The sequence below is a fragment of the Microtus oregoni genome, unplaced genomic scaffold (genome assembly GCF_018167655.1).
Source record: "Microtus oregoni isolate MIOR12 unplaced genomic scaffold, Mior012 000010F_ref0000083, whole genome shotgun sequence".
Lineage (NCBI taxonomy): Eukaryota > Metazoa > Chordata > Mammalia > Rodentia > Cricetidae > Microtus > Microtus oregoni.
The window spans coordinates 43,646,742-43,717,502 of NW_024543069.1; the positions used below are offsets into that span (position 1 = coordinate 43,646,742).

General features: G+C 44.0%; 2 protein-coding genes and 1 long non-coding RNA gene across 4 annotated transcripts; 1 reads left to right on the top strand and 2 right to left on the bottom strand.

The window, feature by feature from the left end:
* Window positions 1–8,865: 8,865 nt before the first annotated feature.
* On the bottom strand, window positions 8,866–23,031 carry LOC121452750. Its single transcript, XR_005974918.1, has 6 exons — window positions 22,854–23,031; window positions 22,634–22,675; window positions 15,043–15,138; window positions 13,164–13,348; window positions 12,824–12,926; window positions 8,866–9,263 (listed from the first exon to the last, which is right to left on the bottom strand). It is a non-coding gene; the product is annotated as an uncharacterized LOC121452750 (long non-coding RNA).
* Window positions 23,032–23,703: 672 nt separating this feature from the next.
* Window positions 23,704–26,656, bottom strand: LOC121452777 (basic proline-rich protein-like). Its single transcript, XM_041659027.1, has 3 exons — window positions 26,519–26,656; window positions 25,389–25,536; window positions 23,704–25,313 (listed from the first exon to the last, which is right to left on the bottom strand). Exons 1-3 carry the CDS (start codon window positions 26,654–26,656, stop codon window positions 23,704–23,706), a joined length of 1,896 nt encoding a protein of 631 aa, XP_041514961.1.
* On the top strand, window positions 24,531–53,628 carry Skil (SKI like proto-oncogene). 2 transcript variants are annotated; one of them, XM_041658997.1, is made up of 7 exons: window positions 24,531–24,759; window positions 26,327–28,075; window positions 40,949–41,046; window positions 44,208–44,299; window positions 48,144–48,373; window positions 48,577–48,801; window positions 49,487–53,628. In XM_041658997.1, the coding sequence occupies exons 2-7, from the start codon at window positions 26,987–26,989 to the stop codon at window positions 49,643–49,645; spliced, it is 1,893 nt and encodes a 630-aa protein (XP_041514931.1). In that variant the 5' UTR covers window positions 24,531–24,759; window positions 26,327–26,986; the 3' UTR covers window positions 49,646–53,628. The 2 variants fall into 2 exon arrangements, with proteins under 2 accessions (XP_041514931.1, XP_041514930.1); XM_041658996.1 differs by having other exon boundaries at window positions 24,534–24,759; window positions 44,208–44,434.
* The last annotated feature ends 17,133 nt before the right edge of the window (window positions 53,629–70,761 follow it).

A 70,761-nucleotide genomic window follows, 5' to 3' on the forward strand; every position in this document is an offset into this window, starting at 1 on the left:
AGACAGGCAGATCCCTGGGGCTAGAGAGCCAGCCAGTTTAGCCTCACAGGGAAACTCCAGGACAAGGAGCGATCCTATCTCCAAGCCCAAGATGGACATTTCTGTTGGGATGACATTTGAGGTTGCCTTCCAGCCTCAACATGCATCACACACATGCACAGGAACACGAAAACACACACGCATGGAAACAAAAGTAAGCACTAAATTTAAGTACATACTTCTAAGTATACTCTTGGTGTACTTTAAATTTTACAGTTATGGCTGTAGAGAAGTTTACATTGGTAACTGATGCTTCTGTATTGCCTTCAAATAGCTCTGATTATTACTTTTAAAAGTCTGAAAATACCCTCCTAACTGTATAGTTTTATGTTTGTAAATATATTTTATGCATATTAGAAACCCTGTAATCAAAAACAAGAAAGAATGAGAGAAAATATATGACAGGCCTTATCTCTCCCTATCTGCCCCAGGGTCTACACATACACTCCTGGGCTGTACACAGATCACCCCAGGATCCTCATGTCCCTAAGCTGTGCACAGATCACCCCAAGGTCTTCATTTATACCCCTGGACTGTACACAGGGCACCCCAGATCCTCATGTACCCCTAGGCTGTGCACAGATCACCCCAGAATCCTCATATCCCTGGGCTGTGCACAGATCACCCCAGGATCCTCATGTCCCTGGGCTGTGCACAGATCACCCCAGGACCTTCAGGTACTCCCCTAGTCTGTGCACAGAGAACTCCAGGGTCTTCATGTACATCCCTGGACTGTACACAGATCACCCCGGGGTTCCTCATGTACCCCAGGCTGATGTGGGAAAGTCATATGCCAATCTAATTATGTGGGAAGTGTCATATATCAATCTGTTGATTTCATTGGTTAATTAATAAAGAAACTGCTTGGCCTGATAGCTTAGAACATAGGTGGGTGGAGTAAACAGAACAGAATGCTGGGAGGAAGTGAAGCAGACGCCATGCCTTCCCTCTCCAGGGCAGATGCGATGAAGCAAGCCGTCAGGTCAGACATGCTGAATCTTTCCCGGTAAGACTGGTGCTACACAGATTACTAAATATGGGTTAGGCAAGATGTGAGAATTAGCCATTAAGAGGCTAGAACTAATGGGCCAATCAGTGTTTAAAAGAATACAGTTTCCGTGTAATTATTTCGGGGCATAAGCTAGCCAGGCAGCCGGGAGCCAGGTGGCAGGAACGCAGCCTGCCGCTCCCACTACACTAGACTGTGCCCAGACCACTGCACGGTCTTCACGTACAACCCGTGGACTGTGCACATATCACCCCAGGGTCTTCATGTACACCTCTGGGCTGTGCACAGACCACTCTGGAGATCGCCACCTTACAAGTAACTTTCGATGAAGTCAGTGCCCAATTTGTCACACTGCTGGGAGAAGAATTTGGTGCTTGTGATGGGAGAGCAGCAGTTACAGCACAAACTGTAACAGACTGATGAGATGGCTCATTGGGTTGCTTGCTGCCCAGCCTGACAAGCAGAGTTCTGCCTCTGGGACCTCCTGCAAGCTGTCCTCTGACTACCATTTGTGCACCTGGCGTGCCCCCCCCCCCCCAGGAAATAAATGAATGTTAAAAAATAAAAGTGGCTGTAGCAGCACATAGATCGACAAGTACAACTGAAACCAGAGTTACGGATGCTAACACAGTAGGAAGGATACTGCAGTTCTCAGCTCCCTCTACTGCACTATGCTGTCCTGTGAGCAGGCACCACCCAGGCACGCTGCTCTATGAAGACGCTCTGTGTAATACGGAACTGCAAAGAATCGGGAGGTTGCCATTTGGGACGAGGACAGTGGTAGGTTCATGCTGCTCTTGGCGCCTTCTTTCCCCATTTCCTCGTAATTTCACATCGTAAGATGTGAGCTCAGGGTCTCAGAAACTTCAGTGAGAGGAGGCTTGCTCTGAGTGGGGATGCGGGATGGAGGAGGTGCTGAAAAAAACGTGAATGGAGCCCAAGGAGGAAAGGACGTGTCTATCTGAGGAGAGTCAGGAGTCCATATGGGGTCCCCAGAAGGAAAGGACACGACTAAGGAGAGACAGGAGTTCATACGGGGTCCCCAGGAGGAAAGGATGCTTCTCTCAGAGGAGAGATAGGATCCCATACAGGGCCCCCAGAAGGAAAGAGTGCATCTATCTGAGGAGAGACAGGAGTTCATATGGGGTCCCCAGGAGGAAAGAGTGCATCTATCTGAGGAGAGACAGGAGTCCATACGGGGTCCCCAGGAGGAAAGGACACGTCTATCTAAGGAGAGAGAGGAGTCCATATGGGGTCCCCAGGGTGACAAGACTCCCTTCCTACTTCTTCCCTTCCACCTCCCCTTCTATCTCTCCCACCCTTCCTCATCTTCCACCCCTCTTTCCCGTTTGCCTTCCCGCGATGGACAAGGTCTTATGTGAACCAGACAGACTGGCCTAGAGTTCAGGATCCGCTTGCCTCATTCTCCCGAGCAGCCAGGGCAGCAAACCTTTCCGGCAAGAGGTGTTGGGGGGGCGGTGCTAGGCTTTGAGGGTACATAGGACGATCTGAGTTTGAGCCCCAAAACCCACATGACAGAAGAGCAGAACTTACTCCCACTAAGTTGTCTGACCTCTGCATGTGCACTGTCCCCCATCACACACAAACACACAGACACACACACACCACACACAGACACATACACACACACACAACATAAGAATGAAAGCCCTAAACAAAACACACAAACAAACAAAACCCACATGAACTACAACAACAAAAACCCAAATTAAAAAATACTTTAAGCCGGGTGATGGTGGCGCACGCCTTTAATCCCAGCACTTGGGAGGCAGAGACAGGTGGATCTCTGTGAGTTCGAGACCAGCCTGGTCTACAGAGCTAGTTCCAGGACAGGCTCCAAAGCCACAGAGAAACCCTGTCTCGAAAAACAAAACAATAAATAAATAAATAAAAAATAAAAATAAAAAATGCTTTGTCATTCGTGGCGGCTTGGAGACTTTGAAAAACCCATAAACAAGAGGAAATAGTCAAGCTGGCTGCCTTTTCTGAAACAAGAACAACAATTATATTTTATGGCAACCAATAAATGATAAGGAAGCATACTTTTAAAAAAATTAATTCTAGTTAATCAGTGAAGAAGGAACAGTGATGTTGCCACCCTGGGGAAACATCACTGGGCCCAGATTATGCTCATCAATGGCTGTTGAATCTGCTGTTGAAAACCAATGGGGGACTTAAGTTGTTTGTGTTTTGTTTTCTTTTCTATTTTTTTGAGGGGGTGCATTTCAAGACAGGGTTTCTCTGTAGTTTCGGAGCTTGTCCTGGAACTCGCACTGTAGACCAGGCTGGCCTCAAACTCACAGAGATCCACTTGCCTCTGCCTCCCTAGTGCTGGGATAAAAGGCATGTGCCATCACTACTGGGCTCTAACAGGGAATTTTATAATGGACTTGGCCTGACCACACCTGAGCACACTGATCATTCTTAATAGTACAAAGCAGAGGGGAGGAGCCACTGTGTATCTTTGTAACCCACAGGAAAGCAAACACACTGAGGTTAAATATTCTTTCTCCTCACGTCATGTGGAACCTGACAAAGTTTCTAGCCTTTTCTGGAAACAGGGTCTTATATATGCCAGGTTGGTGTCAAAATCACCGTGGAGCTGAGACTGCCCTTGTACTTCTGATCCTACCGCCTCTACCTTCCCATTGCCGGGATTGGCGTGTTACCACCACGTCCAGTATCTGCGGTGATGAGAACAGAACCAAGAACTGACGACTGTGAGCAAGCGCTCGGCCAGCTGAGCCGGACCCACGAGCACAAGTCTCTAAGCGTTGACTGTCACTATTCTGAAAAATAAGGGGGACCAGAACGTGGCACCTGAGAACACAAAGATGCAGCCGGCACAACTATCCAGACTCAGGATGTGGGGACTTCTGCGGGAACTGTAGGAAAACAAGGTAGGTAGACAGATAAAGAGCTGCAGGAAACACTTGCACGGGCAGTGTATGTGCTTGATTCGAACACACAAACATGAGTCTTCAGGAGCCAGCTAGAAAACTGAGCACTGTCAAGAGACATGAAGGTATTTCTGAATCCTTGTTCACCACTGAAGGCAGCATGGGCATTTCACACGTGTTTACGGAGAGCTCTTGCTATCTAGAAACAGCGTACAGGGAAGTTAGTGTGGCCTGGCTCTGGGGTCCCACCAAGTGTCACCCCCAGAGTGGGCTCTGGCTACAAAACTGGGGAGCTGTCATGGGTGCCCAGGTTGTTTGTTCAGCCCGAAGAAACAGAAGCTCAGCCTAGGTCTGCAGAGCCGAGGAGAGCCAGGGGAGCTGGTTATTGTGGTTGGTACTAATTCCTGGGTATGAAAATGTCTGCTGGAGCCAGTGACAGGGACTGGTGCGACCAGGGCAAATAAAAGAGCAACCTCTGAGTGAAAGCTTTCAGGTTTAATGGAGGAAGAAGAAAGTGGGAGGAGAAGTGGGGGCAGGGAAAAGGAGGAGGAGGAACAAGAAAGGCAGAAACAGACTGGAGACAGCACCATCCCGGGCTATGTCTTCTGGCTCAATTCATGATCCCTGCTTACCCAAAAGTTATACTTGAATCAAATCCATATTTTTCTTGGAGGCACAGCTGTTGAGCACACTGATCTCTTTGATAGGCACTAGAAATCTCCAGTGCTCAGTCAAGGTGGAATAAAAAAACTAGCACGCTTATCAAAGCGACAAAGTAAGAAGGGGCAGGAAATGCTCTACCAGGAATAAGCTGTCCCTGGGGCAGCCCGGCTGTGTTGGTTTAATGATAAGGATCTGTGCACCACGGTTGTCATCCTCCTGGTGCAGAGAAGGGCTACCAGTCGGGACTGATGGCCTCTGGCCACATCGATTGGCTCCAAAGGGCATCTCTTAGACCCAGGCAGAGGGCAGCCTATCTAGATTTCTGGGTCACAGAGGCTTCCCTGGTTTCTGAATGGGAGCAAAGGGCAAGGGCTAAAATGGAAGAAAGAGGCTGGACCCCTACTTCTTCACACCTAAGACTGGTTGGTTTTCATTTCATTTAAGACAGTTCTGGGCCTGTAAGCTGGCTCAGTGGGTAAAGGTGCCTGCTGGGAAGCCTGACCCGAATTTGATCCCTCAAATCCACACGGTGGAAGGAGAGAACTTCTCCAGCAAGCAGTCCTCTGCCGATCACATGTGAATAAAAAAAAAAAGCCAAACTAGAAAACATTCCTGAGACCTCCAAAAATTCTAGATAAACGGCAGAATGTGGGGTTAAATCACTGCAAACAAATTAGGATTTTAGGGTTTTACCAGCTAGGAAATATTGCTTATGTGTTGGATTTGCAGAGAGACTGACTATATCAAATTTTGTATTATCAAGACTAAATATCTTTTTTTTTTTTGAATGGGAGGTTTGAGACAGGGTTTCTTCATAGCTTTGGAGCCTGTCCTGGAACTCACTCTGTAGACCAGGCTGACCTCAGACTCACAGAGATCTGCCTGCCTCTGCCTCCTGAGTGCTGGGATTAAAGGTGTGTGCCACCACCGCCCAGCTAAATATCTTCTCGAGACTACCATGTAAAGGAACTGGACCAAGTCCCATGGAAGATATGGTTTTGGAGAATTTTCTCTGGCAGATTTTTATACCACAGCAACCTGAAGAACTACACAAAACAACTTAAAAAGCCTCCACACATTCCCCTCTTTCTATACACAGTCTTGATGCTCAGAGTGGTAAGTCTGAGATGTCGCAAAGCTGAGAACTGACTCACTCCAGCGCTGCAAGGCACCCTAAAGGTTTAAACGGGAGGGATTCTTTTCTTTTCTGTCTCGTTCCTTCACAGTAAACAGACGCGTCCAGTGTATCCCCCCTGGAGAAACTCCTTTTAAAAAACGTTTTATTGCCTTGCTGGGGGTCAAAACCAGGGCTCTGCACAGGTTTAGGCAATGGCCAATGCTGCATTGCTGACCCACACCCTCGGCTCTGCACTGAAGGGCTTGTCGTGCTACTCCATGACAAACTCTGCTATTCCAACAGGTCAGGCAAGGGGTCACCCAGAGTCTGGGAGTCTGACATAGCAATGGCCTGATATAGCGAGCTACATTTGGATCCAATCAGAGTCTTTGGTGGTTTAAATATCGGGACACAGACAGAATTCAGGTCCAGTACCACATATAACTGAAGAAAAACAGGTTGCACTAGGCCACCGAGAGCCTGCAGACTTTCCGGTTGGTTCCAGTTACAAGTCTCTTTATGACCCCCCACCCTGAAGTGACTTTGACCAGATTATCTCACTATATTGTATGGAGAACATGAAAGGATGCAGTGAGACCTTGTCTTGTTTCTTTCTGAGACTCTTGTACCACAAGCCTTCCTTTGACATTCTTGAGAGATCCCCACCCCCAGCCCTGAAAATTTTCTTAGTGTTTACAAGGTGGACATTGTCCTTACATTCACATGTAAGAGGGACCAATAAATAATACATTAGCTACCATTTCCAGTCTTTTCCTTCTGCCTTGGACGTCTCTCTCCTGCCTCCCTTTCCTCTTTCCTCTTTGTGGAAGAAATGAGCAATGGAAAACTTATTTTTAGGAAATACAACCATCCCTGGGTAGAAACAACATCTAACTGTTGCTGGGAGATGGTCTATGAAAGGAACAACAGAGCTAAGGAACTTTGGAGAAAAGCTTAGTCGCAATCATCTAGACCTGTAGGACAGAAACAAAGTAACTGTCCCCACCCCCACAAAAAACAAACAAACAAACCATTCCCACAAGCCTTTATGAAGGGAATACCGAGGACTCTCAACCAACAATCATACGCAGCTCTTTATTAGAAACCCCTCCCCAGACAGGATCCTCTTCAGGTGGGAGCTCTCTTTGCTTTGTGTATGAACCTCTTCCATGGTCTAAGAAAAGACTCCAGCCCAGATGAGTGGCTGGCCTTTCTTCAGGACATCCTTGATGAATCAAATATCGTTCCCCACAAAGGTGCCCGCTACGATTTCAAAAGCAAGGTCTGGGGAGCTGGTTCAGTGGGTGAAGTTCCTGCCACAAAAGTGTCAGGCCCCAAAATCATTTCCCCGGAACACATGTAAAAGAAGTTGGGCCCCAAGGCGAGTGTCTGCAAGCCCAACACTGAGGAGAGAGAAACAGGAGGATTCCTGGGACCAGTGAGTTTAAGGTTCAGTGAAATATGTCTTTAAAGTAAGGTGAAGCTCGGTGTGGTGGCCCATGTCTTTAATCCTAGCACTTGGAGGAAGAGGCAGAGGCAGGCAGAACTCTGTGAGTTCGAGGCCAGCTTAGTCTCCAACTTGACAGTCAGGGCTACAGTAAGGTGGGGTGCACATGGTGGCACGCACTTTTAACCCAGTACTCAGGAGTGTAAGTGTTGCAGTTCTCGGGAAAGGCTTCCTCAATGGGAGGGTTGCAGCTCTGAAGAGACAGGTTTCTCCTCTGTGTCACAGTTCTGAGGGGAAAGGTATCCTGGCAGTCGGGAGCCAAGGGATACCACAAAGTCACACTGCACACCAAACCTCCCACAAGAGATTCATCAGGAAAGACACAGGAGGGTAGTTGCCTCTGCTGGGGAGAAGCCGCAGAGAATTTAGCAAAAGGCAGGCTTATTTATACAGGGTTTTTGTTGGGGAGGGGTTTTCCTGGGTGAAGATTTCCAGGATGAGGATTGGTGAGGTTTCAGGCCAAATCCGGGGATTGATGGCATTTTGTGCTCAAGGATTGGTGTGTTTTGGTAGATTTTCAAACCTGGAAATGGGCTTGGATCTTTTACCCTACAAGAAGGCAGAGGCAAGAGGATGTCCACGTGTTGGAAGCAGGCCTGATCTACAGAGAGAGTTCTACCAGCAAGGGTTACATAGTGAGACCCTGTCTGAAAAACAAACAAACGAACAAACATTGGAGAAGTGATTGGGGAAAATATTTGATATTGATTTTGGCTTTACTCCCACCCTCATGCCCAATCCCGTGGCACACAGACAGACAGACAGACAGACAGACACACACACACACACACACACACACACGCCAATCCAGAAGGCAGAGGTCTGACACAGCTGACCAATGGCATGTTTCTGGTAGCTGGTATTTTCTGGAAGCCAGACAGACTTGGAGAGGGACAGCAGAGGAGCTTCAAGGAAAGGAAGAGGTCTCAAGGGGCCCTGAGCAGGTGTGGCACCGCGGGTGAGGCCGCAGAGGCCGGCTGGGAGCTGGACACTTCTTTTCTATTTACTTTGGCTGGGTGTGATCTCTACTGTGTGTATTTCATGAATGGCTCTGGGAGGGTTCCTCAACACAGACAAGTGTTTACAGCTAAGTAAATGTTAACATCCATTAGCAAGTTCTCCACGTTCTTAAAATTATGGCGGCATAGTGTTTATTCTTTCTATTTTTGAATATGTCAGATATTTAAATATTGAACACTGAACGCCTGTCCCTTGTCCCTTCAAGAGAGGGGTACCGAAACACATGAAGTAAACATTATATAGAGCTTTGTTTGACAGGCTGATTTTTTCAAAATCAACAAGCTGGCTGAAGGAAGTTCAGGGTATTAATTTCACATTTTTATTAACTTTTAATGAGCCCATGTGGTTTCTTCAAAATCTATATTACCTGTGCAAAGAAGTCTGTTCACTAGCGACCTAGCTTCTGATTTGAGTACAGAACCAACATTCATTTCCTACAGAGGCCAGTTTGAGTGAATCTAAAAATCCAGGACAGTTAACCTCATGAGTAGAAGACCTCATCATCCCACCATGTCCCATACTGTCCATCAAACGCATAGGCTGAGCACACACCAATGCTAATGGAGACGGAGAGGTGGATGGGTAAAAGGACAGTGCTTTTAATACTTTCCTTGGTAAATTTTACACACATAGTAGGCACACTTACAAGTAACTATTTTACTAACTGGGTGAGTATTTTTACTTGTACATTAGTAAATATACAAATTATTTATTAAAAAGGTATGTTTCAGGTTAGGGAGACGGCTTGATGGGTGACGTGCACGCTAAAACAAGTGTGAGGATGGGGTTCCACGCCCAGCACCCATATACAAATGTCAGGACTTGGGGTCTCACCACTGGAGAGTAGGAGACAGGTGGCTCCCCGGGCTCCCTGGGCAGCCAGCCCTGCCCAGCTCCTGAAGAATGATGCTGAAGTTGACCTCTGGCCTTTAAGTGCATATGCTCACATGGGTACCCACAAGAGTGCAGACTCATATAAACACGCACCTGCGTAGAGAAAGAAAGGAGAGACCAATTCCAGTTAACTGTCTTTCATGATTAGCTCATTAAGAGGAAGTCTGGTTGGCTGAACACAGCCATTTAGCCAGGCTTTCTGGGTCAGAAAAAGTGCAGGCTGGTCATCCTATGGCTCAGGATGTCATTCTTTACTCAGCAAGAGACTATGGTCAGGGTGGTTTCTGTTAGAGGAGGGGTTTCGAACATTGAGAGTGATGTGTTTTGTATGAGGACATCTCTGATTTTCTGTGTGGGAAATCATGCCAGTGTTACTTGTCCACTAACTTTGTTCAAATGAATTCTAAAACTACCGAGTCAACGGGGATGGGAAAATGCTGATTTATTATTAGCAAGATTTTTTTCGTATTAAGTGATCGGTTTATGTGAGTGCATGTATGCATGCGGTGTATACACGTGTGTACAGACACAGAAGTCAGATAAGAAGTCTGTATTGTGCTTGGTCACTCTCCATTTCATCCCTTTGAGACTGAACCTGGAGGTAGCCAAAAGCCCCACTGACCCTCCTGTCCCCATCACCCAGCCCTGGGTTTACAGAGATGTGAGTGGCCACATCTGAGATTTTAGACGGTGCTGAGATCAGAACTCAGACCCTTGTATGTGCACAGAAAACCACTCTTACCCACTGAGATATCTACCCAGCCCTTATGTTTCCTTGATTTTTCTATTCACATTTCACTTGCCAAACAACAATATGAATATGATATTCCTTTTTTCCATGTTAGAAAACACATAGGAAATAAAAGGGTTTTTTTTTTAATATTTATTTATTTATTATATATATAATATTCTTTCTATGTGTATTCTTCAGGCCAGAAGAGGGCACCAGACCTCATTACAGATGGTTGTGAGCCACCATGTGGTTGCTGGGAATTGAACTCAGGACCTTTGGAAGAGAGGCAATGCCCTTAACCGCTGAGCCATGTCTCCAGCCCCAGGAAATAAAAGTTTTACCTTTCCTTTCTCCCCCTCTTTTCTATGCTAAGGTCAAACCCAGGTGTCACTTTGCTAGGCAAATACACCACAGCCCAAGAGTGCCGCTTTGATGATCACGTCACACCTGTGGTTGAACCCCACAATTTTGTTCTATTCTTATCTTTTTATGCTTAGCTTAGCTTGAACACTTTTTTTATGTTTACTTTAGTTTTGGTTTTTTGAGACGGGTTTCCCTGTGTAACCCTGGCTGTCTTGGAACTCACTCTGTAGACCAGGCTGGCCTCAAACTCAAGAGATTCACCTGCCTCTGCCTCCAGATTAAAGGCGTGCACCACCACACTCTCCGCTAGTTCTTTATTTTTCTATGGACTTGTTTAGAAAAGAGTTTCAATATTATCTGGGGAAATATTCATATCTCTGGAACATTTCTACTCCAAGAAAAGGTTGGGGCAGCTCGGCTGCTGTGAGGGAGGTAAGCTAGTGTAGAAGGGGAGAATGAATATTCTCTTTTGACTTAACTTCCCAGTTCTGCGAACAAGTGTAACAGATTGCTGTTGGGGCGACTTAACTTCAGCAGAAGCGGGAGGTAGAGCTGCCTATACCCTCAGGTAAGTCTGGCTCTGTCTGCAGGGCCTGTGCTTAGGCCTGCTGCAGCTGACTGCAGGAAGAGAAGGTTCTCTGCCTTTTCTTTACCCTTCACTTAGTGCTGAGTCTCTCCAGTTTAGGGGCAGAAAGGTACCTGGAGCTAACTAGAAGGGTGGATTCTGGCGTCTTGACCCCGGAGGTTCTAATCTGGAAGTTCTGACATGCTAGGAATTCATTTTTTGTTTGTTTGTATTTGTCCACCCCCGCCCCCCCCCAAGACAGGTTTCTCTGTAGCTTGGGAGCCTGTCCAGACACTAGCTTTCGTAGACCAGGCTGGCCTCTAACTCATAGAGATCTGCCTGCCTCTGCCTCCCAAGTGCTGGGATTAAAGGTGTGTGCCATCAATGCCCGGTTAGAAATTCATATTTTTAATGTGTTCCTTGAGGGATTCTGGGAAAATCACATTTTGAAAGATGTTGCATTGGAAACTCGATAGGTGTTTTTGTAGGGGTGGAGTGGGAGGACATCTAGATGAAACACTCTATTTAAAAACATCGGGTTTTAGCTGGGTGTGGTTGTGCACACCTGTTCTCTCTGCTACTCAGGAAGCTGAGGTCTGGGAGAGGAGCTCAGGAGTTTGTGGCCAGCCTGGGCAACATAGTGAGTTTCAAAATATTTAAAATGGGCCTGAGAAGTTTGTTCAGTCGGGAGAGTACTTGCCTTCCAAGCGTGAGAACTTGAGTTCTATTTCCAGACTCCAGTTTTTTGTTTGTTTGTTTGTTTATTTTGTTTTGTTTTTTAAAGGAGGATATAGTGACGCAGGCTGGAGAGAGAGGCTCACTGCCTGCTTGGTGCATCCAAAGCGGTCTCAGAGATTCAAGGTGGCCTGCTCCTGACATTTTCATCTAGCTTCCACATACGCGCACACACACACCTAAAACATGGGCTCTCCGACTCTATCAGCAAGTAAGGTTTCAGCAAACACTTTCCTTACGAAGGTTGAGGGGCTTGTTCCCCAGCGTTTCCCCGCTGCTGCTGATCCAGGAAGGTTCCTTCCTCTTTCTCCCTCCTCCCCTTCTCCTCTTCTGCCTTCTTCTGGTTAAAGCTATGTTAACCCAGCTGGCCTCACGTGTCTGGGCTCAGCAAGTCTCAGTCTTAGCCTCCTGAGTATCTGGGATGCACACGGTGCCATCCATTGTAGTGAACGCATGGATCTGACCATCCCTCTCTGTTGTTATGCTCTCATTAGGACCTTCTAGAATACATCTAGAATCTCGTTTCCCTTCCTGCTGCTTTATTAGGAAACACTAATTTGAGCATATGTCCCTGAGACAGGTCAGGGAGTTGGTGGGGAGGTCTTTGGGCATCTGCCAAGGGCCTGATGGAGCCGGAATTCTAGGAGTTAATTAGGACCTGGCTTATTGCCTTGTAGATTTGAACACCCGATTTTTGTCAACAAACAAGATTGAATCTGCTCTGTGACGAGGTTCACGTTAACCAAACTCATAGCACTGTGAACACATAAGCCTCACGTCACGGATTTGTTTACAGTTAGCAAAGGAGCTAGAACATTTGCATTAATGTGGAATCTCCTCACACACAAGTGGTTTGGGAAGCCCCGTTACAACAAGAAAGCTGCTTTGTGGGCAAGTTAGAATAAGGGAAGTCAAATACACAATTTGCTTTCTGAGGAAACTGGGCTTGCTTCTTGGATTTCCACAGTTGAGATGACATTCCTGGCCTTGCAGACTGAACTATGCCTTCTGAGGGGCACGTTCATTTTGTGAATTTGTTAAAACAATGAGTTAAATTTCACTCTGAGAAGAAAATAATTTTATTTCTTTAAAGTGGTTTCGCAGGGCCCATGAGAGAATGCCTGCTACATAAGTATGAGTCTGAAGCCTAGAACTCATATAAAAAAGCTGGGCAGGGGAGGGCTTATTTGTAATCCCAGGGCTGGGGAGGGGAGAGAGGAAATCACTAGGGCCTCCTGGCCAGTCAGGATAGCCTACTGTGCAAGTTTCCGATCAGCAGGGGATCCCGTCTCAAAAAGCGAGCTCCTATGGCGCCGGAGGAACCACACCTGAGGTCGATCTCTGGCCTCCACACCTGTGCCTGCACGTAAACAGAAAAGTGACTTTACCCCCACCCCATACCTTCTCTCTCTCTCCCTCTCCCCCTCCCTTTTTCTCTCTTTTACTTTACCGCTTTTCTCTTCCTTTTTGTTGGTTTTGCTAGTAATTCTTAGAAAGCCATCTCTATCAGTTCATACCCCGTTACTAATAACACAATACCACAGGCTGGGAACGTCTTAAAGAAAAAGGGTTTTTAGCTGAACGTGATAATACACACCTAATTCCAGCACTCGGGAGCAGGAGGCACAAGAACTGCCGCAGGTTTGAGACCAGCCTGGTCCACAAAGCAAACTCTCGGCCAGGGGGAGGGGAAGTATGGGGGAGGGTGATATATCTCTTTTGTCTCATATTCCGGCCAAGAGCATCCGGTTGAGAAGATAGCCTTCTTGATGGCAGAGTTCTCTACATGGGAAGAGACGAGAGGACATAGATTGTGTTTCCTGGTTCCTTCCTCTTGTCTTATGAAGCCATCAGTACTCAAACTTAAGCCTAGACCCCCTCCCAAAGGTCCCATAGACACTGCAGGGTTTTTAGTACCTCCCAATCCTCCCAATAGGCTAGGAACTCCACCATGGGTTTGGAGGGCACAAGCCCAGGACCCCCACATTATTCATTTCCTAAGTTATGCACAGAGTAAGAGTTTGGGGTCCTCGGTCAGTTAGTGCACAGCTACCCCGTAGTGGGTTCTGTAACTCCCACTTTTCAAAGAAAATCAAAAGATGCTCAAAAACACAACACCCCATTTCTTTTGCCTTTGGCACAGAATATAAAATATTTCAGGATATTTGTGTCCCTTTTATTTTTACAAGGTTTTATTTTTATTTTGGTGTATGTCTGTTTGTACATATGTTCACAGGCATGCAGGTGACCGTGGACGCCAGAGGAGACCATCAGAGCTGGAGCTGAGCAGTGGCAGGCAGTTGTGAGTCACCCAGTATGGGTGGTGGGACCCGAACTCAGTCCTCCGCAAGAGCAGCAAGCGTGTTTGGCTTCGAGCTCTCCCTCTGGCCCTCATGCCTCTTCTTAGATGTAGGCGTCTCCTGCACTGACGGTGGGGCCTGTGCACTGTGCTGCCCACCGAGCTGCTGACCCTTGTGTGGCGTGGGACACTTGAGTGCGTGATTCTTTTAAACGGAAGGAGCTCTATTTGCACAGCACAGCTCTTCCACTGCTAGTGGGTTCTGTCTGTGCTAAGAAGCAAGCAGCACTGCTGGAGCATAGCCACGGGCAGGCATGCTTGTCAGCATGCTGCAGACCCTGCATTGGTCCCCAGTGCTGGTTGGGAGGAGGAGCAGACAGCATTGTCTCTATCATGACCCCTGCCCTCCAGGTCTTTCTTGGATTCTGGCCCCTTCATTACTAAGGATGCTGCAGAATACAGATATCAGAAAGTCACTTTGGTCCACTTTGAGGAAGCAGAAACAACCAAGGGCATGAAATCAGCTCCCCCTCTGTAGTAAATGATACATTTACACTTAATGGACACCCATTTTACCCTTTTCCGTCCTGAATCTGCCTCATTTGGTACATTTGGCAAATTGGCTTACTACTTTTCCACCTTACCTTTTCCACAGCAGAGAGCATGGCCGCGCAAAGTTCCTGCGATTTTATTTCCTCCACTCAACATACCAACTGGGCTGAGGCTGCGTTTGTCTGTCGGTGTTCCTGCCAAACACGTCTGGCGAGGTGCCAATTGCCCTAGGGTGGCTTAGGTGTGCAGCCTTGCTCTGGATCACATGACGGAGGACAGGTCAGCCTGAGCTGGATGAAGTTCTGTTGTTTATGTCTGTGTGGCTCATGAGGAAAAGGGACCCGATAAGAAGTGGGGCTTGGGGAGAGAAGCCCATGGGAGGTGACCACAGTGCTCACCCAGTCACTTGGTGACCTGGTCCTTTACTGAGTTGTATATGTGTCTCTCTAGCCTCCTTTGATGGAAGTTTCCTTATCTTGTGTTCCATTACATAGGACTCTGCTGCTAGGTGACTAATTAATCTGATATAGGCAGCAAACGACAGCAAAGACTCAGAACATCAGTTTCCTCACCGAGCAAGTGAGGACAAAATGGCCTACCTTGAGCCAGGTGTGGTGACACGTACCTTTAATCCCAGCACTTGGGAGGCAGATTTCTGTCATTTCGAGCTCTATAGAACAGGTTCAGGGACAGCCAAGGTTATTACACAGAGAAACCGTGCCTTGAAAATCAAAAATAAAAACAAAAAAGGCCAGTTAGTCTAGTTAGAGACTAGTAAAAAAAATTAATGTCAACAATACTTATTTCCTCCTAATAAACACATTTTTTCAGTTTAGTCTATGTATATCAATGAAACTGACTTGTCTTCTGGGTCATCTGACATGTGTCAGAATGCAGTGAGACACAGACTCTTAGTGACCCTCAAATCATAGAGCAGAGTTCCATGTCCTTTCAAATATTAACATATGATTATGTGAATGGATGGTGTGTGTGTGGATGTGTGTGCCAGGGCACACGTGAGAAGTCAGAGCACAGCCTGTGAAGCTGGTCCCCCTTCGACCTTACATGGGTTCCAGGTACCGGACTCAGGGTGAGCATGGCAAGTGTCTTTATCCCGAGTCATCTTGCCATCTCTGTATTAGTTTTAAAAATATCACCAAATTTATCCTGCCTATAATTCCGATTTGAGAAGAAAGGATCAACCATTCTCATATTCAAGGGTAAGAATCTATTGAACTTCAGGGACCACAGAGGTCTATAGGGACCCACGGAGACCCACAGAGCCCACAGAGATCCACAGTCAAATACGGGGGTGCCGAACCCGGGGAATCCTGCAGAAGAGAGGGAGGAGGACTCTGTAGGAGCCAAAGGAGTCAAGAACATCACAAGAAAACCCACAGAATCAACTAATCTGGTTCATAGGTGCTCAAAGAGTCTGAACCAACCACCAGGGAGCCTGCCTGGGGCTGATGTAGGCCCTTAACATGTATGTGATGGTTGTGGTCTACCTGCTGTCCCTGATGCTTTGGCAGGCTTTGGGGACCCTATTCCTCACACTGGATTGCCTTGTCCCCATAATACAAGGGGAGGAGCTTAGTCTTACTGCAACTTGATAGTCCATGCTTTGTTGATGCTCATGGGAAGCCTGGCTTTTTCTGAACAGAAACAGAGGAATGGATTAGGGGAGAGGGTGGAGGGGCACAGAGTGTGTATGTGTTGAGGAGTGGGGAGAGGAGAGTTGGGGGGGGGGGACTGTGGCCAGGATGTAAAATAAATTAAGAGAACAACTTTTTGCCAATATCCTGATCTGTTGAAAAGGCAATAATAGCTGCAGAGTCATAGGATTGTCATAGCAATTAAATTCGTTACATTCGTGAAGTGCTCAGAATAGAACTTAGCAGAAGGAAACACCATATATGTGTTAACAATTAATATTACTTTTTTAATTTATGGTTTCTTAAACTTTAAGTTGTAATATGTCAGCAACGAATGGAAATGCAAAGATGGATTTCTTCCAAAACAAAACAAAACACCCACAGAGCCTTGAGAAGTCAGGCATAGTGGTCTGCACTTGTAATTCCAGTTCCTGGGAGGCAGAGGCAGAAGGGTTATTTTAAGTTCCAGACCAGTCTGATCTACATACCAAGTTGCCTTCCAGCTGGGGTACCACAGGGAGACACTGTCAAAAATTTTACTTTACATTTTTTAAAAATGATTTATTTACTTTTGTTTTATGTGAATTTTGTTTGTTGTTGTTTGTTTTTTGCCTGAATGTGTGTCTGTGTGAGGGTGTTGGGTCCTCCTGGAGTTACAGACAGTTGTAAGCTGCCATGTGGTTGCTGGGAATTGAACCCAGGTCCTCTGGAAGAACAGCCAAAGTTCTTAACCACTGAGCCATCTCTCCAGCCCATTTTAATTTTTAATGAAGATCACTTTATTGTAAAAACTTTCAAATAAAATATCACATACCTAGATTAACTTAGCCCTTCAAACAAGCACTTATTTGAATCCAAGATCTCTACATCCCAGTAAACATCTACACAGTTAGAAAAAACACGAAAAGAAGCACAAAGAAGTGCATTGTAAGTAATAAGAAGACACGTCACTGAGGGCTGTCATGGTGGTTTGAAAGAAAATGGCCCCAGAGGAAGTGGCACTATTGGGAGGTGTGGCTTTGTTGGAGGATGTGGGTCACTGTGGGGTGGACTTTGAGGTCCTCTATGCTCTCGGTACACTCAGCGTGGCACACAGTTGCTTCTGCTGCCTGCAGATCAAGAAGCAGAACTCTCATCTCCTTCCCCAGGCACCAAGCCTGTCTGCATGCTGCCATGTCACCTGCCATGACAATAGTGGACTAAACCTCTAAAATGTAAGCCATCCCAACTAAATGTTTTTCTGTATAAGAGTTTCTGTTGTCATGGCGTCTCTTTAGAGCAACAGAAAACCTAAGAAGCTATGAACTATGAGCCCAACCCATGAGTTTCAATATTTGTCTTTTTGCCTATTACGAATCAGTCCTTATCATTTATTTGAATTCCACCAAGAAGAGAGGGAACGAGAGACAGAAGCTGCCCTGGTGCTGGTCAAATGCCTATGGTTCTAACTCCGGTTCTGCTCCCCAGGAGGGATGAGTTTCCAGGTGATGACCTAAACTCCTTCAACTTCCTTTAGTTCAAGGAGCAAACTACGAGCGCATATCTAGAAGACTATGTGAAGCATCTTGAGCTACTTATCCAATCCATCCTCAGCCTACGGGTTGGGTACTGGGATGTGGCAACGCCATAGGGCCAACTAAGATCCCCCTCTTTTTCAGATAAAAAAAATCACGGGTAAATGTTTGATTTATCCTCAGGACTGGGGATTCTTAGGTCGGTGAAGTGTTTTCCCTACAAACACGAAGACCTGAGTTTGATCTCCAGAGCCCACCTAAAAACAAAACAAACAAACAAATAAACAGCAACAACAAAACCCCCAAACACTGTTGTGGTAATGTGTTCTTGTGATCCTTGTACTGGAGAGGTAGAAGGCTCAGGGTCCCTCGGTCAACCTTGCCTAAGCAGTGACAATGAAGAAACCCTGTTTCAAAAAACAAGGTGACCAGCATCTGATGAAGGACACCTGAGGTTGATCTCAGATATATGTTCATGCACACACACAAGTAGTCATACAATCCCTGGAATTAATAATAACACATATTGAATGTGACTGTTACACTACTTTTAGTTTTGTTTTTTTTTTTCAATTTAAAAACCGAGAAGTTGATGGTTAGTGATTTAGCTCAGTGGTAGAGTGCTTGTCTAGCAAGTGCAAGGCCTTGGTTCGATCCAGAAAAAAAGATTGAGAACTTAGAGGCTGGAGAAATGGCTCAGTAATCAAGAGCACTTGCTGTTCTTTCTGCGAGAACCTGGATTTGATCCCCAGCACCAGTAGGCTGCTCACAACCATTTGTGAATCCAGTTCCAGGGTACTGATGCCGCCTTCTGGCTTCCTCATGAGCCAGGCTTGGAAGTGATGCACAGATAGACTTGTAGGCAAAACACTCATACACATAAAACAGTAAATATAAAAAGTCGAACAGTCTAACATCTAGCAAGACTTTCTCTTTTTGGGTATTCCCTGTCTGTCTTCTCTTCTTTCCATTCTAGTTTTAGGATGTTTAGTTAAAACCTGGGAGGGGGGAGGAGTCTGTTGTGCAGGGAGAGGAGGCTAACTTTCTCATTGTTTGTTTGTAAGGCATGAAAGTAAGAACCGGGGCCTTGTTAATCCAGTTCTGACTTGGCAGATAGGAAGAGGCCATGCAGGGAAGAAAGCCTGGGAAGTGATGGAAGGAACTTCTCACTGCTGAGGATGGCAGCACTGAGCAAATATGGGAGAGAGGATTGTACAAGGAAAAGGACGGGAAGGGGAGGGGGAGCTGTGTGGAAGGCAACGTGCACCGTTCTCACAAATCGTCCTGACACATGGGTAAATGAAACGCTACAGGAAAAGTCAACGAGGTGGAAGGGAGCAGGGTGCAGGACCTCCAGCACTGCCGATGCTGTAAACAAGTTTTTTCAATGGAACATGCTGTCGTTGGGGAGCAAGAAGGATTCGAGGCTACAGTTGACTTCTCTTTACAAAAGAGCAGAGGTACACACACACACACACACACACACACACAATTTTCTTCTAGACAGGTGTAGCTGTAGCTATCCTGGGAACTTGCTCTGTAGATTAGGCTGGCCTGTAGACCAGCCTGGCCTTGAACTCCGCCTTCTGAGTGCTGGAGCTCAGCACTAGAAGGTACATTTTTAAAAGACAAATCACTGTTTACAGTTTTTAACATTTGACTTCTCTTCCCCCACCATTATAAAAACAAAACTGACTTGTATCACACTCTTTCTCACCTTCATATTCCTTTAAACTAATATTACTAGGTCATTATCAATGTGGTGGGAGAGTGGGGGAGGGGAGAGGAAGCAAGATCATTATGAAAGAATGACAGAGTAGGGCTGGGAAGCACAATCTCTAGCTACGAGTAACAGGGTATTCAAGAGCCCCTGGGATCCTTAGAAGGCAGGTGCTATATATGCAAATGACCTAGAAAGATGTTTCCTCCCTCTCTAGCCCACTTCCATTCTGGGGAGTGCTTTTTTCTTACTTAATACTGTTTCCTGTTTCTATCAATACCCATGTGTGTCCCTAGTCCTTTTTTTTTTTTTTTTTTTTTTTTTTGTTCTTGAACACCAGATCCTAGAAGTTTCAGGGAGAGCACCTTTGGTCTTAGAGCCTCATCTACAGCTTTGATAAAGAGCGACATACTTTATCTCAGCTAAAAGGCCAAGGAAAGCAAAAATCTGTAAATTAAAACAAAGGGGAAGTATTTGCCCCAAACTATTAGGTCATAATGAAGGGCTGTCTTCAAGTGTGAAGGAGAAATTCTGCTTCAGGTGTGCACTACTCTGGTGTGAAGAGTCCTGGAATGCTCAGGGTCACACAAAACTTATTTGAGTCAATGGCATGAGTCCTTACCTCCCAAAGTCTAAGAATGAAATTCACAGAAAGTAAGAAGAGCAAGTTTACAAGGTAGTATTATAGAGAGAAGCTTAAAGAAGAAAGATTGCAGAGAGCAGAGCTCTGAGTAGCAAGCACAGCTCAAAAGGCCACCCAAAAAAGGTTGGATTAGCTCTAAGGGGATGCAAGGGAAGGAAATTCATTGAGATGTCTGTCTAGGGGTGCACACTTGCTTCCTGCTTGCTTGCTTTTTTGCTTGCTCTTTTCTTCTCGTGGCACAAACTAGACAAAGAAAATTTCCATCCAGGGCTGGAGAGCTAGCTCAGTGGCTAAGAGAACTGCCTGCTGTTCCAGAGGTCCTGAGTTCAATTCCCAGCAACCACATGGTGGCTCATAACCATCTGTAGTAAGATCTGGTGCCCCCTTCTGGCCTGCAGAACACTGTATATATAAGGAATAAATAAATCTTTAAAAAAAAAAAAAAGAAAATTTCCATCCAGATTGGTTAATGCTCAGCATACCATAAGCTGAGCCAGTACAGAGCCCATGCCCCGAGCCAGCCTGAGAGATGATCATGGACACACACATATGCTCAGGTAGGGAGTGGTCACAATCTGAGGCCCTCTTCTGCCTGTCTCTGACTTGCTTTGTCCATCTTGGACTCCTGGTCATTAGTTCTGACAGGCATTGCTTGTCTGACTTTGCAGGTGTCCTTGAACAGGTCTAGCTGCTTATCCGCCTATGCTCATTCCCCTTACTTACGAGGCCAGCTTGCAGTTTATCACAGGCCTTTCCCTCCACTGTCTAGTGATAGCTAACATCACAGTGACCAGAAGAGGCTGTCGTTCTCACTGGTCCCCTCGTGTCACCTCCTCATCTACTCGATGACCGATTCTGGAGTAGGTGGAGCTTTCTGTCCGAAGCCATCCTGCAGTCTGTATGGACAGCTGCATTAGAAGCGAGACTCCGTGAAATGACGACACTGTCTTGTGTATGTTTTTCATAATACATATATACATGCATGCATGCATACATACATACAGGAGCCAGGCAGCCTGCAAGCACTGACTTGGAATCCTGTGCTTTCTCTTGTCACTTGCTCATCTCCTATCCAGCTTTAAAAGCCTTGTTTTACCTTGCTCAGGGTTCCCAACCTCACCCTTGTAACCCTAACCTTTGTTTGTAATACAACAGGACAGAACTTGCTTCCTCATTTGTAGCTTCTAGACTCTTGGTGATCACTAGCACCAGGTGTCCACAACTACTGATGAAGGTATTCTAAGGTGTCTAGTCCCAAGCCTTTGGGATCTTTTCTGTACTATCTAATGGGGGAGACCCAAACACTGGGCGAGGCCCCTCTCCATCACTTGGGATTCTTAGAACACTGGCATGCTGTCACAGGTGTTTGGCTCAGCTCCAGCTGGCAGTCATGAAGGTGAGTGTAATCTATAGGATGCTATTTACTGGCCAGTACTTAATTTTTCAACACTGATGAAGACTACCAATACGTGTAACCATAATGTTCATTACCTCATGATACTTATTTTTTCTTTCATGTGTGGACATGTTCCCTGTGTGCAGGTGCACGTGTATACACCTGCATGTGGAGGCTGGGGATTGACAGTGGGTGTCTTTTCAGTGCTGGTTTGGATAAGAATGGCCCTCATCAGCTCATACATTTGAATGCTTACTCACCAGGGACCAGACAGTTTGAAAGCATTGGAAGGATTAGTAGGTGTGGCCTTGCTACAGGAAGTGTGGCTGGGGGTGGGATTTGATGTTTCAAAGATCCCGGCCAGGTAATCCCCGCTCTGCCTGCAGATCAGGAGGAAGCTCTCAACTGCTTCTCCAGCACCACGCCATGCCTGCCATCATGCCTCCTTATTTTATTTGGGAGAGTTTTATCTGTATGGATATATGTGTATCACATGTATGCTAGGTGCTCCGGGTCAGAAGAGGACAAGTGATGCCCTGGAGCCAGAGTTACAGACCAAGGTGAGACACTGTGTGGGTGCTGATAAGTAAACTCAGGGCCTTTGTAAGGACAAGATGGCGCTGATGAGCCATCTCTACAGCCCTTTCACCTTGCTTTTGAGACAGGATTTTCTCCTGAGCCAGGAGCTAAAGGATCCAGTTAGGCTGGGTGGCTGAGCTCCAGGGTACTGCCTTCTCTGTCTTTCCTCTCTCCCCAACCCCCATGATTTTCCCACAAGGCCTGTATTTTCTCTGTCCAGATCTTTTTGTGGAATAATGAACCATCATCATTTGTTTTCAGGAGATATGGTCTCTTTGTAGTGTAGACTAGCCTCTTTCTATGTAGCAGAGGATGACTTTGAACTTCTGATCCTCTTGCCTCCACCTCCTGAACGCTGGGATTACCTGTTTGTGCAGTGCTATGGTTCAACCCAAGACTCGATGTGTGCCAGGCAAGCACTCTATCAACTAGGCTGCATCCACAGCCCTAATTTTACGTTCGTACATTTTATTGATAATCCTGAGAACCCTAAAGTGGTCTTAAAGACGTGGTCTAGAAGAAGCCTACCGGTCTGCAGCAGTGTCATGCAGACTGGCTCTGCTTAGGTTCACTTGTATTCCAAGCTGGGAATTCAAGGGCAAGGGAAATTTATTTTGTAATTGAAGAATAATGTTGCAAATGCCCCCAAAGCTTGGTTTTGGATGGTTCTAGCCACATAGCTATGACTAGTTTCTCAACTGTTACATACCTAAAATCAGACACAAAAGCTCCTTTTCTCAAAAATAGATTCCTGGAGAGAGCAGAACAGAAGAAAAAAATGTATTTGGTTTTCTAAAAGGTTTATGTATTGTCCAATTAATTTTGTTTCTTAGGCCTTTGGCCATGGTAGCAAGGAATAACTTTTATAGGTGGTAAGAGGATTACTAAATAATTGAAGTTTCAGAATCGCTTAACAGACACACACACACCTCTCAGTTATCTTGTTTTCTAAGTTTGTTTCTTCTGGCCCGATACAGAGCCAAGTGCAAGGTGACCAGATGCTTAGTCTCAGGACTGTCCAGGCAGACCTCTGAATATTCCGGCGGTTAGGGCATCTATTCCCCTAGACTCGCAGATGCTGCTCTCCCCCCACCGGCTCTGCACAGAACATCATTATCTTTGCTGAGCTTCTGTCTCTATGGCAATAACAGATGGGAAGTGCTGTGGAATTATTCATGTTCACACAGGCAAGCAGTCAAGGAGCGGAGGGTAGGAGGTGGGAGAGGGGCATGACCTGAGAGCACGAAGATGGGGGCCGACAGGAGCTGGGGCGGGGGCGGTGATGAGGCGAACATTTGTTAGATTATTGGGGGGGGGTGGGAGAAAAATCTTTGAGCCCCCAAATACTCCCAATTGGACAACTGCAAATGTGGACCTAAACATGAGTAACCCCGAAGCTGTAAAAATAAAAAACTGGTCGGAAAAAAAAAGAAAAAAGGGGGTTGGGGGAAGAGCGCGGCCGCCGAAGCTTGAGTTCCCTAAGTCTGCGCAGTGCTACTCGCTGCGCTATTTCAGTTCCTGGTCCTGCGGTGGGGTGGAGAAAAGGGGATTTCTTGGTGTTTCGAAATGTGACGGCCCAGCTCCACAGAGTCGAATATTCGAACAGACTACCCTGGGTACGTTGGCTAGGAAGTCCCCCCACCCACCCCCTGCCGCCCGCCCGCCCGAGGTGGCAGCCGAAACCTCCAAAGTGGTTTATCGTTCTCCTCCTATCGTCTCTGGAAAAGAAAAAGAAAAACCTGAAAACCCCAATCGACGCGCTCAGTGAATTAGAACGGGTCACTGTGGAGGGCGAGAGCAGCTGGGGCAGTCAGGTCTGTCTCGGCGGTGCGGAAACCGTGGTGTCTTTGAGGATGGCGGCCGCCAGGCGACCGGGCGAGGCCACCCCAGCGCGACCAGGCGGGGCTCAGCGCCGGCAGCTGGCAGGGCGGCCGCCGCGGGAGGCCCCTCGGGGGCGAGGGGCCCCGCGACGTCTGCGCGCCAGGTCGGGGGGGAGGGGGTGGCGCGGGGGTCGCCGGCTCCGAGCGGGGGCGTCTGCGTGGCCGGCTCACCCCAGGGGTCGCGGCGGGGAGCCGCCCGCAGGCCACCTCCGGGGCGGGGCCGGGCGGCCAGCTGCGGCCCGGAGGGGGGGTTGGGAGGGTGGCCGAGCCTGACCCCGGGCGCCGCCAGCTGCCAGGGTCGCGCACAGTGCAGCCTGCCGCGCCCTGCCCCCTCCCCCCCGCCCGCCACAACGGCGGCCCAGCAGCCAGGGCGCCCCCGGGTCTGGCCCGTCTCCACACGGCGGCGGGCGTGGCGGGGGCGGCCCCAGACAGCCGGCTGGGCGACTCGAGGAAGGAAGGAGGGCGGCGGGGGTGGGGCCGAGGGAACATCCTGTCTGCGCCGGGCACCGCAGACAGCGCCGTGCGCCAGCCGCCCAGACGGCGCGCCGGGCCAGCAGCGCGGGGCACGCGCGGGGGAGGGGGCGGGGGAGAGCAGGCGCACGCGCGTGCGCGGCGGAGGCGCCAGGCGCGCGCCCCGGGAGGGGGGGCGGAGAGACGTGAGCGCGCAGCCCGCGAGGAGCCACAATAGGCCAGACGGCGCGCGCGCCCGAGGGACTGGCTGGCGCGGGGCCGCGCGGCGCCGCTGGCTTCGTTCCCTCCCCTCCTCCGCCCGCCGCCCTCGCTGTCCCCCGGGCGGCCGGAGACGGCGGCGGCGTCTGCGGGAAGCCGTGTCTCCGCAGTGACGTGGGCGGGCCGAGGGCCGGGTGACGTCAGAGGCTGTGTGTAGCGCTGTGTGTGGGGTTCGGAGCGGCGCCGGCACAGCGAAGGCGGCGAGCGGCGGCGACGGCGGGCACAGGTGCGGCCGCAGGTCGCGAGGGGACGTGAGGGGCGTGCGGCTTTTGGGGACGCTGAGGTGGCGGCGGGGGTGATGGGGAGGCCTCAGAACCCGTGGAGCTTCCCGGGTCGCGGAGGGCCGGGGTGGAGGGTCCGGTATGCGTGGGGTCCCGGGCAGGGTCGTGGGCACGGGGCGCGCGGCGGGGGTCCCACGGGGGTACAGACCTCGCGGATCCCTGGACGGGTCGGCTGGCAGGGGATGGCGCTGCACTTGACCCGAGCGGTCGGGACCCGGGAGACCTGGACGCCGGTCTTCGCCGCCATCCTCCTGCCGTCTGCGCTCGGCGGGGATGCCCCGGGCTGGCTCCAGCTCTGAGCGTCCGGAGACGCGAGCTTGCGGGCTTCCGGGCTTGGCGCCCAACCTGCCCGCGCCCCCCTGGGTGCCACGGCTCGGGGTAGGTGAGGGGGGTGGCGCAGCCCCAGGGCGCCGAGGTAACCCCGGAGAACTTCCCGCGGACGGGCTGCGTGGGGGATTTCCATCGGCGGCCCCCGCGGTGGGGCGATGTGGGGAGGGCACTTGGGGTGATCCCAGTCTCGGTGGGGGTTGGGAGGACTCCTCCCTCTACTTCCCTCTGCCCCCTCTCACCTCACCAGACGTCCGGAGTCCCCTGCTTTTCTGTCCTTCCTCCTTCTGTCGAAGATGGGTGGGTGTCTGCGTGGGCGCACGGCTCTGGGGGCGCACCTGGGCTAGGTCATGCCTCCTGCCCTTTACCTTGGCTCGCCTTGGGCTGAGGTGTCCCTGTAGTGGCGAAAGTCACGGCACGGCGGCTAGGTGGCTTTCGGCGGTAACCCTTTGGGTTTGTGTTAACATAAATTGCTGGGAGTTTAGAAAGGCAAGGTTTTCGTTTATCGGCTGCTATTGGGTCTTTCTCCCCGGAGGGAAGTGGAGGAAGACTCTTTTTTCCCCTCACTCTGCCTCCATTTGCATTCTTTGTGAGGTCTGTCTGCCTTGTGCTTTTTTGTCCCGGATTAGTCTTGCTCTAGGATGGAGATTTCCAGGCGTGGAGTCTTAACAGCTTTTGGCTTCTATTAAGCAAATTCGGTAACCTTGTAAAGGGAAAGCTTAATTTTCCCCCCTTCATTTCAGAAAGGTAGTTTATATTGACTAGATGAATTAATCCACTTGAGACTAACTTAGTTACATATGGTAGGCATATTAACAAGTATCTGGTTCTTTATGAGAGCTGAAAATACAGGCTTTTAAAAATGAGATAAAAGATTATTTTTTAATTAAAATGACATAGTTGGGAAGCCTCTGGTACTGAGTTTTGTTTATTGTATTCTAAATGTGTACTCTTCCTCATTTGGAGGGATAGTATTTAATGCTGCTATTATCCACCTTCTGGGCTGCTTCCTACTTAAATGAAGTTTCTTTTAGATGACTGGTGTTAGGTGGAAAAATGTCACTCGAGTGTTACCTTTGGTAAAGTGAACTGAGTTTAAGATTGAGAAACTGGTTTTAAATTGACCCTTTGGCCTCTGGAGCGAATTCAATTGTAACTCTTCCCCACCCTTTTCTCCTCTTCTAGGTCAATTAAACGAAGAGTGAACTGTAATCCTTGAAGATAACCGGGCAGGGTTTTTTCTTTTAAGTATATATATATATATTTTAATTGTAGAAGTTCAGGTGGAGTCAGGCTGTTACTGGTATAGAGGTTTAGACTTTACCACAGAGCAGTGGACCACCATTTTCAGTGAAGTTACCCCCCCCCCCCCCCCACTTCTTTTTTGGTGCCCTTGGCAAAAATGAAATCCATTGCATCATTGTAACTCATGTTTGGGTGTAGTTTTAGTATATAGTAATTGCAGAACTTTGCCACATGCTTCCCTTCGAAGACAGAGCCACCAAATGCAGCCATTGCACCGAACTTCAGGCAAATTGAATTGAGAAATTAGTCTTATTTTAACACAAATATCCGAAGAAATCAAGAAAACAAGATTTTTCTCAGAAGTCTGCTTATGATTTATTAGAAGCAAATCAGAAATTTTGTAGTATTTTCTGTTATCCTGAGGTATAACTAAACCAAAACCAATTTGCACAAATTTATTGAGCAAGAAATTCATCTTTGGAAACTAAACATTTTCTAGGGAGTCATAATTTTTGTATACATTATCCTTTTCTTTTCAAATTAGCAACTGTATACAACATGCCAATTGCAGACTTAATTATTTAAAACACCAGTGTAGTCATGGAAAACCTACAGTCCAGTTTCTCCTTAGTTCAGGGTTCAAATAAAAAACTGAACAGAATGGAGGATGATGGCAGCCCTCCCGTGAAAAAAATGATGACAGACATTCATGCCAATGGAAAAGCGCTAACCAAGGTGAAGAAGGAGCATTTGGATGACTATGGAGATGCATCGGTGGAGACCGATGGAGAGCTTGCCAAGCGAAACTGTACTTCCATGCCTGAAACTTTAAATTTAAACCCCAGTCTGAAGCACACACTAGCACAGTTCCATCTGAGTAGTCAGAGCTCTTTGGGTGGACCAGCAGCATTTTCCGCTCGCTATTCCCAAGAAAGCATGTCGCCGACTGTGTTCCTGCCTCTTCCATCTCCTCAGGTTCTTCCTGGCCCTCTTCTCATCCCTTCTGATAGCTCCACAGAGCTCACTCAGACTGTTTTGGAAGGGGAGTCTATTTCTTGTTTTCAAGTTGGAGGAGAAAAGAGACTCTGTTTGCCCCAAGTCTTAAATTCTGTTCTCCGGGAATTTTCACTCCAGCAAATAAACACAGTGTGTGATGAGCTCTACATATATTGTTCACGTTGTACTTCAGACCAGCTTCACATCTTAAAAGTCCTAGGAATCCTTCCCTTCAATGCCCCATCCTGTGGGCTGATCACGTTGACTGATGCGCAAAGACTCTGCAACGCCTTACTGCGGCCGAGGACCTTTCCTCAAAATGGTAGCATACTTCCTGCTAAAAACTCTTTGGCCCAGTTAAAGGAAGCTGGCAGTGCCTTTGAAGTAGAGCATGAATGCTTGGGCAAATGTCAGGGTCTCTTTGCACCCCAGTTCTATGTTCAGCCTGATGCTCCCTGTATCCAGTGTCTGGAGTGCTGTGGAATGTTTGCACCCCAGACATTTGTCATGCATTCTCATCGGTCACCTGACAAGAGAACTTGCCACTGGGGCTTCGAGTCAGCCAAGTGGCACTGTTACCTTCATGTGAACCAAAAATATCTAGGAACACCCGAAGAAAAAAAACTGAAGATAATTTTAGAAGAAATGAAAGAGAAGTTTAGCATGAGAAATGGAAAGAGAACCCAATCAAAGGCAAGTTTCTTTTTTTAAGTAGCGATTTTTGAATAGTGGTAATGGTTTCTTAGTTCTGTGTCTATAGCATTGTATTATGAAGCTGTGCTTCGACTTAACTCATGTTTGTGAAGTTTTGACCCGTAATGTTTTTTCCTGTATAATCTCATCTGAGAGAACTAGGATCATTCCCATTTTACAGGTAAGAGAAAGAGCCTCTGAGTTTCAAATGACTTCTCAGCCTGGAGGTGTTGTGGTTTCTCTTGGCCAATCTTTCACACATCCTGCAAATTGACTGAACCTGTCACCAAGGACTCTTGCACTTAGGTGTTGTGTTGTCTTCATTCACAAATGGTACAGCTGGCTAGAACTGGTTTGGTGAGGATTGGTCTGTACTCAAGTCAAATTAAGATATTTGAGTAATTTGGTACGAGTAACCAGGATTTAGGTTTTTTGTTTTTTCCAGACAGGATTTCTGGCTGTCCTGGAACTCTATAGATCAGACTGGCTTCGAACTCACAGAGAGTGCTGGGATTAAAGGCATGCGCCACCACTGCTGGGCTCAGGATTTTGTTTTTAATACAAAAGAAAGGAATGCTTTTGAAAAGTTGTGACACAGGAGCAGAATAAAGGTTATTTCAGATTAACAAACTATTGCTATAACAAGCTATTGGGAAAGTGATCTTAAGCTTTTTCTACAGCGCTATCTGCTAGGCTAAGATAACTAATTATCTTATGCCTGAATGAAAGACGAGGTTTGAAGTGTTAAACCTTGATGTGGTTATTTTATATATTTTTCTACTTGGTTTAAAATTAGTATGTAATATACCTAGCACTGTTTAAAATGTATTGAGAGTTACTCTGGAGCTGTATTTCATGTATAATTTTATTTAATAAATTCTTATGACAAGATTGATCACATTTTAAGTTTTCCACTATTTTTCTCCTTTGAAGTATCACTTTCTATTTACGGAGGAAAGTTTATTAAATCTCAAGGTTGTTCACAGCAGAGTTAGGTAGGCTTACATTATAATTTAATATTGGGTGTTCTGTTCTTGAGCTCTTGAACTTCAGTGTCTTTTAAGGCAGTAGTTTGCTGCTGAAGCTCAACATGGAGAGAATTAAATTTAGACCTTTCCTTCCTTACTCAACTGCGGTTCCAAAAGTTTGCACTGAGACTCCTCGCCAGCGGCCACCAGATAAGTTTTATTCAGGTGCAGTGTTAATGGTGAAAGCAGGATTGACCTGATGCCATTACTTCAGAGTGTGAAACTTGCTCTGGCCCTGCTTGTGCGGTGCCGGAGTTCCTGCTCAGAGGGCTGTATTAGAAAATGAAGGATGTTTCTTCTGATACTTCTTTCTTGCCCTAGCTAATTAGGGCCACTACCCTTCCATGTCTGACTGGCCCTGTTACTGCCAGGGACTCTTGCCCTGGCCCTTACTCCTGACAAGTGTTCTTAGAATACCTGTTCTGTGCTTGGGTGAAAACCCGTCGAGAAACATGGCTGAGTTTCTATTGAAAAGATAAATTTACTGAAATAATTGAAACTGTCTTTCACTTGGGATATAGTAATATAGATATATTTTTTATTTGATTTTGGGAAGGGATGAGAGTCTTCCATATTTTAGTTGTTTTTTTTTTCTCAGAGTTTGCTGGAGGTTTTTTTTTTTTTTTAAACATTTATTTACTTTATTATGTATACAATATTCTGTCTGTGTGTATACCTGCAGGCCAGAAGAGGGCACCAGACCTCATTACAGATGGTTGTGAGCCACCATGTGGTTGCTGGGAATTGAACTCAGGACCTTTGGAAGAGCAGTAAGTGCTCTTAACCACTGAGCCATCTCTCCAGCCCTGCTGGAGGTTTTTTGTGCCATGTTTGCAGTTTTATGTGAATTGAAGGAAGTTAGGGGAATTTAAGAAAATTTCATCAAACCTTTTAGAAAAAAAAATTAGGGTTTGTATTTAACAGCGCTTAAGCAGTTTTAAAAATGTAATTACTGCAGTTTTAAAATCTCCTCTAAACATGGAGAGGTAGGTTTTAAGGATCTGTGAGGGAAGTGACTTGAACTTTTGTCTTTTGTATCTGGTGTGTATCTAACTGGTGCCTGGTAGGAGGAGCTAGTACCTACATGGGAAGATAGTCCTGTTGGACAGTGTGTTTGGGTATTCAGGGAATTTTAGTTGTTGGTTGTCAGACAAACCAAATTGATGAGGAAACTCATTTTAAAACGGCAAATCAGTCTTTTGTTTAGCTCAAAGACTGTGCTGGATATTTTAAGCTTCTATATGAAGGAAATTATATTTAGTGTGACCAATGTAATTTGATATGATTTATGTAGTCAAAGTATTGGTTTTGGATTAGAATAAAAAGAAATCTGAAAATAGACACTTGTTGGAAATGTAGAAACTTATTCTAAATAACAGAAATTACATTAGTAATGACCAACAAGTTGTTTATTTGCATAGCTAATATTTAATTTGCATAGTTAGCTATATTTAGATTCTAGGAATGAGTGGGGTAAGTGTTCTTAGAGCACTGAGTTTATCCTAGAACTAAGCTTATTCTTTGTAGAAACTAAAACATTCTGGAACTTTCTTAGGTTGTCAGAGATACGCATGATGGGTCTGGATACATACATCGTTTAGTTGGTAGAGAGCTTACCTAACCTGCACAAAGTTCTGGGTTTGATCCCCAGCATTGTATAAGCTGTGGGGGAGGGGTGGCACCTGCGGTTTTGTATTGAGAAGTGGAAGAAGGAGGGTCATCCTTTCAATGTAGGGAGATTGAAGGACCTTGTCTCAAAAGAAAAATAATGCGTATAAGTTTAGATATGCTTGGCTTGCACTGTAGAATGGGTATTTCCAGATTGATAGTAGGGTTTTTTTTTATGTGCTTTTTATTTTAAAAAGTGGTTGTTCTGTTTTAGAATGCATAACTAATAGGCAAAAATACTGTTTTCCTAATTCTTTTTTGCCTTAAGTTGGTATTCAGACAGATAAGAATCAGATCGAGTCTCTGCTTTCAGAGCAAGGCTAAGTAAGTACATCATTGGCAGATACACCTGAGGGATGATGCTCACGACTATTTCAAGCACATAGGAAGAGGTCATTTTAGTTAGCTTACCACAGAATTTTAGGTGAGTCTTCACTGGTCATCTCTAATTCACTAGTTAAAAATTGGTATATGCCAGGCTGGAGAGAGAAGAGCGTTAGTTGCTCTTACTGAGAATGAAGCTTTGGTTCCCAGCACCCACATGGCAGCTTACAGCCATGTATAACTCCAGTTCCAGGGGGTCTAAATAAAGCCCTCTCCTGGCCGTTGAAGGCAACAGACATATAATTAATATTCAAACAAACACTCATATATATATATATATATATATATATCATACAAAAATTATTTTTAAAAGGTTGTATATGCCCTTGAAGTTTATTAAAATTAAGATTTCTAAGTTAGACTCATCTACTCTAGTATGATAGGATAGTTTTACTATATACAAAGGGAGTACTGGTTTTTAGGTTATCTGTGATGCAGACAGATTTCCTAAAGGTAAGCAACTTAAAAGTATCTTCTCCTGGATAGCAGAGAAAATAGGTAGCTTGTGTTAGCCCTAAGTTGAGCTTCAGTACACCCCTTCCCGAGAAAACATGAACCGTTTCACTCTCTGTAATTTGGCATTTTTGTTTCTGTAGTGATTACTGGAACACATTTCTCCTCTCTTGCAGAGGAGAAACGTGTTTTTTGTTATACCCCTAATGATGGAAGTACACAAATACGTTATTTTGATATTTGGTATTATATATTTTTGTAGTTCTGAGGTCGAACCCAAGGCTTTGCCCTTGCTAGGCATGTGTTCTACCACTGAAGTAGTAAACCTCCCTAGCCCAAGGAATTTTTTTTCTTCCCAAGACAGGGTTTCTCTGTGTAACCCTGACTGTCCTGGAACTTGCTCTGTAGATCAGGCTGGCCTCAAACTCAGATCTTCCTGCCTCTGCCTCCTGAGTGCTGGGATTAAAAGCATCCAGCAGGATTTTTTTTTTAAAAAATAATGGCTTACCCTTTTAAAATGTATATAGCTTATATCTTATATAAATGAGAGAATGAATGTGAAAGCCTTTTGTATAGAGATATCAGATGGTATTGAATGATTACTGAAATACTAATGTATACATGAGGATTCCTCCTACACATCTTCACTTACCAAACATGAAACAGGTCTTTCATGAGAAGCAGAAATATTTAAATTATTTGTACTAGTAGACTGCAGCCCAAACAGGCATGCCGATTGGTTCCCTTGGAGATGATGCCCATTCCTAGGATAGTTGATCACTTTGAGGTTTTGGATAATGGAGCCCAGTACAGCCTTGTTTGGATTGGGTCAAAGTTTGGTATACCATTTTCTTTGGTAGTGACTTTTTTTTTTTTTTTTTTTCGAGACAGGGTTTCTCCGTAGCTTTTGGTTCCTGTCCTGGAACTAGCTCTTGTAGACCAGGCTGGCCTCGAACTCACAGAGATCCGCCTGCCTCTGCCTCCCGAGTGCTGGGATTAAAGGCGTGCGCCACCACCGCCCGGCATGACTTTTTTTTTTCTGGTTTTTCGAGACAGGGTTTCTCTGTAGCTTTGGAGCCTGTCCTGGAACTAGCTCTTGTAGACCAGGCTGGCCTCGAACTCACAGAGATCCGCCTGCCTCTGCCTCCCGAGTGCTGGGATTAAAGGCGTGCGCCGCCATGGCAGTGACTCTTGATAGGGAGTTTATAGTGGTTGAGTTTTTCAGTTTAATCTTTTAGTAGTAGGAGTTCCTTGATTTTATTGTAAAGTTTTAGAATGCTTTGGGAATAGTACTGCCATGTTTTAATGAAAAAATAGGATGTATTAATTTTTTAATTTAAAATGGAATTGTTAGCATTTTTTTAAGAGACACGATTTAAGAAAAGTTAGATATTGGTTCTTTTTATCTTGAGTTCCTTTTCACTACAACTTTTCCTCTGTACCTTTTTCTCCTGTGAGGCTCCATGAGAGAAGTCAGCCCTGCAGGAAATGCCTAGGGAGCGGCTTTGTCAGTTCTCCCAAGAACCTTGTGGTGTGCCAGTGCCATTCCAGCCTGCTGGAAAGGATTAGTTCACCACACACAGTCAGTGTCTTGGCATTTTTAACCCTCTTCATAACCAGGTTGAAGATCAGAAGGAAGAAGCATGAAATCATTTTAGTAGGTCATTAGTATTTTACAAAAAGCCAACACAAGATAGAATAAAATAGAAAATTGAGGATATTATACACAGTAAGGCCGATTTTCTTTTTGTATTGGTAGTGAACAATATTTGAAGGCCCAAATCAGACCATATTTTTTAAATGCATGTGTTTCCAACTAAGATAGAAAAATAAAGCCTTACTTTTATTTTTAATTTTAAAAGCACAAGGGGGACAAATGGAGTACTAATAATAAGAGGGTAGACGGAATGCAGTGATATTAATAGCAAATGTAAATGATCTAAACACTTCCATTAATGGCCAGATTTACTAGATTGGCTAAAAATAGCACAATTATGTGCTGCCTAAAAGAAAACAATTTTAGGGGCTGGAGAGATGACCCAGGGCTTAAAAGCAATGGCTGCTCTTTCAGAAGACACGGGTTCAATTCTCAGCACCCGCATGGAAGCTCACAACTGTAACTCCAGTTCCAGAGAATCTGACACCTTCACACAGACATACATACAGGCAAAGCATCAATGCACATAAATAATTTTAAAAGAAATTCAGATATAGAGTCAGTGAAATTAAAAGTTGAAGCATGGAAAAAGATGCCCCCTCTGAAATCTTAAAGAATAATTTTGCATCTGGAGATCTGGCTCAGTGGTTAGACCATTTACCGCTCTTGCAGAGAACCTAGGTTTGATTACCCACAGGTGGTGATTTACAGGCAATTGCAGAGTATCCATTACCCTTTTGCCCTTCTGGTACCCACCCATACAAGCAGAAAGCCTTAGGTTTATACATGTTAAACATTTTGACAGATATTTCAGTAAAAATACAGTTATGGTATTGAGATTGCTGCTTTCCCTAGTTGACTTCAGCTGCCAGGGTTATCTGAAGGAGTCTGAATTGGGATTATCTCAATCAGATTGGCCTGTGGCTTGTCTTTGGGACAGTTTCTTTATTGCTAATTGATGTGGGAGGGCCACCCCCTGGGCAGATGTTTCTGGCTTGTAGAAGCAGGGAAGATGAGCAGGCCAACTTTCCTGCTTCATTTTTTCTGCTGCCTTGATTCCTGCCTGAGCTGTCCTGAGTTCCCTCAGTGGTGGACTGTGACTTGGAAGTGAAAGTTACATAAACGGTTCTTTCATCCCCAAGTTGTTTTTCCTCAGTGTTTTGTCACAGTGACAGAGAACAAACTAGAACTCTTGTCTGCTTAACTGTCTGAGGATGTGACTCAGTGGCAGGAGGCTTGGCTGGTGTGAACAGGGCTCTGGGATTGGATACCAAGCACCTGGGGCGGGGGATCCAGCACATTGATGTTTGTCAAGTTTATAGCAATAGTTACAGCATAACATTTTTTTCTTAATTTCTTTGTTAATTCCTTGACAAGAGTTTTATCAGTTCAGGTTGCAAAGGGACAACTATGCTACCAACTTCACATGAAGTGTAAGACAACGACTATATATTTATTATAAGAAGTGCAGCCTTTGCTTTCCAACCGGGCTTTGTCAGGTGTGTGGGAAGTTAACTTCAGTGTGAGCAGCAGGCACTGATGTGACTCCCTATGATCCAGGGGATCAGCCCTCGATAAGTTAATACAGGTGCTTAGATCATAGTGCTTCAGTTTTGCATTGGGTTAATTCTCAGTCAAGTGAGGCATAAACGTAAGCCTGAAAAGCTCCTAAGTAAGCTGTTTGCTATCTCATAACACATGTTTCTTTCAATTGTTGACACGCTCATTCACAGCATGCTGGGCACACCGAGGAAACTGGATACCATTTGAGGGATTGGGTTTCTTTCAGTAGAAGTTGTTGGCAGCTATTGGGTAGGAGGTGCTTTGTATACTTCTGAAATCCTTTATGGACCACTTGAATATCTTTGTTATATATGAGCTGAAGACCCAGTGCCAGGGATACCATATACCAAAGGAGGCATTTCTTAAGCAATAGTGTCTAGGTTATCTAGTGTCCCTGGAAGGTTGCTGACAATTGATGTTGAATGTATTACATAATAATGCGCATTCTATTTTATTCTTTATATAAGCATTCCATTAAGACTTTTTTGGGTTTTTTTTTTTTTTCGAGACAAGGTTTCTTTGTAGCTTTGGAGCCTGTCCTGGAACTAGCTCTTGTAGACCAGGGTGGCCTCGGACTCACCGAGATCCGCCTGCCTCTGCCTCCTGAGTGCTGGGATTAAAGACGTGCGCCACCACCGCCTCGCATACTTGTAGCATTTAAAACAACCCTGCTTTTAAAAGATTTTTGGGGAAGGGGGCAGCAAGATGATAGTGTGTAGGGGCATTTGCCATCAAACTTGAGTTCAGTCCCCAGGTTACAAATGGTAGAGAGAACTGTTTCATGAAATTTGTGTTTTGAAAACACACACACACACACACAACTCACACAAATAGTCTTACACTCACTCTAAATGTAAACACATTAAAAACTTACAATCAGTGTTCATCGTTACAAATTAAGGAGTATAATATTAATCTGATGTTATAATTGAAACCAAGCATATCACTTAAAAGCCAAGTTTATTCTTGAATGTAGGTCTGGTCCTCCAAGGACTTAAGTGCAGTGTGAATACAAATAGCACTGAACAGCTGGATGTGCTTTTGTATTTAAAGTCGTTATGATTTATTAAAAATATATTGGGATCCTTTCAGTTTTGCTCTCATAGGTGTTATATTGGTGTCTAGTAGAAAAAGAAACTTTGGATTAAATAATGTATCTAAAACTTTGCTTGTCTGTCTGAAAGGATGACATAGTGGGACAGCCCCGCTGTAGAAGCGTTCTAAACTAGGAAGACTGCCTTAAACTACACATGATGTCCTTCTGTCTGCCAGGGTTGGATGCTTATTGTTTAATGTTTAAGTACAGAAAGGAATAAATTGTCCCACATTGAGTGGTAAGATAAAAGGCTCCCATTTTGATATCTAACTTGTATTTCTGATCAGGAGCATTACTGCTGTTCTGTTTAATTATATTCTTTTTTTCTGAAAACCTAATTTGTATGTTGAGACAAATGTAGGCCTCGGAGAGAAAATCTGGCATGTCTGTGAATGTTTCGTTTTGTAACACGTGCTTAATTGTTTTTAACATGTAGTTAGGATAATTTGTTAGATGTGTTTATGGCTTACCGCAGCATTTTAGGCAAAATTAACTTGCAGTACTTCATCACTGTTGGCATTGTGCATTTTCTTTGGACTTGTATTGTTTAATTTGTACATCGGAGAAAATGTAGCCAAACATGTCCAGCTAAAGATGCCAAATGTGACGACTGTCTTTTGAGATTCACGGTGGCCAGTAACCGGGTGCTACTCCCTCTCATCCTTTGTCCTGCCCTCCTCTCCTTTCTTGGTGTTGGAGATTTAATCCTCAGCCTCACGGATGCTGGGCAGATACTTGACCATGGAATCATTGCAGCTCCTTGCCACAATACCCTTACAGTGCTATCCTGGAATTACTGAGCTACCCTGTCATTCAAAATCATTCAACAAATACTGCATGGTAGGCATGGTGCTAGATACTGAAAATACAAAAGCAAATTTGTGCTTGACTTCAAGTTACTGTTCAGAGTCTGGATAGCCACTTACTAAGGTGAAATTGGGAATTCTGACTTTGGCTAGGAACAGTCTAGATAGTCATTAAAGAGTGTTCTGGTTAGCTTCAGTTGTCTGCTTGGCATGGTCCACAGTTATCTGAAGGAACCTCAATTGGGGATTGCCCAGATCAGATTAGCCTGTGTGTGACTTACCTGTGGGGCATTTTCTTGATGGCTGATTGATGTAAAAGGGCTCACTCCACTGTAGGCAGTATCAGCCATAGCCAGGAGATCTTTGCTGTACAAGAAAACTAGCTGACAGTCAGGGAGCAAGACAGTAAACACCTTCTGTGGGTGTCTGCTTCCTTCAGTTCCTGCCTCAAGTTCCTGTCCTGACATCCCGTGGTGATGGACTCGTAATTGGAAGCTTGAGCTAAATAAATCCTGTTCCCCAAATTGCTTTTAGTCATGGCATTTAGCATAGCAGCAGAAAGCAAACTAGAACATGGGATTTGCTCAGAATGTGGTCTGTGACTCTGTTGGTTGATTGATGTGAGAATAGGAAATAAAGAATAGAAATTGAGGATGAATGATTAAAAATAAATAAATACATCTACTTAAGGTAATGTTTCAGAGATATTGCTGAAATAAAGGCATGACCAGGCATGGTGGCTCAACCCCTTAATCTTACCTAGTACTTGGGAAGCAAAGAAAGTAGATCTCAGAGTTCAAGACCACTCTGGTCTACATAGTGAGCCACTGCCTCAAAAATAAAAAAAGACGTATTGTGCTCAAATTATGAATAAAATTATCACACAAGTCAAAGAGCTTTGAAATGAACTTACTGTTTAAGTTGTCAGGTTCCAGCTCAAGGTTTTTGAAAACTTTTTGCAAGCTATTCTGAAGATTTCAGATTCCAGTATCTGTACCAGTAAACCTTTTAAATGTGTGGTTCAGTTGAGTGGTTTTAACTTTAAAAAGTCTGAAAATGATTTACTGGGCAGTATATCAAGAATTATTTAATACATAAGGTCAATTAAAGTTTTTTTTTAAAGTGAGTTTAATCAAAAAATTATGTTTAATTCAAGGTAATCTTAGCTTTCTTTAGTTTGTTAGAGTTAATTTACAGATGCTTATCGGCACATCCTCTTATCAAATAGAGTTGGAATGCAAAATATTTTGCCTATTAAGCTACTTTCAAGAATTACAATATTTAAAAAAAAGGCTTAAATGTGCCATTTGGGTCATTTTTTAATTTTTAAGGTTTACTTTTTCTGTGTATGAGTGTTTAGCTTGTATGTATTTATGTTTGTGCACTACATACATGCTTGGTACCCTTGGAGATCAAAAGAGGATGTTGGCTCCCCTAGAGCTGGAGCTAGAGATGGTTGTGGGCCTTCTTTTGGGTGTTGGGATGAACCCAGGTCGCCTACAAGAGCATCCAGGGCTCTTAACAACTGAGCCACTCTTCAGATCCCTAAAAGTGTAAACATTTAAGATAAATTTAAGTGCTTCAAATAAGTTTAGATCTAAGTAGTATACAGAATATAATTTAATGTCATCTGGATTCAAGACTTAAGTACCAGCTACTATAGAACTCAAAGTACACAATTGAAATGTAGTAAATGACTTGGCGTGCCCTATGCTGGCATCCTCAGATTATCTTGCTATATAGCAATTTTTATTCTTTTATTTTGTGGTTCTCTTTTCTATCAGGTTGTCAGCTGTCTGTGAACATTTATCATGTAGTATTTATTGTTAGAAGTCAGTTCTCTTTTTAATCTGCCGTAGGCTGAGAAACCGCAAACAATTGATTGGTTTACTTTGTAAATAAGTGGTTGAGTCTGCCAAGATTCTGAATAACCCCTCAGAACTGTGATGTTTATTTGAGTCTTGACTATTTTATCAGCTTTGTGAAGTTTTCAGAAAGAAATCGTCTGCTCACATAGAAGTCTTCAATAGATAACCAACTCTTAAATCCTTTCAAGTGTTCTATTCTTGTGGCTCAGCAGTTCATTGGTTGCTCTTCTAGAGGACCTGGGTTTGATTCCCACCACCCACAAGGCCAACTTGGAACTCTAGTTCCAGGGGATCTGATGCCCTCTTCTGGCTTCCACAGACTGCACATACATGATCCACAGGCATACATACAAGCAAAGTATTTATATGCATGTAAAATAAAAATAAAGATTAACTTATAAAAATATTCTTTACTGGGGCTGGAGAGATGGCTCAGCGGTTAAGAGCATTGTCTGCTCTTCCAAAGGTCCTGAGTTCAATTCCCAGCAACCACATGGTGGCGCACAACCATCTGTAATGAGATCTGGTGCCCTTTTCTGGCCTGCAGGAATATACACAGACAGAATATTGTATACATAATACATAAATAAATATTAAAAAATATTCTTTACCTCTATAATACTTTACCTCTATAATAATAATAGTCTTATTTGTGTTTCAAATTCCTCATCCAATAATTCTTAGAAAACATACAAATTATCATGTTTTAAATTTTTCTTTTCTAAATTTTAAAGATTGTATTTATTTGGGTGAGATCATGTGCCATGGCATATGTGTGGAGGTAGAGTCAGTCTCTCCTGTCTGTGTTCTACAGGTTGAGCTCAGGATTGTCAGGCTTGATGTCAACTGTCTTTAACACTGAGTCATCTCACTTAGCTTGCCTTTTATTTTCTTCTTTTAAAAACTTTTTTTTTTTTTGTAGTTAAAGTCATTTCTGGATTATGAAGTTGTGTAGTGTTTATTCTAGGAGTTGTTCCTTCTGTTTTTGGCTCTTTTTTGTTTTAGTCTCTGGGCTGCTTGTCTGATCTATCCAAAGTTTCTTTATTTACTTTGGTTTTCTCCATTAGCAAGGTGTCCCCCACCCCAGACCAATTTGCATGATTTTCCTTTGTGTTCTTTCCTGACCTGAAATACTGGGACGGAGAAACTAGCTTCTCCAATTCGTAGTGTTGGTGACCTTCCCTTAGGTGGGGCACTTTTATGTGTGGTACTGGAAACTGAACTCAGAGTCTTAATGTCTGCCAGGCAAATACTCTATCCTGAGCCTCACCCTCAGCCCTGTATTTTCATCATGGGGTTGTCATTCTTCCATGTACTTCCGAATTGCAGATGGCATTGGAGTCTCTCAGAAGCAAGGATTCAGAAAAATATCCTGCTGTCTTTTCAGGCTAGCCTTCCTTTCACTCACTGTCTTAGATCTGTCCACATCCTGTCTGGCATCTGCCTCAGTTTGGCTCCTTTCCCTTTCTCTCAGGAACCCTTGCTCCCTGTTGTCCCACAAGAGTGGGTAATTACTGTGATGGAAATAGTTGAGGAGGAAACATAAAGCAGGCCAAAATTAGGAAGATGCTAGAACTATAGTTAGTTCATTTTTCTAAGGTTGTTTTTAACTCTGATCACTGCTTTATGGAGGGGGGCATTTATTAGAATTAAGCAGAGTGTGTAAAATTCTTAGCCAGTAATATTTATGAAATTACCAGTTATCCCCCTGTTCCTTTATTTATAAGTGCTTTTTAAAAAGCTTTTAATATTTAATCCCAGCACTTGAGGCAGAGGCAGGTGGATCTCTGAGAGTTCGAGGCAAAAAAAAAAAGTTTTAATATTTGAGGAATATGGTTTACTGATTCTTACTAGCAAGCACAGTAGTTTTAGATTTAATTGGCCAGAGTATAGAATGGTATCTAGCTAAAATTCTAGAAAATGCTGTGCTGTCAGGTGGCGGCTGGTTATGAATGTGGGCAAGACTGAGTGAGAGTCAGAGGTTCTCAGTGCTGTGTACTTTTGGGGTCCTGTTATATTATTTGAAAACGATTCTCAAAGTGTGAAATTGTTTCTGTTAAGCCATGTCATTTGAGTGAACATATTAGAACTTGAGACCAGATAGTAGCAGTTGCTAAGCTTTAAGAAATGAGACAGCACTGTGGGAGAGCATTTAGTAGACAATGAATCTTAAAAATAGGACACTTGTTCTGCAGCCCTGCCAGGGGGCGGCGATAAAGCCCAGTTCAGAGTGCTTTCATAACACGGCCAAGGCCCTGGGCTCAATCCATGGGTTCTATCCCTTAAAGACTCTAAACATAAAGAAGTTATCTTTGCGCTCAGTAACGTTCCTTTCCACATACTCCTACAGACAGATACACCGTCAGGAATGGAATTGCCATCCTGGTACCCTGTTATAAAACAGGAAGGTGACCATGTTTCTCAGACGCATTCGTTTTTACACCCCAGGTAAGTGAGTTTTCATTTGTTTGTTTGCTTGTTTATGATTTATTTACAGCTGTCTGTTAGGTATCTTTCTGAGGATTGAAAATGAAATCACTTACCTTTAGGTTTTCCCTGATAATAGACTTTGAAGATTCAGAGTTATTTCAGACAAGTACATCAGAATTGAACACACCTCTGCTTGTTTTTAATCATAGGAAAGTTGTTTAGCTATTTTATTAGAAAAAAAATCAAAGAGTCTAAAGTGAAGTGAGTTGTAAAATTGTATTGAACATTTACAATAATCTTTATTGTTTTTTTCTTGAAATATAAAATTTCTACTTTTAAGTAGAAACTGAAAGAATTAATTTCTTTTACCTTTAAGAGGTAAACTGACTCTTCAAGAGTGTGTTACTTTGCTGTTTTGTTTTGTTGTTTTTTGTTTGAAACAGATTTTCACTAGATAGCCCAGGCTGGCCTCCTTAGATACTCCAGGCTGGTCTTGAACTCATGAAATCTACCTGCTTCTGCCTCCTAACTGCTGAGATAAGAGGTGTGCACTCCTGCCCCTAGCCTTAGTTTGATTATTATTTGGAGATTTTATAATAACCACATCTTTCACAATCTAGTGTTTATATTTCAATAAAACTGCATCTTTGTAGTAATGTGAGCGGAGGGGCTACGTTCCTGGCACCCAACCACCCACACGGCTAGCTTTGTACCCGAAATAATTACACGGAAACTGTGTTCTCTCTCTCTCATTTATTTATTTATTTATTTGTTTGTTTGTTTATTTATTTAGTATACAATATTCTGTTTTGCGTGTATGCCTGCAGGCCAGAAGAGGGCACCAGACCTCATTACAGATGGTTGTGAGCCACCATGTGGTTGCTGGGAATTGAACTCAGGACCTTTGGAAGAGCAGGCAATGCTCTTAACCATTGAGCCATCTCTCCAGCCCCAAAACTGTATTCTTTAAACACTGCCTGGCCCATTAGTTCCAGCCTCTTATTGGCTAGCTCTTACATATTGATCTATCCCATTTCTAATAATCTGTGTAGCCCATGAGGTGGCTTACCAGGGAAGATCTTAACCTGCGTCTGTCTGGAGTGGAAGAATCATGGCGACTGCCTGATTTGGCTTCTTTATCCCAGCATTCTGTTCTGTTTACTCCGCCTATCTAAATTCTACCCTATCAGAGGGCCAAGCAGTTTCTTTATTAATTAACCAATGAAAGCAACAAATAGATACAAGACCCACCTCCATCACATCATGGTTGTCAGTATTAGTTTTATAATTCACACATGCACCCCATCACAATCATACAGTTCCCAATTGAGTCTTCAGGACACTGTTAAACCCACGAGAGGTTCTGTTGGTTTGATTTTAAAGCAGAACACCAAGTATTCAGAACCAGACGTAAAGAGTAGTAACATAACTATCCTGCTTACAGAAAGTGAGATGTAGCCGGACGGTGGTGGCACATGCCTTTAATCCCAGCACTCGGGAGGCAGAGGCAGGAGGATCTCTGTGAGTTCGAGGCCAGCCTGGTCTACAAGAGCTAGTGCCCTGTCTCGAAAAAAAAAAAGAAAAAGAAAGTGAGATGTAAACAGAGATTAAAGTGTAGGGCAGTGTTGGTTAAATGACCATATCTTTTCAAATTTGTAAATGTAAGCTTTACAAAAATGTAAAGCTTGCATAAAATTACCTACCGAGTAGTTTTATTTGCACTTTGAGAAAAGTCAGTAGTTCTTTCAGTTTTAGTTTTATATAGTTTATTATTTCTGCTTTATTAAGAATTGGTTTTGTAGGGGCTGGTTTTGTGCTGACTTGATACAAGCTAGAGTCATTAGAGAGGAAGGAGCCTCAGTTGAGGAAATGCCTCCATGAGATCTAGTTGTAAGGCATTTTCTTAATTAGTGATTTATGGGGGAGGGCCAGCCCATGGTAGGTTGTTGGTGTGGGAAGTCCTTCTGTGTTGCTTTCATTGGTTAATGAATAAAGAAGCTGCTTTCAGCCAATGCCTTAACAGCATATTGCCAGGCTGAAACAGATAGGTATATAACAGAGAGTAGGCAGAATCAGGGAGAAGCCAGGGAGCCACCAGAGGACAAAGACACAAGCCACTGGGCAGAACCTTGTCGGTAGGCCACGTGGTAATAAAATAATAAAAACGGGTTAAGCAAAGGATGTAAGAGCTAGCTAGCAATTCACTTAAGTAATTGGCCAAGCAGTGATTTAAATAATACAGTTTCTGTGTGATTGTTTGGGTTCTGGGCGGCCAGGAATGAATAAGTGGCCTTCTACAACAGGTGGTGCCCTCCCTGGGCTGGTGGTCCTGGGTTCTATATGAACGCAGGCTGAGCAAGTCAGCATCAGCTGCTGCCTCTAGGTTCCTGTCCTGACTTCCTTTGGTGATGGACAGTTCTGTGGAAGAGTAAGCCAAATAAACCCTTTCCTCCCCAACTTCCTTTTGATCGAGGTGTGTCGTTGTAGTAATAGAAACCCTAACTAAGACAGGTTTTGATGGAAGCATTGCCTGGTAGCTGGGCAATATTCCAAGAATGTGTCCTCTCTCTGAGGCATAGAAAAAGGCTCCTGGGAGCACCTCTTTGACTCAGTCACACACTGCTTACTTGTGGATAAGAAGACAGGCACCAGAGTAGCCTGCACTGTTCTCTCCCTGCAGCAAGCCTCACTGAATGAAGCACAGCGGCTAAGAAGCTCCACGAGGAACTTCATGCCTGTAGTTATCTGTGTCTTGAGAAAGGATCTCAGTGTCAGCCCGGGGAAGCATGCCTGGAGTTCACTGTGTTGCCCAGGCTAACTTTAACTCATGGCAAGTCCTCCTGCTTCAGCTCCCAGGTTTTGGGATTATAAATGTGGGTGCCATACGTTCCGTTTCATGGCTTTAGTTCTCAGGTGCTTTTGAGGGAAGAGGAAGAGACTCACTTTTTCTTCAGTGTCTTTTTGGTATTTTGAAATTACTCATAAAATAACAAAAAAATCCCTCAAAGTTTTGTTATCCATAAGTCCTGACTTTTTTCTAAGAAATCTTTTTTGTGATCTCTGTTCTTTGTATTTTACATTGTCCTAGTAGCAGAAAGTTGTTTATAGAGAGACACCACATCTGGATTTATACTTAAGCGTGATATGTAATGTGTGTTTTGTTTCACCTCTGTTTCCAGCTACTACTTGTACATGTGTGATAAAGTGGTTGCACCAAATGTGTCACTCACATCTGCCTCCCAGTCTAAAGAGGTCACCAAGACAGAGACAAGTAAGTTCTCCAAACAGGCAGAAAAGCCTCATGGTAATAGTAAACAACAAAGAACAGTGTCTTACCCAGACGTCTCACTTGAGGAGCAGGAGAAAATGGATTTAAAAACAAGTAGAGAGTTATACAGTCATTTAGGTAAGTATTTAGAAGTTATATTTTTAAAATCAGCTGGTTAAGAGACACATTTAATCATTATTTTAAAAGCCTTTTCTATTTAAGGTAATTTTTTCCCCCATATAATCACAGCTTTTACTTTAAAACAGTTCTAACATTGAAAACTCAGGGTGATTTCTTGCACCTCAGTTGTGAGCTTTCTAGAATGGTGGCAGCCTGTGGAGGCTAGTGAAGAGAGGAAGCGGCACAGCTACGGTGCAGATGGCTTTCTCACTCGCCTTTTCTTCCTTCCTCTTGTTGGTAGCATCCTTCAGCACTTCCTCGTCTTTTTTCTGATTTCTTACTGTGAGCTGAGATGCTGTTTACGTGATGTTAAGTATTTAATATTGGACTCACAGTTCAGGAATACGGAACTGAGGCTGCTTACACAGTAAGACAGACGGCATTGATGCAGATGCTGAGTGGTGTGGGAAAGAAAACCTGCCTGTTTCCTCTGCCTTTAAAAATGCCATGGACTGCTGGGTGGTGGTGGCGCACGCCTTTAATCCCTGCACTTGGGAGGCAGAGGCAGGCGGACCTCTGTGAGTTCAAGGCCAGCCTGGTCTACAAGAGCTAGTTCTAGGACAGGCTCCAAAGCTACAGAGAAACCCTTAAAATAAATTGTCACGGACCACAGGAGAGGTGTGCATGTATGTGTTGCCCCGTCCCATTGGACTTTGCAGCTTTGCTCAGTGCCATGCGGTTGACCATTTGGCAGCCTGTGAGTTTTCAGGCGGTCTCGCTGCTATGCTACACTGCTGTCATAGGTTTGACAGCTTCCTGTGTTTGACCTGGTATTGTTGTGACTTGGTTTTCTCTGGATTGAACTATGATGGGACTACTAATTCATATATCGTTATATTTTTATTATTTGGTTTCCTAGTTTATTAGATGGCTCAGTGATTAAGAGCATTTATTGCTCTTTGGGAGGACCTGGGTTTGATTCCCACCACCCACATGGTAGCTCACAATTTACCTGTAACTCTAGCTCCAGGGGATTTAATCTCCACTGCAGGCAAGACACTGGTGCATATAAAAACTAAATCTAAAAAAATAAGTTACCTTTGACATACCATGTAACTTAATTGTGCAATTCATTTGCCTTAAGTGTAATGACCGTGTTGTGAAAAGCCTGACAACTGTTTGATCCTGAGCATTATTAATGGCTCCTATACACGTCCCCGGCACCCTCTGACAGACACCCCATTCTCCTTTCCCTTAGCTCCTTGTCTGTGTGTGGTCATAGGATGTGCTTATTCAGACATTTTAGATAAAAAGGATAATGTGTGTTATTGAGGTCTTGCGTGTTTTTATTAGGCAAGATTTCAGTGTCTGCACATCTGTGTCAGCACGTGTTACTGTCCTGGATGCAGGCATTGCAGTGGTTATGGTATAGTGTGCATCTGTGTCAGCATGTGTTACTGTCTGTTCTGGATGCGGGCATTGCAGTGGTTATGGTATAGTGTGCATCTGTGTCAGCACGTGTTACTGTCTGTTCTGGATGCGGGCATTGCAGTGGTTATAGTATAGTGTTGTATGTGGTTTTGGTTTGTAATTTCCTAATGGTTTAGATAAAGTTGAGAATCTTTTTATGATTTTCTGGACATTGGCTGTTTTATTTGAGGTAAAAGTCCAATTTGCTTGTGTTTAAATTGGGTTGTATCTTTCCTGTTAAGTTCCAGGAGCTCATTTTATAATTTGGTTCTTATTAGATATACGATTTGTCATTCTGAAGTTCCCTTTCACTTTCTTATTTAGTGATCCTTAAAGCATATGAGGTTGCAGTTTTTATGCAATTCAGTTTGATTAATTTGCCTTCTTACCTCAGGTGTCATATATAAGAAAGCGTTGTCTAGTCCAAGGCCAGGAAGATGTATACTTAATGATTTCAGCTCTTAGTTAATTCTTTAATCTCACATTTAGGTCATTTTGAATCAATATTTATACCATGGGGGGAGGTTCAAGACAGTATTTCTCTGTAGCCCTGGCTGTCATGGAACTCGCTCTGTAGACTAGGCTGGCCTTGAACTCATAGAGATCCTCCTCCTTCTGCCTCCGAAATACTGGGCTTAAAGGCATGCACCACTACTTCCTGGCCTTGAATTACTATTTATATACTGTGGGGAGTCCCACTTTTGCTTCTTAACATGTTAGTACTGCTGCTCACTTGGTGAAGAGATTGTTCTTTCTTGTTTGAATTGTTTCTTTCCTGATTAAATTGTCTTGGAACAATAATAACAGCAATTGATGAATGTATGGATTTCTTTCTGGACTCTTGAATTCTTGGGAATTGGTCTTTTGAGACAAGAACCTCACTGGTAGCTCAGGCTGGTCTTGAGCTTGTGACCTACACCAGTCTCCTGTGTGTTGGGATCACAGGTGTGTGTTATTCACCATTCCTGGCTTGGATTCTGAATTTTTTTTGTTAGCTTTTTAAGTTAGCATAAAATACTAGGGTCCATTATTATATTTTCATACATACTCATCATTATACTTTGCTCTAAAAATAGGGAATGCTTCACAAGTTTGCATGTCGTCCTTGCTCAGAGCCCATGTCTAATTTTGAATCATTCTGCTTTTAGCATATATGCTATTAAAGTGAGCGTTTGAACTCTGAATTCTTTTTTCTGATTTCAATGTCTAGTCTTGTGTCAGTACCACAATTTTGATTGTGTGTGTATGTACAATGTATGTTTGTGTACATGTATGTGTAGTAAAAGGAACGTGGGCTGCTTCCTGCCGCCTAGCTTTTGGCCACCTGGCTAGCTTATGCTCGAAATAATCACATGGAGATCTGTATTAATTAAATTGCTGCCTGGCCCATTATCTCCAGTCCCTTATTGGCTAACTCTCACATATTAATTTAACCCATCTCCATTAATGTGTATAGCCACTTGACTGTGTCTTACCGGCATGAGTCTAACCAGCATCCATCTCGGAGAGGAGAGCCATGCCTCTCCTTCTTCCTCCTCCCAGAATTCTGTTCTGTCTACCATGCCCATCTAAGGGCTACCCTACCAAAAGGCCTAGGCAGTTTCTTTATTTGACCAATGAAAGCAACACAGAAAGAAGACCCTCCTACACCATGTATGTGCATTTGTGTGTGAGGACATGTGGAGGATAGAGGGCAACTTTGGGTATTGCCTTCACCTTCCACTTTGAGGCAGTGTTTTTGTTAATTTTCTCTTGAGCTTCTGGGATTCGTCTGTATCTGCCTTTCTTTTTGCCAGTGTGCATATAGCTTCTCAAGGATTCTGGGGATTCAAACTCAGGTCTTCACTTAAGTGACAAACACTTTACCTGACCCATGTTGTAATTTCTGTAGCTTGTAGGAAGATAGGAAGTTGGGGGTTGTGAGCCCTCCACATTTATTACTATTTTTCTAGATTGTTGTAGCAGTTTTGAATTTCTCACATTTAAATGTGAATCTCAGAACGAGCTGGCGGTTTCTCTGAAAATAGAGCTGGAGTTTTGATGTGGAGTACACTGAGTAGGTAAAGCCTTTTAGTTGATGAGCATTGCAATTGTCGTTGTATGCATTTGGCGCTTTTGTTAATGTTCTCCCTAAGTATCTTACTGCTTTTGGGTGATTTAGAAATGAAATTGTTTCTTAATTTTGCTTATGGATTGGTCCAGGGACTTTTTGCCATTGATATTAATACTTTTTTCCCCTTCTGTTTTCTTTCCAAAGATCCATTGATCTCAAATAATTCTGTGAGTAAAAAGAAATCTGAGTCTGCTGTTTGCAACTTAGTGAGAGACATAAGCAAGCTTGATGCTGAAGCTTCGTCTCCGTTTCTGGTCAGAGATGTTACTTGTGAGGACGACAAGGGAAAGATTATGGAAGAAGTGATGAGAACCTATGTAAAACAGCAGGAGAAGCTGAATTCAATTCTGCAGAAGAAGCAACAGCTTCAGATGGTAAATTGACCTAAGAAATAGTCATTATTATGATAGTTTTTAATGTTGAGAAAGTCAGAATGCGATGCAGCAGACGGATTCAGGGTGGTGCAGTTCTGTGCTAAGAAGGCGTCCTTCACGTCAGTCACTTCTGCAGGCATGCTACATAGCTGACTTAGGTTTTCCTGAGGGGCTGGAAATAAGGAGTTGTCGCTATGTTACAGGAAGTGGAGATGCTGAGCAGCTCTAAGGCGATGAAGGAGCTCACTGAAGAGCAGCAGAATCTACAGAAGGAGCTTGAGTCTTTGCAGAATGAGCATGCTCAGAGGATGGAGGAATTTTATATTGAACAGAGAGACTTGGAGAAGAAGTTGGAGCAGGTGATGAAGCAGAAATGCACCTGTGACTCAAACTTGGAGAAGGATAAAGAGGCCGAGTACGCAGCCCAGGTGAGAGCACCAATCACTCAGCATGGGTGGGCACTCGCTTCCCGGGCCAGGCTTCAGAACGGAAAACTACTTTAAATACAGCTTTATGTTCCCCACTAAGAATGCTGGGATTTAAGGTATATACCCCCACATTTGGCTCCAGTAAGATTTTTTTTTTAACCTTTATTATTTTCAGTTTTTATTGGGATTCTGTAATTTAGTACTTACTGTCTGTATGTAAAGTTTGCATCTTTTTGGGCTAGGGATATAGATGAGTATTAAAACACCTTAACATGCATAGGACCCTAGGTTCAATCTCTAGCACCATATAGATGAATAAACAAATAATTAGAATATAGTTTCTTTGTTATTTTGATATAGTACGATGAGTTTTTGTTCCAAATTAGCAAACATGAATAATTCTGTTACTGTTATCACAAATATGGAGGAGATGAGCACATTATCATAGCAGCCGTGGAGAGAGTCGGAGTGAGCTAGAAGCCTTTGGGGAGTATGCTGCATGCTCGTTCCTCTCTGTTCCTGCAGTTCACTGTCATGTCAGATGTCAAAAGGACTGGTTTTCTGAGGTGTGCATGGACATAGTTCATTTTGTAAAAGCAAATGGCAGTTTGTTTTGTAACCACGGTAAGATGATTCAATGGAAATAATCAAAGGGATGGAAACTAACAGTCTTTTAAATCTACAGTTGGCAGAACTGAGGCAGAGACTGGACCATGCTGAGGCGGACAGGCAAGAACTCCAGGATGAACTCAGACAAGAGCGGGAGGCGAGACAGAAGTTAGAGATGATGATAAAAGAGCTGAAGTTGCAGATTGTGAAATCGTCAAAGACCACCAAGGAATAGAAGAGATGCTTCTGTATTTGGTTGACAGGGATTTATGTTTGTTGCTTGCTTTGGAAATTAAATTTTATCATCTTATATGAATGAAGATAACTAGACATTCTGTTCATTTGTAGGGCAGCAAAGTGCAAAGATTATATAGTAGTACATCAATTTTTCCGTTTTCCAAATGAATGAACATTTGCTTCTTTGTACATTTTTCAGTCAGCTTGGTAATGCTGACCTATGTGATTTCAGTCTGTGGACAGTCTGTCTACCTGTATTTCTGAGGCAAGCCCAACAGTTACATACTTTCCACAGCTGCGCTATGTGGTGGAAAAGAGCAATGTCAGTTTTGTATGCTTATTTCAGTCTGGAGCTTAGATACAGGGTAATGTTTATTATACAGAGCCAGCCAACTCTGTGTCTTCCTTCTCATTACAGAATATCTTATTACAGAATCTCCTCTTTTTAGTTTTTCAAGATACGGTTTCTCTGTGTAGCCCTGGCTGTCCTGGAACTCACTCTGTAGACCAGACTGGCCTCGAGCTCAGAGATCCAGCTGCCTCTGCCTCTTGAGTGCTGGGATCTTTTCATTTTTATATACCAAGTTTGTGTTTTATTTTGTTCAGGTTGTGGAATGAAGTTCCTCCTAAGAGGAATCTTACTGATGGAATGATAGTACCACCCCAGTGTACATTGTGGGGGAGCATGCTTTGCTGTACCTTCATGCTGCACACAAGAGCAGTTGTAATTTGTCTTTTGGTTTAAGAGTGGCTATATCTAGATATGTGTGTGTTGACTTAAGAAAATTAAAATGATTGCTTAACTTTTATTGTTAATGGTGTGAGAATATTCATCTTCATGAGGAAAATGGATCCCACTGATGTACATTGGTTCCTCTTGTACAGTTTTTATATGTAGTCTTAAAAAGGGTCTTACTGAAATTTATATAATGGATTTTTTTCTTTTAAATTATAAAATATTAAATATCTTGAAGGTTATTTTGGACTTTTGTATATTTTAATGTTACCTTAAAACTTGCACGAATGGACCATTATGACTCTTTAATCTTAAAATCAGGAATTTACAGTCAGCTAATAATATCTGATAGCTTAATAATTCACCCTTGAAGTATCTGCTACTAGCAGGAATTTTGGATGAACTTTAGATGACAAATGAATTCCGTGGTTTGGGGAAGGGCAGCCTCTGCACTTTTATTTTTATTTTTTTGCACATTAAAGTCTGTTATTTTTGACCAGTGGCTTTCCCATTAGTTGATGCTCAGCTTGAAATTTACTAGGGAGAATTCTAAGAGCATTGTGGTTTTTCTTTTTGTTTTGTTTCCCCTTCAAATTGCAGGGTTCCTCCTGCCTCTGCCTCCCAAGTGTTGGATCTACAGGCGTGGGCCCCACCACACCTGGGTGTGTGTGTGTGTGTGTGTGTGTGTGTGTGTGTGTGTATGTTCACTACATGAAGGGACTTGGTGTCTGTGCTTAGGAATAACTTAAGAGTTAAGGCTGTCACTGCTCTTTCGTTTCTTCATACATGTTTCTTCATACATATTTCTTGATACATCTAAAAGCAACTTTTTCCAAAAGGGAGTTTGCTTTCTAAATGTATTTTGACCGAAATGGGGATTTACTCCTCTATGTTAGCTTTATAATTTAATGTGTTGACTTTTGTAACCTCCTTGAGGAGAAACAGATGTTAAATTGCACAGGGACCATATATGTCATTTTATTTAGATCTGGGGAAAGAAAAATCACAGCCATTTGTAAAATAGCTTTAGCTTAGTTGTCAGTTATAGTGCAGCTGGGCTATGTGGGAGGCAAACTTACACCATTTATTTTTCTGATTACTCAAAACTCTTCTACTTACGTGCTACTAAAGCACATGTAATTTTTCGAGTCTTTGAATGAAACTTGGCCTCATGACATTGTTTAGCATAGCCTTTATTTTCCAGAAGATGAAAGGATGTGCCATAGTTTTTTGTCTGAACTTCCTTGAAAATAATTTTAATCAGCTGTAAATATTATACCTACTACTGTTGAAAGTAACTTTAAGTTACATTGCTCCATATAGCTTGAAAACGAAATTGAAACTCTGTCATACTCCCAAAGTGACCACTGCTTAACTTTCCATAGGAGACTTATTTTATGCATGCTCATTTTGTGTGCTGGTTGCTATCTTAAAGTTCGTTCTGGTGTTCGGTCTTGTGCATTGTGCCAAGCTTACTAGGCAAGCAGATACTTCCTCAGACTCTGTTCTGTCAGGAAGAAAGGAGACCATGTGCTCTGAAAACCTGGGTTTAGGAGTGCACTGCAGAGTTTGTAGAGTGCAGGAGAGACGGCGAGTGATGCCTGCTGTGGTGGTGATGGTTTCTCTCTGTGGTCCAAGTGTGGGAACTGCTGCCCTCAAGGAGACTCAAACCACCTGCCAATCAACCAGGACTTTTGAACACCGAAAGATTTGACCAACAACTTAGGTTTGGCTTGGGCTTTAATATTTTTGAAATATATTCCTTTGCTTGAATTTCTTGTGTTTTTGAGGATAAGGATGTTTTATGCTTCTTGAGCTAATTTTATAACATTTAATATATAACCTGTTTATATGTAAAATCTTTTGTACAGGGGTGGGAAGGAGTAATGGGAAAACTCATCTGTACATAGTGAATTATAAACAGACTGGAGTAGGGAGACAGTGGGTTGCACTTGGTTCGCAGGCTCCTGTGTCCTTTGAAAGTCACATCAGAGCAGCCAGTTTCTCTGTGTGTCTGACTTGTTTGCAAAATGAAAAGGAAACACAAGTACTAAGAAACGTGCCCAAGGTATTTCCCTAGAAACAGCTGCGAAGCTGGTCTTGCAGGGCTCGGATCCACTTCTAGAAGGTGTGCTCAATGTGTTAGGCTTTGAGTGGGTCAGCAAGAACATTAGTTTCTATTTGTCCGTTGTGCATTTAATCCTTAGGCCAGGGCATTCCAAACTGATGACAAATTGTGTTCATCATGTCCATCTGATCCTGCTCTTGGACCTACTTGTTCACGGTTTCATGGAAGCAATCAGCAATATGTGATATGAACTGCGGAACTGAGATATTTAAACAGAACTTAGTTTTTTTCTTTTTCTAGTGTAAGATACTTAAGCATTTCCACTATTGGAAGAAAAACATATGGGTATTTTGTATTGTATCTTGTTTGAAAGGACAGTCTTTTTTAATCTTCCCACTTAAATGGCTTTTAAAAATATATACAATTTGAAGCTTGTTTAGAAATAGAATTAAGTGTCATATATAGTGTTAACTGTTTTGAAATTAGGAAGTAATCAAATATAAAACATTTTAAAAAATTAAGCCCAGAAAACAAAATAGTGTTTAAAGTTAGTTTAGTATAAAAGGAATTTATAAGATTTTTTCTTCAATATAGATACCTCACTTGAAAAAAAAGAAAGCACAGCACGTTTAATTCTCATGAAAACACCCTACTAAAATAATTGCTAAGCCTAGGACATCGTTTGAGTTGTTAGAGTTTGTGATACATGTAGTTGCCATTAGCTTTTTGCTGGAAATACTTATATTGGTAATTTTAAGGCAATGTAACAGTCTTCAATTACTCCTCAGTTTTAACCTGTGAAGGCAGTAAGTGAATGGTCCCTTCTGCAACTACTGAAGCAAATTGACTATATTGAGCATAATTCAACTGGTAATTTTGCCAGTGTGTATAGTTTTATGATTAAAATTGCTGTGGTTGGTTGCATTACATGACACACAAAACTGTCCTCTACCTCACGTGAAATAAATATTTTATATGGTTTTACTAAAAAAAAATAAGATTCATCTATCTGGTTACTTAGTTTACAAATTTTGGATTATATTTATTGAAACATGACATACTGTGCTCTTAGCTTATACCTCAATTGTATTTTGTGCTGTTTTCCATTTTCATGCCTTGTATATAACTTGTATAGATGGTGGATGATATTCCCAATAAAAGCTTTTAATGCCCATGAGATTTGGTTCAGGTAGTCTCAGTATTAACGGCTAACTTTCTTGCTCCCCTAAGATGGACATTTTCCTTTAATTTTAAATAAATTTGTTACTATTTGTGAGTGCTTGTGTGTATGTATGTTTACCATGTGGATGACTGATGCCCGTGAAGGCTGGAGAGGTGGTTCTGAGGTGGGTGCTGGGAACTTCTGGAGGCCTCTGAAAGAAGTATCCAGTGCACCTAACTGCCTAGCTGTCCCTCCAGCCCCCATTTTTCTCTTTCTGTACCTTACTCATAATGCACAGATTAACATGGAACATTTAATACTTTTATATAGTACTTCAGGTGTTGAAAATGCCAGGCAGCATTTTGTGATTTTTTTATTATTTTTTGTTGCTGGGCCACTCACACCCTTGCTTTAACATCGCCCCAAGTCCCTGGCACGTTATTTCTTACCACCACACATTCTGTAACTCAGGGCAAACAGGTAGTTTCTGAGAGTCAAAGAATAGGTGGACTGGATGTTTTGGCTTGGGGCCCAGAAGGATGTTGTCAGCCTGACTAGGCTGGAGGGCCTGCCTTAGGTGAGTGCATGTGGGTATCGACAGGCGGTCCTCTACATGGGCATGTGTCTGCGGCTCTTGATGGCATAGCAGTGTGGAACCTGACTTACCCAAATAAGTGACCGGGAAGAAAGCAACGCCGCTGTTTGCTTTTGACCAAAATTCTAAGTCACTCAGTCACTTGCCTCTCCTTGTGTGTTAGAAATGGGTCACAAGTTGAGTGGGGGTGGCACATGCTTTTATTCTCAGCACTTTGGGGGCAGTGACAGGTATATCTCTTAAGTTTGATGCAAGTCTGATGTGCAGAGTAAGTTCCAGGACAGCCAGAACTACACAGAGAAACCCTGTCTCCAAACCAAAAACCAACTCCTCTCCCCTCTCCCACAAAAATAAAAGAATTAGGTCACTGAGTCCAGCTCATCCTCAGCAGACAGCGATCGCTAGAGTCGTGGTAGAGTGCCACACTGCATAATGTCCCTTCTGGGGCACGTGTAGACACATCAGCCACTTCCGTGGTGAGTAGCTGCCGCTGGGTGCGCCCAGCCTTGTGTCCTCACCACTTCCAGACTGTAACCCACTCTGCTTTGTGTCTTGCTGCTTCTGGTGCTTAGATGGGGTGAAAACCCCAGTACCCCAGTAGGCGTGCTTTCAGTAGCCACATGCCACACATCCAGCTCTTACTCCTCTCCAAGTTCCTCCCATAGTCGACCCTTTGTCTGCCGATAGCTCTGGAGTGTGAATCATTTAAGTTCATGCTTCAACTGTTAATTTTTTAACTAACTATTCAAGGAGCTGGCAAATACCCACCGGGCTATTTCTTACACATCCACCAGAAAGGCAGCGTAACCCTGCCAGCTTCTCCACATCCTTGTGATTTATGTGGGGCTTTTCATCAATCACAGTATCCGCAGGCATACGAAGTGTGGTTTCATTGTGGTCTGACCTGCATTCCTAAAGTGCGCCCCCTTTCATGTGTTTATTAGCACTTGTGTATTTTTGGAGACATACTGCCAAGCCCTTTGTTCATTTTAAAATCTGGCTTCTCTTGTGCTCTGTTGACCTCGTCTTAGTCCGGGTTTCTTTCCTTTGCTGCAGACTGAGCCCTGGATCTCTTGTATGCTGAGCACATGTTATTCTCTGTCTTAATTCTTTTCAGAATGGAACTTGGATGTTTTTCCTGTCATTCTGATTTGTCTTTTTCACTGTAGTCTTAACTTGTCTTGGTGCCGTGATGAATGTCAGACCGAAGCCACTGAAGGACTAAGGTTTGTTTTGTCTCACACTTCCTGGGGACGCAGTCCATCAGTTGAAAACATGGTGGCAGGAGCTTGAGACTGGCTGTCATTTTGCATCTGCTATCAGGGAGCGGAGAGGCGAATGCTGGTGCTGGTGCTCAGCTTGCTGCTCCTTTTTATTCAGGCTGCGGCCAAAGCCCTCGGGCTGATGTTATGTGTATTCAGGGTCCTTCCTCTTCAGGTAGACCTCTCTGGTAATACCCGTACAGTCATGCCCAGAAGTTTGTCTCCATGGTCATCTTCCACCTTAGATTGGCCCAATGAATCATCACACCTCTGATGAGTACATTTTCAAATTTAATAGCCCAGTTTATTTTATCTTCCGTTACTTGTGTTTTTGGTGTCATAGTAATTGTTGCCACTTAATTCTTGTATATGATGCAAAAATTCCTTCTCCCTCCTCCCCCTTCCCCTCCTCCCTCTCCTCCTCCCCCTCCTATTTTACGTGTAGATATCCAGTTTTCCTAGCTCTCTTGTTGAAAACAAAACACAAAGCCCACCCTCTCTCTTTCCCGTCAAATGGTCGTGGTGCCCTTGTCTGAAGTCACTGAACCCTATCACTTAAGCATATTTATGGGCTCTTTCGTATCTGTCCTCACACCAGAAATACAGTTTTCACGTGGAACTTTGAAGTAATTTTGAAAATGAGGAGTTGTGAATCTTCTAAATTTCTTTTCTTTTAAAACCGAGTTTCTGGGCTGGAGAGATGGCTCAGAGGGTAAGAGCACTGGCTGCTCTTCCAAAGGTCCTGAGTTCAATTCCCAGCAACCACATGGTGGCTCACAAACATCTGTAATGAGACCTGGTGCCTTCCTTGCCAGCAGTACATTGGATGCTCAATAAATAAATCTTTAAAAAAAAAAAAAAACCGAGTTTCACTGCGTGGCCTCGCTGGCCTGGAACTCAGAGATCTGCCTTCCTCTGCCTCTCCAATGCTAGGATCAATATGTGCCACCATGCCTGGCCCAAACTTCTTACTGCTTTGATAATCTGGTGTCCTTTGGGTTCATAATGTAGGGACTGCTTTGTGTGGTAGGGCCATTCTAATGAAATGAAATCTTAGGGAATGTGAACTTGAGATGTTTCTCTACTTAGGTCTTTAATTTTATTCAGCATTTTTTTTTTGTAGTTTTTGGTCCACAAATCATTCTCTTTCTTGGTTAAACTTAACCCTAAACAATTCTTTTTGATGCATAGAATAAATTAATTTCCATGTCGCATTCTTTTGTATTTAGAGAAAATGCAACTGAATTTTACATGTTTATTCTGTAGCCTGGCACTTTGCTGAGTGGATTTATTAGCTGCGGTGTGTGTGTGTGTGCATGTGGTGTGTGTATGTGCATGTGTGTGTGTGTGTGAAGTGTGTAGTGTGTGAGTGCGTGTAGTGTGTGTACGTGGTGCATGGGTGGTGTGTGTGTGAATATGTGTAATGTCTGAGTGCGTGGGTGTGTGTACGTGGTGCATGTGTGATGTGTGTGAGTGTGTGTGTAGTGTGTGCGTGGGTGTGGCTGAGGTCTTTGATCATTCTTGATGACAGACTTTAATGATTCAGTCTTGTCACTATCTGTTCAAACTTTTCTATTCATTATTTTGTCTTTATGGATATATATGTCCAATAATATACACATTTTCTCCAATTTATTGCCATAGAATGATTGCTTTTAGTCTTACGGCCCTTGTATTTGTGTTGTATTGGTTGGAATGGGTGCATTTTTCATTTTGATTCCTTTCTACTTTTCTTAGTCCAGCTAAAGTTTCTTTGGTTGTTTTCCCTCTAACAAGGAATGATTATTTTTGAGGGTATCCAAACCTATTTTTAAAATTATTTATTTGTTTGTTTTGCCTGCATATATGTCTGTGAGGGTGCTGGATCCTCTGGAACTGGAGTTATAGACAGTTGTGAGCTATCATGTGGGTGCTGGGAACTGAACCTGGGTCCTCTGAAAGAGCAGCCAGTGCTCTGACCCTCTGAGCCATCTCTCCAGCCCCAAGGATATCCAAACCTTATATGTTTTTTTGTTTGTTTGTTTGTTTTGCCTCTTTTAAAATCCTTCCTCATCCGTATTACCTTGTTCTTTCTACAAGCTTCAGGCTTCTCTTAGTCATCTTTTAGGTATCAGACACAGCGTTAGGTTGTTTGGGATCTTTATGATTAAGAAACACTTATCATGTTTTTGTCCATCACGGAGCTCAGTCGAGGACAGAGGACAAGTCTGTGGTGGTGTTCTCTTTTTCCCTGTTTTTTTTTTTTTTTTTTTCTGAGTTTTGAGGATCAAGCTCAGGTTGACAGGCTTGAGATAAGGGCTCTTACCTGCTGGGCCTCTTGTTGCCCTAGGGACTCTCTTTTTTAATGTTGGTAGGTATTTAATATTGTTAGGTATCACCCTAAACTTCCCTTTTTAGCACTACTTGGGCTGCATACATGAGTCCTGGCATTCGGTGTTTCTGTTTTCATTTGTTTCAAATGAAACATTTTTAATTTTCCTTTTATTTGTTTGTTTGGAACTTTGTTTGTTTAGTTTTTATTTTAGGAACTATGTCTGGTTCCCACAAACTGGGAAGTTTTTGAAATGTCTCCTGTTACTGATTTCTAGTTTTACACTATTGTGGTTAGAAAAGATTGTTTTTACGTCGGTTTTCGTATGCATGGGATTTCGTTTTCCCTTCCCCATTCCCTTCCTTCCTTGTATGCTTATTTGTGCGTGTGTGCCTCATGGACTGACCAGGGTGCCATGCTATCCACACGCTCTGTCCACTGTTGAGCAGCTCCATTGGTCATCCTTGAAATTCTCAGGCTGTGTCTGTGACCGTGACATGAGTAAGTACTATCAGTTGAGATACCCTAGCTCTTAAGAATTATCTTATTTTAAATTGTGTGTGTGTGTGTACGTGCGCGTGTGCAAAGGAGTGAGGGAGAAGTGAGGGAAGAGAGAAGGGGAGAAAGGGAAGAGGGGAGAGAGGAGGGGGGAGGGAGAGAATTACAAGAGTGCAGGTATCAGACGGGAAGAGGGTTCAGATCTTCTCTAGAATTTCAGGATGTTTTAGCACCCAGTGTGTGTGCTGGCAACTGAACTCTGGTCATTGCAAGAACAGCAAGTGTTCATGGAGGCTGGAGAGATGACTGCATCTCTTCAAAACACTTGCTGCTCTTGCAGAGGACCTGGGTTCAGTTCTCAGCACTTCCAACCATCTGTAACTCCAGTTCCCAGAGTTCTGGCACTCTCCCCCCCCCCCCCCCCGCCAGGAATTGCATTCATATACACACGCAGGGAAAACATAGAAACATTTTTAAATTTATTTATTTAATTAATTAACTTATATTACATCCTGACCGCAGTTTCCCCCTCTTCCCATTCACTTCCTGCCCACCTCTTCCCATCCCCCCAAAGGACACTTGTTCAACTATGTTCATAGTAACTTTATTTGTAATTAGTCAGAACCTGGATATAACCTAGCTGTCCCTCAACTGAAGAATGGATAAAGAAAATATGGTATATTTACAGAATAGACTACTACTCAGCTGTTCAAATATTCAGTGATATCAGAAAATTTGAAGGCAAATGGATGGAACTAGAAAAAATAATCCTGAGTGAGGTAAGCCAGACACAGACAAACACAGTGTGTACTCACTCATAAGTAGATATTAACTGTAAAGGATAAACAGGCAACAATCCACAGACCAGAGAAGCTAGGTAACAAGGAGGACCAGGGGGACACACGGATCTCCCTGGGAAGGGGACATAGAGATCTCCTGGGTGGACTCGGGGAGGGTGGGGTGGGAGCATGAGGGACCGGCTTGAGGGGTGGATGGTCGAGGGGAGTAATGAAAAAAACATGAGAAAGGGGTGCATCTTGGGGTCAGGTAGACATATAAACTTTTTTTTTTTTTTTTTTCCCGAGACAGGATTTCTCTGTAGCTTTTGGAGCTTGTCCTGGAACTCACAGAGATCCACCTACCTCTGCCTCCCAAGTGCTGAGATTAAAGGCGTGCACCACCACTGCCCGCCTGATTTTATTATTTTTAATAGCTTTATGCGTTGAGCTTTTTTTGAAATCAAGAATAAGTTATTTATTTGTATGCCACCATTGCAGTACTTGAGTATACTGAATTTGAAGTGCCCTTAATTTTTCTAGTGAGCCACATATTTTCAAATGTCTAAAACATCCTCCTGTTTCCATTTGAAGAACTCCCTTTGCAGTTTTTAGTCAAGTCTGGTGGTGATGGATGCCATTAGGTTTCTGTTTGGGCAGGTTTTCTTTCCTCCGTCATTTCTGGGGACAAGCTTTGCTGTTGGCACTCCACCCCTCCTTCCTTCCCGCCTTCCGGTGTCCCTTCCTTCCCATGCAAAAGCACCTCTTCTCTTTGTTTTCTTATCTGTCCCGTCTCCAGCGCAGTTTCTGCCTCACGCCCTAATCAGCACTTGGGTTTTATTGTACTTTGACGAGGTGACGCACCCTTGGACTCCGCTGCTCGAACACTTGCTCTCCACTTGGAGGCTCTGTTAAGGCAGACTGCGGAACCCTTAGGATGTGGAGCTTTGGCGGAGGCCGGGTCTCTGGGTGGACCTTTATAAACCAGCCCCACTTGTCTGCTTCCTGATGACGTCACAGGGTGCCCATCCAACTCAGGCTCCCGAGGCCACTGCCTCTCCACGTGATTAGCCGCTTCCCTTGAACTTTAACCCAGAGAAAGCCTTCTATAAGTTGATTCTGTCAGGTCTTCTGGTCACAGGAACGGAAAGGCGAATAAAAACATGGAGTTCTAGTTCCAGGACAGGCTCCAAAACTACAGAGAAACCCTGTCTCGAAAAACCAAAAAAAAAAAAAAAAAAAAAAAACAACAACAACAACAAAAAAAACCATGGAGTCTTCACTGGCCTCTATTTCTCCGGGGATGGTTCTTAGTGATCTTTTCGGTGACTGCTTCTTTTTATGAGACAGGGTCTCCCTGTGTAGCCCAGGCTGGCCTTACACTCATAGAGATCCGCCTGCTTTATGTCTCCTCTGTGCTGGGACTAAAGGCATGCACCATTATACCTGGCAGATGGTTGCTCTTTTGAATGGGTAATATTTCCCTGTTTTTTGGTACATCTTACTGAGTTTTGTTTCTATCTTAAAATTCTAATTTGGTAACTGGAAGTTAGATACCCTTTTCCTCCAGGATTTGTTGGCTTTGTTTGTTTGTTTGTTTTTTGTTTTGTTTTGTTTTGAGATTGGATTCCTCTGTCTATTCCTGGCTGTCCTGGAAGTAGCTCTGTAGATCACGCTAGCCTCGAATTCATAAGAAATACACCTGCCTCTGCCTCCAAAGTTCTGGGATTAAAGGTGTGTGCTGCCACAATCTGGCTTTATTTTTTTAAACTGTTAAGAACTATACTGGCTTGTTTTGAGATTCCTTAGACTACTTTAAAAAAGATTATTTATTGTGGGGGTCACAATACTAAAGTTTCTATTAATTTGTCTCATGTTTAGCTAAGGCTTTGGTGGTTTTCTTAAAGAACAGGAGCTAAACCAAGAAAGAAGAAAGCAAACAAACAAATGAACAAACAAAAATCCAAAAACCAGTAAAGAATTACAGAAAACCAAAACAGATTAAGAAATGCCCAGCTGCCGGGTGGTGGTGGCGCACGCCTTTAATCCCAGCACTTGGGAGGCAGAGGCAGGTGGATCTCTGTGAGTTCGAGACCAGCCTGGTCTACAAGAGCTAGTTCCAGGACAGGCTCCCAAAAACCACAGAGAAGCCCTGTCTCGAAACCCCGCCCCCTCCAAAAAAAAGAAAGAAAGAAAGAAAGAAAGAAAGAAAGAAATGCCCAGCTACTGTCTGGGCACTCCTTCAACTCTCAGCCGGGCGTGCTGAGATCCTAAAGGTCAGCCTGGAGTTGCCTTGCCTTACTTAGCTTTGGGATTAATCCAAGATGTACGCTTGAGGCTTTCTCAGGTCTTTTCTGGGATGTGTCTTGTCTGGGCATGTGTGTTGCTTTCCAAACTCCTTTACAGACACAGTTCTTCTGAATGCGCTGTTTGTCAAAAGAACTTTTCTCCAACCTCTGCGGTCCTTAGGTAGTCTTTAAAAAAACCAACCAACCAAATAAACAACAGCTAAAAAATAGGATCTCATGTAGCCTAGGCTGACTGTAAGCTTGCTTTCAAGCCAAGGGATTTATGATTTGGGTTTACAATTCTACCTCCCAAGTGCTGTGATCACAGGCACCTGTCACCACACCCAGGTTATGGGGTCTGGGGATTGCACCCAGGGCTCTGTGCATGCTGGATAGGCACTCTTCCAACCAGGCTGCCCCTCTAGCTGCAAGGGAATCTATGAAGTGTTCCCAGCAGTGGCATTTCTGTTCAGACATCTATGAGCATGTAGTCTGCCTTGTTTACCTTGTGTCATTTGTGTGCCGTGTCCATCAAACATCTATCCCAGACAGGCCTTATTGGAACTTTGCAGCAAAGACCCAGTTCTTGGAGGCCCAATAGACTGGGTTCAGACACTTAGACAAACACAGCAATTAAAACAGAGGTAGAAAGCAGAGAATGGATGTGTGTGACCTGTTTATGGGTGTGTGATTGTGTCATTGCTGGGTGTCTTCCTCAATCACTCTCTCCCTTATTTTTTGAGACACTGAGCCTGATGCTCACTGAAGTTGGCTATACTGGTGGTCACTGGGCCCCAGGGATTCATCCCCTCAGCGCGGAGGCTGCAGACAGGAACCGGCTTTTGACATGGTTGCTAGAGATCTGAACTCAGGTCCTCCTGCTTGTGCAGCAGACACTGGATTGACTGAATCTTCTCCCCTGCCGCTGCTGAAAGGTGAGTCGACGACTATTGCCAAATTGGGAAGTGCAGATGAAGAGGTCAGTGACCTCCCCGGTCCAGCCTTGGGCCATAGGTCTGCATAGCTAAGCAGCCTTGGTCAAGGTGGGTCTGCTTGATCAGCATCTCAGCTCCAGTTTTACAGGGTGCTTTGAAGGAAGAAGTCCTTATTGCTTGAGGGCATAAGACAGGCCCTAACGAGGGCTTCTGGTTGGGGGTGATCTCACGGTGGGGCCGTCTGTCTGCAGGCTCTGCAGTTCCGGGACTGTCAGGTGAGTGCTGGCTCAGGATGGTGACTCGGACGCTTCAGGCATCTTTTAGGGTCTGGCCCAGTACCTTGTAAAAGCTGCTGATTCAATTAGTCTTATCTTTGTCTCTTGCAGCACCAGGAGAAGGGTTAGGTAACACAGGCTTTTAGACAGACACACCTTAGTGATTAACAGGCCTGCAAAGACTCACGCAGGTGCTGTCCCAAAGAAACAAACACCACGCGGGCAGAGGTGCCCGGCTCTCAGCCCTTGGCTGCCTTGTGGGCCAATCTGAGGAGCCAGTGCCCACTAACAGAAGCACTTTCAAGGTGCCTGATCTGCCATCACGACAGTTAGTTGTATGCAGTACTTTTTAGGCAAGGTCTGACCCTTCTCTGGCTTGAGGGAGGGAACTGCACTGTGGCTGCCAGGATGGGGGGGGGGGATGGGCCAGATGTGACATTTCTTCAGGGCTTCCCTGTCGTTTTAAAGGTGGCTTTTCCCTCCCTGGCTGTAGAATTGTGTTTGCTCAACAGCTGCAGTTTTCACTGTCCCACTGAGCTCTGGAGCTGCTGGGTTTGACAAGTTTTGTTTGTTTGTTTCCTTCTTTCTGTGGGGAAACCAGTGGCCACAGCTTCCTACACCACCACCGCAGCCTTTGTCTCTCAAGTGATACATGACCATTTTGTCATATGCTGTGGGTCGCACTCACTCTGAAATAATAGGAAAAAGGATCACACAGGACTGAGTGCCAGGAGATGGGGCAGTTGGGATTCATCTTAGAGAAACTACCCTTGAAAGATCCTGGTTAACAGTAGGAGATCTTACATATTAAAGCTGGGCCTTCTGTTGGAGAGAGGTAAAGGCCCAAATTTAACTCAGACAGCAATGATGGCATCGCTCTGGCCTGACCCACACAGTGCCCTGTAGGAATGAGTCAGACAGGCCTTTGCCTTTGAGGAACTTCCAGACACCTGAACAGAGAAAGCCCTGTGGGTGAGCTCAACAGCACAGGTCTTCCGGGGCACCGAAGTGAGGGGTCTACTAGCTCAGCATAGAGGCTTGGTGTAGCCCGAATGATAAAAACCCAGAGACAGAAAATGGGGTTCAACCCCAAAACCAGAAAAGAAAAGCAGCCAAGCCACTAGAGAAGTCTTACCTCTACCAAGGCTGGGTGACCGCAGGCTAAGTCTCCTCTCATTTTATACTCCCTCGAGTGCTGGGATTAAAGGCATGACTCCCTAGTACTGGGATTAAAGGTGTAGGCCACCACCACCTGGATTTTTCTGTATTGATCTTGTGTAGCTCAGGATAGCCTTGAACTCACAGAGATCAATCTGCCTCTGTCTCCCAAATCCTGGGATTAAAGGTGTGCGACACCATTGTCTGGCCTCTAGTGGCTTCAGCTTTGCCTCTGGTCTTCAGGCAAGAATTATTTATTAAAATACAAATAATATACCACTATAACCGTGAGGCTTCCTCTTCAAGAGGACGCCCGGATTGAGTTCTCAGAGATGGGAGAGCTGGTAAGATTCAGTAAATGTGGTCACTTCTCCCTCAAGGGAAAGGAGAGTCTGAGGGACGCATGCCAAGCAGAAGTTGCCGCCTGAGGATAGGTGAGGGGCTGTGGGCAGCCTGCAGCATTGCACTTACTGTGGAAACACCTTATGGTGCCCAACATGGAGCTAAAATGTACTGTGTGTGTCCACATGTGTAGTGTGTGCATGTGGACATGCGTAGTGTATGTGTGGGGTGTGCTTGCCCACACTTGTATGTGTAGAGGTCAGAGGTTGATACTTCCTTTATCTCTTGTTACTTTGTGTTTGAGATAAGGCCTGTTTCTCCCTGAACCTGGAGCTCACTGGTTAGGCTAGACTGCTTGGCCAGCAATCCCTCAGAATCCGGCAACTGTCTGCATGGGTGTTGGGATCCGAACACAGGTCCTCCTGCTTGCGCAGCCTGGAAGACAGATTTTGAGAGGAGAATTTATAAAGCTGTACGAGGACACTTTAGAGCTCACCCGGATGAAGCAGGAAGGTCATTCTGTAGAAGATTCTTGGGTTTTAAATGGATGGAAAATAGCAGCGGAGAAAGTCATTTCCAGCACAGTGAAGAGCTGGGAGTGCAGGACCGAGGATGGGGAAGCTTGGCCCCCTTCCATGCAGAGCGGCCAGGGGTCAGCTGGATGAGATGGACATTGGTTGGAAAGGGGTCTGAACGAATGGGTTTACAGTGTTAACAAGGGCTTGTGTGATGTTGTGTCCTTAGAGTTTTCTGGGGGTGGGGCTGGGGAGGTTGGGGAGCAAGATCTTATTAGCTCTTGGACAACCTCAAACTCACTCTGCCTCCACCTTTGGAGTGATGGGATTAAAGGTATGTCCCACCATGCCCTGTATATCCTTCATCTTGTTTTTAAAGGTTGATTTTACTTTCAATTATGCATCTCGGTGTGTACCTCTGTGTGGGTGTGTATGTGTGACTTCAGGTGCCCTAGACTTGGAAATATAGGCAGTGTGAGCTGCTGCACTTGGGTGCTGGGAACTGAACTCAAATCCGCGGCAGGAGCAGTGAGTACTCTTAACCGTCTGTCTCTCCAGCCCCATCCTCGGGATTTGAACCACGTCCTTCCTGTTGTGGAGGAAGATTGCACTGCAGTAGTGGGGGCCATTGGGCCGGAAGTTCAGCTCAGTGGGAGAGCACTTGCCTGATACATTCAGCACCCTGGCTTTGAGCTCCAAGAGAGGAGGGGAAAGAAGGCTGCATGATGTCGGAGGATGTGAGTCTCTGGAAACTTATATAACAACAACATTTCAAATTATTTATTGATTGATTAAGGGTGAGTGTGTGTGGTTGTGTCAGGTTACATTTGTATAGACGTCAAGAGACTGATTTAAGGTGTGTGTGTGTATATGTGTGTGTGTGTGTATGGTGTGTGTGTGTATGGTGTGTGTGTGTATGGTGTGTGTGTGTATGGTGTGTGTGTGTGTATGGTGTGTGTGTTTGGTGTGTGTGTGTATATGTGTGTGTGTGTATGGTGTGTGTGTGTATGGTGTGTGTGTGTATGGTGTGTGTGTGTGTGTATGGTGTGTGTGTGTGTATGGTGTGTGTGTATGGTGTGTGTGTTTGGTGTGTGTGTGTGTGGTGTGTGTGTGTATGGTGTGTGTGTGTATGTATGGTGTGTGTGTGTATGGTGTGTGTGTATGGTGTGTGTGTATGGTGTGTGTGTATGGTGTGTGTGTGTATGGTGTGTGTGTGTGTATGGTGTGTGTGTGTATGGTGTGTGTGTATGGTGTGTGTGTTTGGTGTGTGTGTGTATGGTGTGTGTGTGTATGGTGTGTGTGTATATGTATGGTGTGTGTGTGTATGGTGTGTGTGTATGGTGTGTGTGTATGGTGTGTGTGTGTATGGTGTGTGTGTTTGGTGTGTGTGTGTGTATGGTGTGTGTGTATGGTGTGTGTGTGTGTATGGTGTGTGTGTGTATGGTGTGTGTATGGTGTGTGTGTGTATGGTGTGTGTGTGTATGGTGTGTGTGTGTATGGTGTGTGTGTGTATGGTGTGTGTGTGTGTATGGTGTGTGTGTGTATGGTGTGTGTGTGTATGGTGTGTGTGTATGGTGTGTGTGTGTATGGTGTGTGTGTGTATGGTGTGTGTGTGTATGTATGGTGTGTGTGTGTATGGTGTGTGTGTGTATGGTGTGTGTGTGTGTATGGTGTGTGTGTGTATGGTGTGTGTGTGTATGGTGTGTGTGTGTATGGTGTGTGTGTGTGTATGGTGTGTGTGTATGGTGTGTGTGTATGGTGTGTGTGTGTATGGTGTGTGTGTGTGTGTATGGTGTGTGTGTGTATGGTGTGTGTGTATGTATGGTTTGTGTGTGTATGGTGTGTGTGTGTATGGTGTGTGTGTGTGTATGGTGTGTGTGTGTATGGTGTGTGTGTGTATGTATGGTGTGTGTGTGTATGGTGTGTGTGTGTATGGTGTGTGTGTGTATGTATGGTGTGTGTGTGTATGGTGTGTGTGTGTGTATGGTGTGTGTGTGTATGGTGTGTGTGTGTATGGTGTGTGTGTGTGTATGGTGTGTGTGTGTGTATGGTGTGTGTGTGTATGGTGTGTGTGTGTATGGTGTGTGTGTGTATGGTGTGTGTGTGTGTTTGGTGTGTGTGTATGGTGTGTGTGTGTATGGTGTGTGTGTATGGTGTGTGTGTGTATGGTGTGTGTGTGTATGGTGTGTGTATGGTGTGTGTGTGTGTATGGTGTGTGTGTTTGGTGTGTGTGTGTATGGTGTGTGTGTGTATGGTGTGTGTGTGTGTTTGGTGTGTGTGTATGGTGTGTGTGTGTGTATGGTGTGTGTGTATGGTGTGTGTGTGTATGGTGTGTGTGTGTGTATGGTGTGTGTGTGTGTATGGTGTGTGTGTGTATGGTGTGTGTGTATGGTGTGTGTTTGTATGGTGTGTGTGTATGGTGTGTGTGTGTATGGTGTGTGTGTATGGTGTGTGTGTATGGTATGTGTGTGTGTGGTGTGTGTGTGTATGGTGTGTGTGTGTGTATGGTGTGTGTGTGTATGGTGTGTGTGTGTGTATGGTGTGTGACATTGGTATGGAAGTCAAGGGACAATCTGTGCCCTATCTTTTTACCGTTAGGGCTCCAGTAACCAAACCCAGGTCATGAATTTGTCTTGGTGATGAGCAGCTTCACCCACGTCTTCTCACCAGTCCACAGATATTTATAAAGGCCTAGGGCAGTTTACATTTAAAGAGAATTAAAAATTTCCTTATTTATCAAAAACTTATGTTTCTTATGGAAGAATGTCTAAAAAACAAAAGAGAGCCAGGTGGTGGAGGCACACACCTTTAATTCCAGTGTTCAGGAGGCAGAGGCAGGCGAATCTCTGTGAGTTTGAGGCCAGCCTGGTCTACAGAGTGAGTTCCTGGAAAGCTGGGGCTACACAGAGAAACCCTGTCTGGAAAGATAACAACAAAACAACCCCCAAACAATTACAAAAAACATACAAAAAAAAAAAAGCCAAAAAAAACCCCCACCAACAGCTCCCCAAACAAACAAACAAACAAACCCCTAAACACCAGCAAAGCCAAACCAAATCAACAACAAAAGAACAACAACAAAAAAATCCAATCTCACTACTCAAAGAAAGTATTTGTTAAATTTTATTACATATTTTCCAAATATATATATATGTATATGGATTTAAACAGCCTCCAGCTGTACAGATCTAATGAAATGGGTTCTAAAACCATGTGCTGTGAGGATGGCAGTTTGGGGAGACGGCTCTGTAGTGAGGAGCAATTGCTGCTGTCCAGGGACTCGAGTTCAGTCCCTAGCACCCAGGTCGGGAGGCCAAGTGCCTCTAACTCCAGCTCCAGAGCTCCATGGGCACGCACACACATCTGTATGCACACATCATATACATACATGAACACTGTCTTACACATGAACACATAAAATAAAAACAAGAGCAGATTTTGTAACCCTCTAGTTCTTAATTGACTCTATTGAAATGTAAATCAGAGAAAACATTAACCTGGATATTTTCACAAGTTTCTTAGACAAACTTACAGGAGCTGGGTTGAAAAGCATGTGCACCTTAAATCTTCAGCCCTGTGTTGCCAAATTATTCCGGAGAAGGGTATGCCGGTGAGGCTCATGGTATTTTGCTAAAGCTTCTTCGCCTAAGTTATTTTAAAGGCCGCATAATCTAGTAGCACAGGCAGTCCGTGAGCGCCCTCCAGTGGCCAATTTAAGTTTTTTAAAAGTTTTTTTTTTTTTTTTAGATTTATTTATTTATTATGTATACAACATTCCATGTATGCTTGCGGGCCGGAAGAGGGCACCAGATCTCATTATAGATGGCTGGAAGCCACCATGTGGTTGCAGGGAATTGAACTCAGAACCTCTGGAAGAGCAGTCAGTGCTCTTAACCTCTGAGCCATCTCTCCAGCCCACCAACTTAAGTTTTGCAAAGATTATTTTCTGTGAAATTAAACATGAAGGTTTTTAATTTTAGGATTAAAACAGGAAGGATTTTAAAATCTTGGCAGAGGTTTATGTTGGCTGTTTGAAAGACCTTTTCTTAGCTGGAGGTAGTGCCTCACACCTTTAATCCCAGCACTGGGGAGGCGTAGTTAGGTGAACGCTGAGGTTCAGGCCAGCCTGTCTACAGAGTGAGTTCCAGGACATTCAGGGTTACAGAGGAATTCTTTCTTGAGAAACTAAAATGAATGAATGAATGAATAAACGAACAAATAATTAAAGACCTTTTCTTATATTAAAACACAAAGATATGCTGCTTGCTTTTTTCAAACTCTACTTTCATAGTAGGTAATGAAATATTTTGAATTTCACTGTGTTATATAAAAATTGTTTATGTTGGGCTGGAGAGATGGCTCAGAGGTTAAGAGTACTGACTGCTCTTCCAGAGGTCCTGAGTTCAATTCCCAGCAACCACATGGTGGCTCACAGCCATCTGTAATGAGATCTGGTGCCCTCTTCTGGCCTGCAAGCATACATACATACAAAACACTATATAGACAATAAATAAAATAAATAAATAAATCTTTAAAAAAATATAAAAAAAATAAAAAAAATTGTTTATGTTTACTAACAGATTTATAGTCAGTTAATTACCTTTTTGCATAGAAACTAATGTTTATTGATCACCTCCTACTGCTCCAAGCATTTTGCATACCATCTACTTCATGTGCACACACACACGCACACACGCACGCACACACACACGCGTGCACACGTCATGCAGATGTGTGATGAGAGCACAATTGGCAGGGGTTGGCTCTCTCCTTCTATCACATGGATTCCACGATCAAACTCAGGTTATCAGGTGTGGTAGCACGTGATTTTACCTGATAATCTTACAGACCCATCCATTGTCCATGTTTTTTTTTTTTTTTGAATTCATCTGTTTCTTAGTTGACTCTTAATTGGAGTGAAAACTGCACCTTCCATTTTCACAGCTACAATGAAATTGTTGTTATTAACAATACCATTTGAGTGGTGGGAAACACAACACTAGCCACAAAATTAAAAGGCTAGACCTGTTATCTGAGTCATGGAGTCAGGGTTTCAACCCAGTGTTCATAACCACCTCGTAGCAATGCCTCCTTGGTTCTGGTGTCCAAGCATGTCCTCATTCAGGATAATCTAACAAGAAAATTCTTTATGTAAGGAAAAGAAAGGGAGCTGGAGAGGTGGCTCAGCTGCACCGGCTGCTCTTCCAGAGGACTCGGGTTCAATTCCCAGCACCTACATGGCAGCTCACAACTGTCTGTAACTCCAGTTCCAGAGGAGCTGACACCTTCACACAGAGGTAAAACATACAAGTAAAACACCAATACATACAAATAAAGTTAAAAAGATGAAACAGAAAGAAAAAGACACAGACGTGGTGGGGCATGCCTGGAATCCTAGCACACAGTCGGAGGAAGGAGAATTATTAGTTAGAAGCCAGTTTGGCTTACATAAAGAGACTCAAGCTTGGAAAAATAAATAAGATACAGAAAAAGAGACCAAAAACTTCTCTTCTGCTTCTTTGAAAACCAGAATGTCTGTATAGTGTTGATAACAGAATTCCTCTTTTTCAGAGACTCATTTAAATTATGTGCTTGGGTTGCACACGGGGCTTAAAACTTGACAAATTGGCCTTTATACCAATATCCCATGTAGTTAAATGACAATACATGTTCTTACTGTCTGAGCTGCCAGACCTAGTGTGGGCCTTCTTAGATTGTTTTCTCATTTTTCCAGCCATATATTATTATTTTCATGTTTTTAGGAAATGTGTTCTCCAGTCTAGGGGTAACACAAGTCCCTTTTCTAAGGAATCAGGAAGTATGGTGTCATGGCTGAAACCCATGCCATCAACCCGACTCTTCTCAGGCTTCTGGGAGGAGAATGGGCTGTCTGAGGACCAGAGAAAGGACTCAACCCCAGATTCAGCTATTTCTCACGTTCGTTATTTCACTTGTGTATACTTTGAAGGAAGGCAACTCTGGGATAAAAATGGCTTCCGAGTCAGAATTGCACCTGTAGGCTTCTTGATGAACACAGCTCTCACCCTGTCAAGGAACCTTCTTTTTGCAACAGACAGAGGCTGTTACAGAGAACCACTGTTACAGCCAGTGAGAGGGTAGAGAGGAAGTGAGAGAGGAGAGTCCATCCCGGATAGGACATGGGTAAGACAACACCGGCACCCGGGGTTCAGAG

What these genes read in the sequence shown, in the direction of transcription:
- Skil (XM_041658996.1), top strand. Translation starts at nt 26,987, where the DNA reads ATGGAAAACCTACAGTCCAGTTTCTCCTTAGTTCAGGGTTCAAATAAA. An exon ending in GAAAGAGAACCCAATCAAAG is followed by an intron (nt 28,076 to 40,948) that starts GCAAGTTTCTTT and finishes ATACTCCTACAG; the next exon opens with ACAGATACACCGTCAGGAAT. An exon ending in AGAGTTATACAGTCATTTAG is followed by an intron (nt 44,435 to 48,143) that starts GTAAGTATTTAG and finishes TTCTTTCCAAAG; the next exon opens with ATCCATTGATCTCAAATAAT.
- LOC121452777 (XM_041659027.1), bottom strand. Translation starts at nt 26,656, where the DNA reads ATGGCTGCATTTGGTGGCTCTGTCTTCGAAGGGAAGCATGTGGCAAAG. An exon ending in CCAAGGGCACCAAAAAAGAA is followed by an intron (nt 25,537 to 26,518) that starts GTGGGGGGGGGG and finishes TCGCCACTACAG; the next exon opens with GGACACCTCAGCCCAAGGCG. An exon ending in CAGGGGACTCCGGACGTCTG is followed by an intron (nt 25,314 to 25,388) that starts GTGAGGTGAGAG and finishes GATCACCCCAAG; the next exon opens with TGCCCTCCCCACATCGCCCC.